The sequence below is a fragment of the Cyphomyrmex costatus genome, unplaced genomic scaffold, assembly GCF_001594065.2.
Source record: "Cyphomyrmex costatus isolate MS0001 unplaced genomic scaffold, Ccosl1.0 scaffold122, whole genome shotgun sequence".
Taxonomy (NCBI): domain Eukaryota; kingdom Metazoa; phylum Arthropoda; class Insecta; order Hymenoptera; family Formicidae; genus Cyphomyrmex; species Cyphomyrmex costatus.
Window position 1 is genome coordinate 43570 of NW_017275196.1, and position 72089 is coordinate 115658.

General features: G+C 34.6%; 3 protein-coding genes and 3 non-coding genes across 11 annotated transcripts in view; 4 read left to right on the forward strand and 2 right to left on the reverse strand.

The window, feature by feature from the left end:
* The first annotated feature begins 2882 nt into the window (after window positions 1–2882).
* TRNAI-AAU (transfer RNA isoleucine (anticodon AAU)) lies at window positions 2883–2956 on the forward strand. Its single transcript has one exon. It is a non-coding gene; the product is annotated as a tRNA-Ile (tRNA).
* A 288-nt stretch (window positions 2957–3244) lies between these two features.
* TRNAI-AAU (transfer RNA isoleucine (anticodon AAU)) lies at window positions 3245–3318 on the forward strand. Its single transcript has one exon. It is a non-coding gene; the product is annotated as a tRNA-Ile (tRNA).
* Window positions 3319–4397: 1079 nt separating this feature from the next.
* On the forward strand, window positions 4398–25038 carry LOC108780197 (uncharacterized). Its single transcript, XM_018547835.1, has 6 exons — window positions 4398–4698; window positions 21816–21885; window positions 22511–23230; window positions 23579–23816; window positions 23903–23993; window positions 24419–25038. The coding sequence occupies exons 2-6, from the start codon at window positions 21834–21836 to the stop codon at window positions 24527–24529; spliced, it is 1212 nt and encodes a 403-aa protein (XP_018403337.1). The 5' UTR covers window positions 4398–4698; window positions 21816–21833; the 3' UTR covers window positions 24530–25038.
* TRNAR-ACG (transfer RNA arginine (anticodon ACG)) lies at window positions 7371–7443 on the forward strand. Its single transcript has one exon. It is a non-coding gene; the product is annotated as a tRNA-Arg (tRNA).
* Window positions 25039–27899: 2861 nt separating the features above from the next.
* On the reverse strand, window positions 27900–43364 carry mlt (tubulin folding cofactor E like protein mlt). Of its 6 annotated transcripts, none has more exons than XR_001940891.1 (8): window positions 32879–32898; window positions 32139–32749; window positions 31596–31998; window positions 29900–30069; window positions 29518–29626; window positions 29174–29278; window positions 28297–28872; window positions 27900–28181 (listed from the first exon to the last, which is right to left on the reverse strand). XR_001940891.1 is itself a non-coding variant. In XM_018547661.1 (8 exons), exons 2-7 carry the CDS (start codon window positions 32735–32737, stop codon window positions 28720–28722), a joined length of 1539 nt encoding a protein of 512 aa, XP_018403163.1. In that variant the 5' UTR covers window positions 32738–32749; window positions 32879–32898; the 3' UTR covers window positions 28584–28597; window positions 28695–28719. The 6 variants fall into 6 exon arrangements, 4 of the variants coding, with proteins under 4 accessions (XP_018403148.1, XP_018403141.1, XP_018403163.1 ...); XR_001940892.1 differs by having other exon boundaries at window positions 27900–27983; window positions 28060–28872; XM_018547661.1 differs by lacking the exon at window positions 27900–28181 and having other exon boundaries at window positions 28584–28597; window positions 28695–28872.
* Window positions 43365–59109: 15745 nt separating this feature from the next.
* Window positions 59110–72089, reverse strand: part of LOC108779937 (protein stoned-B) — a 14146-nt gene continuing 1166 nt past the window's right edge. The window contains exons 2-13 of the mRNA XM_018547508.1: window positions 65517–68265; window positions 64017–65129; window positions 63442–63879; window positions 63203–63371; window positions 62771–62969; window positions 62049–62543; window positions 61554–61788; window positions 61276–61444; window positions 60898–61012; window positions 60293–60611; window positions 59635–59845; window positions 59110–59291 (exon numbers count right to left, since the gene is read on the reverse strand). Coding sequence (XP_018403010.1) covers window positions 59147–59291; window positions 59635–59845; window positions 60293–60611; window positions 60898–61012; window positions 61276–61444; window positions 61554–61788; window positions 62049–62543; window positions 62771–62969; window positions 63203–63371; window positions 63442–63879; window positions 64017–65129; window positions 65517–68232 — 6324 coding nt within the window. The 5' untranslated portion in view covers window positions 68233–68265 and the 3' untranslated portion in view covers window positions 59110–59146. The remainder of the gene's footprint in view (window positions 59292–59634; window positions 59846–60292; window positions 60612–60897; window positions 61013–61275; window positions 61445–61553; window positions 61789–62048; window positions 62544–62770; window positions 62970–63202; window positions 63372–63441; window positions 63880–64016; window positions 65130–65516; window positions 68266–72089) is intronic.

Here is a 72089-nt window from a genome sequence, read left to right on the forward strand (position 1 = left end):
GTAATTTCATCACGCAGTACGATTTTATAATAGAACACAAGAAATTTATCGTCATTAACAGTACACATTCTTGGCTTTTTTAATAAAATATGATTAAAGACATGATTAATATGATCATTGATAAGATGCTATATTTAATATATAATCTCATCGATATGTTTGTAAATTTAAATTAAAAGCGAGCAAAAACGTTATATCATTAGAATGGAAAGGGAGAAAGGAGCTAGATTAGGAAGTTAAAGATCATGAGTTTCTATAAGCACAAATTTTATAAATGTGGTCTTATCTTCAGGTAATTGCATTCTACATGATTAAACTTTTTCCTTTAATGCTTTTTGTAAATATTTACATTGAGAAATATTACGTGTACATATATTTATTATGCAATAATACTGACGTTGTTTATTTTCATGATATTGTATAAAGTATTATAAGGATTTGTAAAAAAATTATAGAAGTAAGAAACAAATAGTCTTAAACTTCAATATTCTTAACTGACTTATGTTTGTGTTATCAGTAACTTTTATAATGACATGCAGAGTCAAGAGTTCTGTTCGGATTAGTTTAAGAGATTAGAATTATATTAAGTTACAGAAAATGTATAAAATAAACAATTTATGTCATCGTAATAAAGCAATGATTATAAACTGCTTTAATCAAAAACTAGTAATGGACTGATCATTGATCGAAAGTTTAAAGTATCCGAAATTGAACTAAAGAAAAGAAAACAGTAACTTTAATATATGTTGATTCGGTTTTAATGGATTTAATACGAAGAACAATTGAAGGTCACAGCGTCTAAAAACATTTCGTGTTGGTTTTATAATTTATTAATCATAAGACGAAATGCTCGAGGAGATTCTTTGATTTCAGCTGATCTGAATATGAATTTGATGAACAGTCTAGAAATGTAGTAACAGGGAAAATATTCGAGTATATTCGCAGAACAAGCTCTCTTCGAATGTGCTGAAGCGTATATCTGTGAAACGATGAATAAAAGTTGAATAATGATTCAATTGTACACGCCACTTCTATTCATCATTTTTTTAAGATAAATTTCATCTCAAGTAAATGAAAATTGTACTTTAAATTACAATGATGATGAATTAAATTTGAGAGACAGGTTGAATTATTATAAATTTGAACTTAAGAAATGCTGTATGACGTACTTTCTGCTATATTGTGGGTTACTAATTTGACAGTGCGGTGCCCTTGCAACGTGTGTTCGTTGACGCGTACGATCAATTTACACTTTATATAAAAGTTGTAAAAGGAGGAAGTCAGTTATAGAACAGTTGTTAACTCACGGTCTATGTAACATATGTATTAATCGAAACGGATGGCAGTCCATTGACCGTTCCTTGTCGTTTCTATGAATAGTGAAATCGATATAGGGTTCACGAACTCTTGCAAACAGCGAAGGCAAGTTCTCGGATGAGGACGGCACGGGATTGATCGTGTTCAGAAGGTGAAGGATCATTGACGCTTACTAGAGGAAAAAAGAACAGGAAGTGGTTTTATCAGATAGTGATTTCTGGAGATCCGTCTCATAAAAACAGTCTTAAAACGTAATATCTTCAAGTTATATGGAAAGATATAAGTTCATGGACATTCAGCAAATCTAAAGTTAGATATAAAGTTATTTAAAAACACAGTTTTTTGCTGGGAAAGAATTTAACTATAATCATGCAAAAACGGTAATGTCGACGTTAATATAATAAAACATGCTTTTATATTTTCTATTAAACGGCACTTTTATTATGACACAGTTAGTTTTACAATATTAGCTTTAGTATATATAATAAAAATTATAGTCATCAGGAAATTTCAGTTTAAAAATTATTACGCTGTATTAATTCAAAATACAAAACTACATAAATATACTACATATAAGAGTCAAAGAATAATAAAATAAAAAATAATATAACATGTCTATTTTAAAAATTAATAATAATACAATTAAATAATAATGAAACCTTATTAATAATATTATAGGCTTATTATTATTACATGTTTCGGCTTCATGTTAAGCCCTTTTTAGATATAAAAATATTATTACGCAAAAAATTATAACTATATATAGTCGATGATTTAAAAATAAACAGATGAATGTTAAAACAGAGCATAGAAATTGCTCGTCATGCGATTGATTCACCGAATGCGAAATGTTCTCAAAGTCCAAAAAAATTGATCATATCAATGATAATAAAAATATTCATTATTTAAATTGTGATTTGCAGTCAAAGAAGGTAAAAGAATATAATATCATAGTAAATGTGCATAACATCCGATGTATAAAATTGAAGTAAATTAACAAATATATAATATTGAAAGATATAAAATTATAAAAATCACCGCTGATGATTAAAAATGTCTAACTGTTACGACGAACAAAACTGTAATAATGATTTTTTTTATATTTACATTATTACAGATTTATTCGTCGTGACAATTAAACATTTTTAATCATTATAGACCTATAATATTGTCAATAAGGTTTTATTATTATTTAATTGTATTATTATTAATTTTTAAAATAAAGACATATTATATTATTTTTTATTTTATAATTCTTTTATTTTATTATTATATACCCTATATTTATATATTTTTGTATTTTGAATATTAAAAGGGTCCTGTACTATCTCATCTATTTTGTATTAATTCAGTTTGAAACAGCAAATAAATAATTTATTGTAGTAAGGAAATCATTATAATATCATATTTAAATAATTAATTTCTAAATTTGTTTTATTTAAAGAATCAATTATTTACAAAACAGTTACATTAAATACTATTATATTACTACATTAAATAGTATATATTATATTAACAGTATAGTTTTATATGTAAATATAATAAAAAACATATTCAGCAAGCGTGGCCCATTAGCTCAGTTGGTTAGAGCGTCGTGCTAATAACGCGAAGGTCGCGGGTTCGATCCCCTCATGGGCCAAATTATCTTTTTTAGTGAAACACAATTTATACAAAAGAAATATTTTCGCGAGTGAGTGACGAAGTTTATACTGAAAATGTTATCATAAAGAAAAATAAGAACGACGGACCATTAGGGCAGACGCGACGCACTACATATAATGGCGAAAGTCAAGGGTTCGATTCCCTCATGAGCTATGCCATAGCTTCTTTTTTAGCAAAATGTTCATGTAGAACAAGTGTTACTATTTTTATAAATGAATTATAAAATAAAATGGAAAATGTTGTCATAAAGAGGTACTACCGAAGAGGCCCATTAGCTCAGTTGGTTAGAGCGTCGTGCTAATAACGCGAAGGTCGCGGGTTCGATCCCCTCATGGGCCAATTTTTTTTTATAATTTATAGATCAATATATTCTTTTTATTATAATAAGTAAAATACAGTATTGTAATTTAAGTATTTTAAATTATACTTTTGCAATCTTAAATGTAACAATGAATTTGGTATAAAGATCGATATTAATATAAAAAATAGGAAAAAAACTGCAATTGTCAATGTTTTTTTAACTAAGATTTTTTTTAATATAATTCTCTATTTAATAAAAATATTTAAATTTCCATATATATTTTCGAATTCTCTTGCGATTTCTAAGTTGAAAAATTCAAACTTTTTTGGCTAAATTGATACAATTTTTCTTTTATCTATTCTTGGTTAGTCAGAAAAAATGAGCAAGTAGATATATTACCGACAATAGGTAATATATTAACTTCAGCTGAAAATAAGAAATCAGCTGATCAATAAAATGAATTTCTCGCGCTTTAAACATTATAAGTTTATACCATCAATCGTTTGGAAATAAAATTTTTTAAATAATATATATAAATAGATTATTTCTTTACTTTGATTTATATATGTATATGCAATATGAACTATATATACTTATATACGTTTTATGTATTTTATATCTATATATAAATATTCTATATGGAATTCTATATCTAATATTCTCAAAGCCTATGTTCTTTGTTGTGGACTTATAGACTGTATTAAAGTTTCTATCTCGCACTTATATATTTTTATTTATTAATATTAAAATAAGATACATTACAATATCATAAAACTGAATTATTTTATCCTGTATTGTGTAGAAAAAGATTCATATAATGATAATTAATTACAATAATTTCAAGTAAATGTAACCTCATAAATTACAACCCTTACTACATATATACGATAAATCCAAAACTCTCTCTTGGCGAGTCTCATATACCTTTAACTTTTAAGTCGATAAAGTAGATTATAAATTTGCATTTTCCGCTCGTCACCTGGAATACAACGGTGGGGGCGGCGGGGTGTGATACCCACGCAGCCACCTGTCGCGCGCATGCGCAGGCTGCGCGTCGCGCAGGACACCTTGCCGCCCGTGACGGAACAACCGTCAGTGTAAATCAAAATGGCGAGTGTGATGATAGTTCGCGGCGGATGGCAGCGCGTTTCGGCCGCTTTCGCGTTTCTCTGAGTGGGTCGCGCGCGACGATGTGATCCACGTGACTCGCGTCAACAATCGCGGCGACTGCGGAAGCGACGATCGGCGAGTTTGGAGGCTCGAGAGATCGTCACGTAATATTTTTCCTCCCTCTCATCTCTCAACACTTAGACGCCGAACGTCCCCATTCAGCGCGACTGGACGTCGAAGCACCCTCTTGCCTCCGGGGTGAATAACGACAGGGTGACAGCGACGCACGAGATCTCCCGCAGCTAATCGTAAGTGGCCAACGATCGTTCGCGTGTCGATACGCGCGTTTTTTTTTTTTGTTCTTTTTTCACCGACGAGGACTCGCCGGGCGTATATCGCGTTACGCTGTCGTGCGCTTGGCGTGCACGAGCCGGAGCCAACCGTGCTGCTCGCTGTCAACGTGACACACCGACGTAAATACTGGAGTCGCCGTGCGCGCACCTATCGACTCGCGTTTACGCACGCGGCGAAAAGCGAGGTTTCCGCGCTACTTCGCCCGTGGATGTACCTTACGTAAAAGCGCGATTGTGTGTCGTAGACTATGAAATTAGTAGTTTCCCCGTGTGCGTAGACTTTTCCTCCCGGAGCGAATTACTTAAGAAAACAGAGGAAAGCAGGCCGACTTTTCTTCCATTATTTCAAAACCTCGCTAATCCAGGTGATTCTTGAAGCAAAGTAAGTTTATGTATTTCACGTCAATTTTTATCATTGTGAGTTGACTTTAATTTCGGTTTAATTTGCTCCGTATCCTTTTCTAAATCGTAAAACTAGAAAAAGATAAAAAGTAAGTTGAACCAACATCAAAGTCAATCTACGTGAGTAGATATACGGGCACTAAAGAGAGAATAGCGTGATCTTTGAGTGTAAGACAAGTCTGAACATGTTTCTTTGATAATGTATGTTATACGTATTGCAGCTCGATACGCGGCTGGAAATGTCGCGGAAAAAAATATGGAAATAATCACAAATGCAATTCAGTTTCTGTCGTAAAGTTTATTAGAATGTCATTATGAGTATATCGGACGTGCCAATTTATTGCCTTGACTTTTTTCGTTCCAATTTGCAGCTTTAACAAGAAACGGAAATAATCGTCGAGACGGTAGAATATCCTATAAATATTGAAATTGCACTTCTCTCTTCTCAGCTCTTCGCTCTCCATTATGCCGGGATTTCACTGGAAATCGCATCGCCGTGTGTATTGATTTGCCGACGTGCACGACGTTCGTTAAAAAATATGACACGCGTCGAACGCAGCTATCGAGAACTTCAGGAAACCTGTATGGAACACGCTCGTGCCTGTCGATATTCGAGAGGATGAATAGGGAAACAATACCGCGTACAACTTCTGCACACTTATCCCGGAAATGCGTGGAGAGGCGCGTTATCTTTTCATATCTTGGATATTGTAGGAGCGAGCCTTCACATCTTGTCGTGTCCTCGTGTGAGACATTCATATAAAGTTGAACAAGAGAATAATGGACGTATCGCTATTACTCGTATATACCTAGGCGACAGTTTGTTAATTGCGTCATCCAGTCGATAATTAAAATCAAGGCTAACGAGACGCTTCACGAATAATTATCCGAAAATCTGATCGCTTTTCGATAGACCTTTAACGACTTTACTTCACAATTGATTGATACAGATTGCTCCAGAATGAATATTATTTTTCAATGATAATTTTGATGCGAATCTGGGAAATCCGTGACTTAAATAAAAATAAATGCAGGTTAACTTTAATCTCGGTTTAATTTACTCCTTTTTTTTTTTTAATTCTTAGAACTAGGAATGATACTTTTTATATTCTTCTAAGAAATGGGTAAGTACACGTTAGACTCGCTTTTGTACGCCAAACTTGCAGTTCCCTCGCGAAGCTTTAAAGATACAGGGCACACAAAATTTTCACGTGAAACTCTTCGTGATTGGTTACACTATTATCGACACTGAACATTTTATCACGCAGCGCATCACGAAAATGAGAAGTTTGTCGAAAGATGCGTGACTGCAATTCAACGTGTCCGTGAAATATTCGCTTGTCGCGAAGAGAAGGACGTGTATGATTTACGGTTGAAACGGGTGTTTGCGTCCGACATATTGCTGCATAACGAATTATCAGCGTACAGCTGTTACAATTGAAAATTTTAACTAGCTTTAATTCTTTTAGATCTTTTTTTAAAATCCAATGGAAGATCGTGCGATATAGACAGTATTGAGTGTTTTGTCATGAAAGAAGATAAAGACAGATAAATACCTTTGTCTTAATGTTTGACGATCGGTGATTTATTCTCATGGCAATGGATACTCGTATAATTATTAGTCTTGGAGTTTGAACGATAGAGAATAATTAAGAATCTTAAAAAAGAAGTCATTTAAAAAAAAAATGAGAATGGATTAGTCTTTATTTTTGTTACTATTTCTTATTTTTTAAGTATGACACATTGAAAATATTGGAAAATTTATTTATAAGGATATACAATTGAGACAAGAGAGAGTGTTTAACGGGAATCGCAAAATGTCAAATGATCGTAATAAGAAAATCTATAAAAATGTGCAAGAAAGTCATATTCTCAGAAATTAAGATATCCGATAACACTTTAATTTTACTGCGTATATATGGATGATTGATATACTTTAGATTGCTCCCAGAATAAATAAAACATTGTTCAATAACAATTTTGATTCGAATTTGGAAATTTATTATAATTTGATAGACAGCATATATTTGTAATAAATAATACATATAAATACTCAAAAAAAAGTGAAGAATATCTTTGTATTTTATCCGAATATAAAATTCTGTTGCTTGTTATACGACATTTTTTCTGTATTATTATCGAATATTGAAAATATCTAACTCTCGTTTACGTTTGACGACTTTATATTCCTAGATATGCCATTTGATACTGTTTCGTAATCAGCTGGTCCTGTGGCGCAACGGATAACGCGTCTGACTACGGATCAGAAGATTCCAGGTTCGAATCCTGGCAGGATCGTGGCGTTTCTTTTTTTTTCTCCGTTTGATCTCATATTTTTGTGACTCATTGCACCTTGACGAGCTGGAGTATATTGTTAACGAGGATTGCGCAACGTAACCGGTTTATATACGCGATGTCCAACCGAGCGTTGCGTCGTGTCGCTATATCACATCGAAAAGACAGAAGGCAGATGCCGTGCGTGTCAATACTGCGTACTCTACGTAATTAAGCTGTTTTTTCTACGGCAATTAGAGACCATATAATCAATCGCACGTTTGCCCGTTGAAATAATTAATATTTATAACCAAAGCGGATTTTATCGCAAATCGCAGTCGGAAATTTTTTACCTTTTAGTCGAAACGAGGTAATAAAAGCGACATATTGCGACGTTTTTCTATTTTATCAATAGATTTATAGAAAGAATACTTTTATAACATAAAATTTATAACTTATTATATAAAAAAAAAATTTTTTAATGTGTGATAGACAGTACAGTTTGTGACTGCAAACTTTGCGAAAATAACGCGCGTAGAATATAGAGATAATTTTATAATTATAAATACTGCGTGGAAAAAACAAATTTTGCTAAAATATTTAAAATTTTAGCTATGTATTATAGATGTAAATCTGAAAAATAATTTTGCTTGGACTATTAAAAATATATGGAACGCTTCAGAAAAAATAATTGTTAAAATGTTAAAACTTTTTACAGTATTATCATCAACGTTTGAACATTCTAATTATCTTGATAATTATTCTGATATTCCATTTCAGTTATTTTCAGATAGTTAATTTTTAAATATTTCTGTAAAATCGTTTTTCCCATGGTATGTGTGTTTTATAAATCTTGATACAATATTTGTGATTGTGGATTGCGGTAAAAGTTTAATGAAACCCAAAGATTGATCTACAAACTTTTACGCGACGCGTTGGTACGTAAAGGAAAGATTACAGTAGAGTGACTATCATTTTCCCAGCATGTTCGATGCATCGGAACGCGTGTCTAAACTATAAAGGGCAACCGGGAACCGAATTTTTGCGACGGATTCTCCGGAGAATGTCCAGAAATAGTCCACATTCCGGGCGCGCTGACCTGACGCGCGTGTCCACTTCTTTTTTTTTTTCACGCTTCAGGGCGCGTCTTGTGTACCGTCTACCGAGTGTATTTCGAGACAAATTCTTTTACTCCGTCTCCGTGACGCCTTGAGATTTCCGGCTTTGATACTGCGGATAAGTGCCAGAGAGAGAGTTCGCTTTGTGGAATTTATGACACTTGGTTACATACATTATTTTCACAGGTAGAAAAGAATCCGGATCGTGTCTCCGAAGAATTTTTTCGACGTTATTGATTACCTATTTAATAAGAATCAGAATTGAAAAATTTTAAATAAACATTTTCTTTTATTGAGGGATTGTTTTTAAATCGGAACCGAAGGTTGTAGAATATTTATTCTGTACATTGCCGAGTATCGCTCGTTCGTAGAATCGCAATGTTGGTACTTCGTAATTATTCCCTCAGCTGTTCCTCTAACGTCATTTGCGGTCTCCCTCGGGCTTCCGCCGAAGGTTGTGAATTTCCGCACAGGAAGCGTCTATTTCCTCTGTTCGTCATCGTGCGAACGACTGGAACGAATCCGAGATTCGTGGTTTACTTCGTTGGTATCCGCTCTTGCTCACGAAGGATGAACTGCATTGTTTGGAACGTACCGTTCACAGGAAATTCCTTGTTACATTCATGTATTGAGGAAATGTAGTTAACAGTGAAAGGGAGTCACTACTTTCCTATTCTTGTCGAATCACTTTGAGCTTACACGGGTGTGAATTGTATGACACAATTTTTCTGTGAGACGCTAAAAAAATTTTGCGAGAATTTTTTCATCAGTTTAGTATGCCATATGATGAGTACCTTACATGGGAAAAATGAGTTTGATAAAATACCGAAAAATTCAGAACCATTAAAATAATAATTATATAAAATGCTCAAGCATGTTAAGCAATGCCGTAAAAAGTTTTGATATTTTAGCAACCAACTTGAACGTCCTATATAATTATTTTAATAATCCAATAAAATTATTTTTAGATCTGTATCTATAGTTAAATTTTTACTTCAGCCAAACCACTTTTCCCGTGTATCATTTTTGTCATCTTTAATTATCAATGAATGAACAACATGGATATAATTTGAATAAATGAAAGAATAAATCGAGAAGTCAACCACCTTATGTTATAATATATAACATATATTGCCACTTATTGTACTTATTTATATATATTGGCAAAATGTAGACATACACAGGCAATGCTAGCAATACATAGTAATACATTAGCAATACTTAGCAATAGGTGGCAACACCAGAGATGGTTGACCTCTCGGAATAAATATACGATATACCTACTATCGATATTATGATTAAAAATGATTAACGATTAGAACTTTGTCAGACTTTCATCAAGCAGACTCGATTTACCGGAATTCCTTCATTGTTTTGTCAACAGTTTTCGCGCAACATCCGGCTAGATGTTAAACGTTTTCTCGAAAGTGATTTCTTTCCCGTATCGTGTTATCGGACACGGTTCGCAAGAAAGGAAACTCCTTTCCTCCTTTTGGCTCCTTTCGTTTATCTCGGTTTTTCTTCGCGCGCCGATGGAGAGTGGCGCGCGTTACCGGCCCGTCGAGGAAACAAGCCAGCCATTCTCTTTCTCATAATAGTACCTTTTGCTTTGCTTCGCCTATCGTTTCGAAATAACAATGCGCGAGCGCGCATGAGAAGACTTTACTTAAGCAGCATAAATTCGCTATGCACGCCATTGTTCATTAGGACACGGGAGATGCATCACTGATTTTCGTCGTTGATGAAAACGGGTGTGCGTATACGTATACACGTGCATTTGCTAGAGTAGGTCGTCCTGCTGATTAAAAGATACCTATCGCGGGCTTCGTGCCGCATGACCTAGAGAGACGCATAATCCTATTAAATGGTAGTTCGTTGAACATTACTACCAAGTTGATGTAAAGTTGATTCATATTACCTGCACGCGCGTTAGCGTGCGAAATTTTGCATAACTCTTGCTGTAGTTTACCTTCCGTGTGATTTTTACAAGAATCTTTATCTATAAATGACGTAAAATGACAAATAATGAACAGTTTCTTGTGTAGGTATGAAAAAATAATTACGAGAATATACATATGAACGATTGTATGCGTAATTATACAATTAGATAATTGATTTATCAAATGCTTTTGTAGAAGTATTGAAGATTAGATTTGAAGTTATTTTCGTTGTATCGTCAAAATAATGATGTACTATGCTCAAACTGGTTATCAGGTAAAAACTTTTGGCAGCATTACACATTATGCTCGAGCATTCTGCATAATTATTTTGATGGTCCGACAGAATCACACTTTAAGATTTCCATTTGTCTAAATTTATAGATACTGCAGTATCTAACTGTTCTTTCCGTATAAAGATAGAATTTTGTAAGTATAAAGTGAGTATAAGACAGCTCGGAGTTTCCGCTACATCAACCTTCATGTTTAGTGAAGTGAATTCATGATGATGACGATACTCTCGGGCGAAAAACCGCAATTTTTCTCTGAAACACAACATGTCTGTTGTAGAGCTGCGCTAATTGCGGCACACAGCGGGACTTCGCAGTGGCGTGCCACTTATTGTTAAACGAAAATCTTCGCACCTGCACGTATGACCGTTTGAGTGATGCTGTGCAAAAACGAACAATTTGCATTCTCTGTTCTTCATGCAGATGTAGATTTAAAAAAAAATTTCCGCTTTTATGACCAAAAATAATTGAATATACGAAAAGCACTGCGTGCACTCGGATTCTCTGAAATGTTTTATTCTGTTTTGTGGATAAATAAATTCGGATACAATACGAAACAAATGGATTATAACCCAAAATGAAATAAAAATATTGATAAATGATTGCAACAATACAATATTGTCTGGTATACATAAATTCTCGAGTTACAACTATTAAAAAGCGTTATTAATTTGGTTATATAATATTTTTTACATTGATATTGTATTATTTATTACTTACTATTTTAAATATAAAATTCTGCGGCTACACTGCGCGCGAGTATATTATACAAATCATTTTGACATTTTTGTTGGAGCAATAAAATATGTTATGTGATGACAAAATCATTATTGTGTGTTGTTGAAAATTACCGTGTAAACTTTTCGTCAATATAGTCCTACTTCGAAAAGCTCTCGTTAAATCGATCACAATACACAACGACTGGATTCAAACAGAATAACTATGAAGCGGTAACTTCAAAGGCGGTGGTGGTTTAAGCGTGTCGCAGGCGTTGCGAATCCGATTGCTACCGCCGTCGATTTTACCGACCATGCGTCCTTTTCTTGCATTATAATTCTATTATTAAATTATATCGCACACGCGAGACAGAAAGACTTATAACAAACGGCTACGAAAGTGAATCTTTACTTTCGCCAGTTTTGCAACAACGCATGCGTGACTGGTGTAACCGTAGACGAGCTTTCGCTCTCGCAAATAGTATATGTGCGTTACAACTTATTATCCCCATGAAGGGGGATAGAAATTCGCAGGTACACGTATTACGTGCCCCATGTTGTTTTTCTTCTTTTCATGATTTCCCTGTGTCTAATGGAACGTTCCTTTGGAATTGTGCGCCTGTCGTGTCGACGAGTTAACAAACCGATGCGTCAGCTAATAATATCACTTAAACGTCGGTTAAGTAATGATAACTGGTAATAGCGATCTTTAATTGTACACACGGATCGTCGTTGCCGATCCGCTCTATATTGGATGTTCCATAAAATGTTCTTACGTGGACTTCGTATACAGAATCAATGTAGCGTCAGTGCTTCGTACATTATCTTTTAATTAATTAGAAATTACATTTTTTTTTTTAATAAAGATGCCATGCGTAGATATGCGCACATAATTATAATAATACTGTAACAGATTTATCGAATATATTCGCAAGAAAAACTTTCACACTTCGTTAGAATTTGAAATTATCTTTTTTAATTTTTAATCTTTTTGATTAATGATCGATGCAACATATCGTACATCGCATCAGGACAGGACTTATTATTTCATACAATGTACGTTGTGTATAGACAATGCTTTTATATTAAAAGCCATACCAGTAAATTGACGATCGCTTTTTATGCTTCCCCAGTGGCAAGAGATAACTGCGTATCGTACCTGTTAAATATCCATCTGTTCATATTATGTGGATAATCCAAGACAAATGCCAATCAAAGCGCGTTGTTTTGAAGAATAGTATTATCCAATATATAGTAATAGGTATATTTAACGATTTGAAATAGAAACTACGGCTCGTACACGATGTTCTTTCGATTGCACTATATTTTTAAACTTTTATCAACTATTATCATTCAAGATTATTCCCGAAATACTGATTTAAATGACAAGAACGTTTACTATAAATACAATTATGTTGATGAAGACTGTTGATGAATACATCAACAAGGAGATTCATGTCGAAGGGAGATAATCAATATGATATCGTGTCAAAGAGAATGATATATTATTATACTTCATCAGCTTATTCCATGCTTAATATCAATTAAGCTCTCTCTTTTTCTTTCCCCTTTCTCCCTTTCTCGCGTCTCTCGTTTTTTAGTGTAATTAAGTATGGATATAATAACCTCCAAAACAGAGCGAGCGTGACTGATGTTTTGAACCAATAGACCGAAGCAATCGATTAGATTAGACAGATATAGCAGTCTGCATGATAAATCAGTTATAATTACAAATCATAATTTACCGAATTACGCTGATATCGTAAATGCAATTCAGTCGTTGTGATTGAATATAAATTAATGTTTGGGTTTACGATAAAGACTTGAATATTGCACACACACACAGCCAATTTCTATATGTTTTCGAATACCACTTTCGCGAGGTCGATACGAATGTAATTGCCATTCGGATGAACTGATCCGAACTTTCGATCGTCGATAGAGATTTCATCTTTACTTTCTTCCTTTCACGAGTTTAATTCGTATAAAAGCATTTGCGTAAGTATCAGTCCAAATGGATGCATTATATTACCTTCTCACAGTTATTTTTTAATTCTTTTATAGATTTTTATTTCTATATAAATTAAATTTACACAATTAATATAATTATTACATATTTTAAAAGTGTAACGAATTAAACCTATACCTGAAATATATGATCGTTTATCTTGAGTTTTCAAAAATATACTAAAAAGATCGAACTTTCAAATTTTTAAAAGCCTTTTCCGACTTTTCACTATGTCTTATGGAACTGGATATTGATGTCAAATTGTCTATTGATGAAATGATAGATAGGTAGGATGTAGTCAATAGTCTAAAATTATTTTTACTTATTTGGTGAGGAGAAATGTATATAAAGAATGACACCGATTGCTCGGGAAACGATGTCGCTTTCCGGGGCATTGCGACGGTGAACGTATGAGAAAACAATGGGCTCCAAGAATACGTTTCGTAGCAGGTGAAACTATTACGAAGAATAGGTCAGATTGTCTGAAAATCTGCCCCGTAGAAATCTCTTGCGTCGAGAAAGATTTCCATCGTAATACCTTGCGATCGTCACGCTGATAATAATTCCTCGGCGGGTAACAAGCAAGTTTCGTGACGTGTAGCGTACATATACATATATGTATAGTGGAATCGAGGGACATTGTTTACGAAATTTTGGCGAACAAGATTGAAATATTAATACAAAAAAAAGAACAATTTTGTTGTTGATTTAAAAATCTTATATAATTATTTGGTGATTCAACAAATCATTTTTAAATCTGTATCTAAAGTTAAATTTTTGAATGCATTAGCAAAACCATTTTTTCTGTGTAGAAGAAAAAAATGGTGCATTATTTAATTACATCACATATTTTTGTAAAATAAAATTATAATACGATATGATTAATTTTTTCGTAAATTATTACTTGCACTGTATATTATTTAATTTTATGAATAAATAAGGTAATTAAATAATATATCGTTCAAATAAAAAAATTTAGGTAAAAATTTATAGTATTTATATATATATCAGGGTTGCCACAAGTCAGGGAAATCAGGAAAAGTCAGGGATTTAGCACACTTGTCAGGAAAATTCGAATATCTGCAGCTGTACATTGACTGGCTTTACGCTTTGCCGTGATCTTTTTTGATAACCTTTTTTTTCTTTTTTCTTCTTTTTTTTGGAAATTGATTCCTGAAAAAAATCTGCATGTATGTACAATTGCTGGAAAAACGAGAAACATTGCAAAGTATGAATAATTCGAGGTCAGGGAAAAATCTCAAAATTTTGTCAGTAAATCAGGGAAATATCAGGAAATTTTACGATTGCAAATTGGTGACAACCCTGTATATTCATAGTATTGCATTTTAATTTTATATAATAATTCTTCGAATAAATTATCACACTCATACACACACACGCGCGCACGCACGCACTTCACGGCTTTACGGTATAATTGATTACGGTTTGATGTTACCTTATATTTGTACTTTACTGTTCACGTGTGAACGTAATTTGTAAAAGTTGTATAGTGAGCAGTGTATTTACATTTAATAGATCTGATTAGCTTTATCATTAAAAATATTAAAATCATTTAAAATCGCGTTCATTAGAGCGATGCTTTGAAAAACACGAATATTGCAGGATTATTCAATTTGGAAAAAGATTATTCGTGCGTCATAATATAATTTGCATATAAAAAAAAACAAATCTGTATTTTTCAGATGATTTTTAGATTGTGAAAAATTCTACGAATAAAATATGGATATGTTTTATTCTGTCTGACATTCAAAATAACATTTATTTTTATTATAATTCCGCTCATGTTAGTTTTTGACAACTTTGATTAATTGTGTCTATCAATTTCTTTTAAAAATGCTATTGTGAAATGTAGTTTGCAAGAAATTTGTACATGGATAAAATGCTTGATATTCTAACTGTGTTCGATTTTTTTCCGTCTCGTTGATTCAGTATTTCTTCGTCGGAAAAATTGAAGACGACGAAACTGTCGTCTCTTATAAAAATGTCAGCTCACCGTGTCATCTTTACTTTTTGCTTTGTAAATTTTATACTTTTTGAATAGACTTTAAATTGTGAATTCGTCTATTTAATGGCCGAGGTTCTCACGTGTGATACACTTTTACGTAAGATTAATTGGGCAGATTTCGTATGTGTATATACGAGTCCTATAATCACGCGATTTTGAAATACGGTGAAACTTCACCGGAGGAAATTAGATTACTATCGGAGTATGTGTCGGTATCGTTCGTGAAAATTCATATTCTGAATATAAAATCGAAGACGATCTGACTGTTCAGCAGCAACAGCTGTTGCTATTGCTGCCTAAATTCGCTTAGAAAGACTGACGTTCCTTTAACATATAATGCTATACTCTTTCTGGTTGGCTGTGCACTGTGTTGGTTATTTTCGGCTTGGCTGAATTTTAATTACAATTTCTTTGACAAAGTCACGTTTACAATGAAATATTATTAATTTAAATTTAACCTTAAAATTATAATTTTTGTGCGCCGGATACATCACCTGTTCTTGATGATTTTAATATTTTTCTGTGTTTATTACATTTTTTCTATGTTTTGCAAATATATACTAGTGACGAACGTTGAATGATATGCTATGTGTTGTATGTAACGTAGTACAAATGTTCTTTATCGCTGCGCCGACAGAAAAAGGTCGCGATAAAACTTGTGCAGCGCAGTTGCAGTAAACGAGGCAAAACAATGTTCGATAAACGTAAAAACCGAAAGATTGTTCGAACATATAGAATAATCCTGGCATTTCCATGGTAAATCTTGAGAACAATATACACAATTCAGTTCACGAAGAAATGACGATTTTATAAAGAATCAGCTAATTGTAGTTGGTAAAAAAATTGAAATGATAACTAATCAGTTTATTACAGAAATTTAGTTAACTGCTGAAATGAATTCTTTTGTGGATTGGACGCGGAGATTGTTCCATCGACAATGGCAGAAGACGAACATCCGACTAATCGGTTCACGGTCATTAGCTTCGCGGACTACGCTAATGCGTTCGATAATGCGCGTCCATTCGGGCACTCGACAGCACGAGATTCAGCGGTAAATCGCGATTTACTTTAGTGTCCTCGTTAGTCCCATTTGTCTCCCCACGAACGTTAATCCCATTGATGATTCAAATGCATCTCTCCGCCTCTTCGATGCATTTTGAGCGGAACGCGATGCTGAATATCTTCCTGGTTCCCGAGCCATTATTGCGAGAAGCAATTATAATATCAATTTAATAGCGCATTATAAGTTCAAAACTATTTTCAATATTTTATTTGTAACAAAGTTTCTTTTTAATAAAAATTTTGATTTTAAGATCGGTTTTTCATGAAGTTTTAAAGAATAATTTTATTTCTAGCTTTTTTTTCCTGAAAAATACGAGCATTGAATGTTACAATTCAAGTATTAAATTCAAACCAGATTAATCTTTGAAAAAAAATAAATAAATCAAGTGCGAAGAAACGAGTTTCCACTCAGCGTTGTCGCATTAGTTTTTATCGCAGTCTTTCCGGAGATCATGCTGCATGATTAAGAAACGAATACGCATTTCTACTTTATGCTCCAGTGAACGTATCTTGTCGCGCATTTCTCCTACTTTTTACCAAATGTTTTGTTGTCCAATCCGCAAATTGGTGGTAACAAACCCGAATGTCAAAACTTTCATACATCAAATCTTGTTACATTTAAGCAATTTGATTAATTATTAATTAAGGATATAATAACGCGTTATATATTTTTCACTTTATGAAAACTGTAAAGACAAAGTTTGTGTAAATTGCGGTAAGAAGGTGCGAAGGTCGCAATTTAGCACGTTGATTGCCATGGCTACGTGACTTGAGTGCTGTTATTCGATGGCATGATATCATTGATAATAAATTGCATTGCAGTGGCGTGTGAAATAAAAGAGATAAAGATCTACGGATAAAAAAATAGAAAACTGTGACGAACTATGATAAAGTACACAGCCTTGGATAAAACGACGTAATAGAAAGATTAGAAATTTCACAAGAATCACGCTTGTTAAGTTACGTATATTAAACCCGTTGTCCCTGCTTCGGAGAACTTCATATGTACGACGCGACGGTCGTTGAACTCCGGTTGCACGTTACTGCACGAATCGGGAAACGGCCAATTTTTTTACGAGCTTTCACGAAGAGTATGTAAAGCAGCACGCGCGATAGAAGCGAATTCATTAAATCAATTATCTCCTTGGTCTGGAAACTAACTGGAACGAAACGTAGAACATACAGGGAAAGAAACGCTTCCTTTATTCGCTGTTCGGTGTGTGCTTTTAGTGTTTTGCATTTTAAAAATTATTTTTCGATGCTGTGAAGTCCCTTCGTTATTAAATTTGTATTTTTAAGCCTTCCTTTCCAATACTGCGGAAACACTAAAATAATGGATTGTAACAAAAATTTGTAGTGCTTTTTTAGTTGCGTTACGTTTTTGCTTTCTTAATTGCCTATCTAGAGTATAAAAGGCTAACTCTACAATGTGCTTTTTGTTTCCTGTTTCTTGCTGTTTGTCTCTTGCCTTTTTGTTCAAGAAGGCAAGAGACAAAAAGTACATTGTAGAATTAGCCTAAGGCTTCCATTAATTTTAAATTTTTGTTTTTTCAATGTTAAAGACGTTTGCACGCAATCGATCAGCGGTAATAATAACAGTTAACAGTAGGATTATTAACGCGTTTATACTTGGGCACGTTGCGCATCCTTCCGATCTGAAAACGAAGTGGGGCGAGATTCAGCATGCGGAAGTGGTATTACATAATGCGCGAAATGTAGTGGGTTTTTTTCTTACGCTTCGGCGCAATTTCATACTTTGCAGCGCAACCGGGATCGTGTTCGCGAAGCGCATTACGTTCTAATTGTTTCGTACGGTACGTATTATCATTGACGCGTTAGCGTCGACCCAGAGGAGAACTTATTTCATATATTTTTTTATCTTAAAACGAAGTGGCACACGATATAACGCGACTGTAATTCTATTAAATCAAATCTGTGGTTAATTCGCGTGATACGAAACGAGCATTTATCGCGGCCAAAGTGGACATATCTTATTTACGAAAACCAGGTTCGTAATAACGTTGTCGCAGCTCCGCGTGTATAGTGGTGCGCGATTACCGCTGTTTCTAGAATAAACCGCAATTTCGCGGAAACGAACGTGAGAAATGTCGTCCGTGTGCTAAAAACAATTCCAATGCGGACATTCAAGTCATGTAGCTTACTGTTAACTTAGTTATTAAATATCGACAAACATAAAAAAAATGACATATGTACAAATTATTTAAATAATTTTAGAATTAAAGGTGCCATTTCACGCTGACGCTTGGCGCTCTCATTTTTAGCGTCAAAATAAATCATGTAATAAAAATTGACGAATATTAAGCGTCAATTTTGATCACGTGATCTATTTTGACGCTAAGAATGAGCGTCGAGCGTCAACATGATAACGCACTTTAAGAGTCTTTGTTAGAAAGCTTCCCCCTAACATGAGACATTGAAAAATATAACAATAGCAAACAAATATATGTATAATAATAATAATATCAACGCTCGAACAATTAAAAAACAAACATTAAATAAACGACCAACAGCGAGCAAATTAAAGCTGGGGGGGGGGAATTAATAAATTAAAAAGATATACAATAATATTAAGTTCTAATTTAATCTATCAACTAAATTTGTATAATACATTAGTAAAAATTTTTTCGCTACAAACGTTTCGGCTTTACAGAGCCTTCTTCAGTGTAACACAAACTAATCGTTAATCGTAATCGAACATTATTACGGAAAAATTTTTTCTATGTAACATTTGATCTTTCCAACCTTCGTCTGGTGTTAATCCTCCTTCCAATTCAGAAACTCAATAGCATCAATCCAGTTCGTCATATTATATGTATCTTTATTATTATATAAAAAAATTATAGTGTAGCAAAATGAAAGAAATCTCGGGTGTGCCACACGAGAAATGATATTGAAAGTTCAAGAATGCCTGTCGCATGGGGAAATATCCGAAAATGTCTAGCTGCGTCCCTGTACGATCTTCCGCATGTGTTTCCTCCCCATATTACGTGCGGGGCCGCGTTTCCGGTCTCTAAATGAAGTCACACCGATGCGGAGTTGTCAACGAGATGAACCTTTTGTCGTTCGGAAAAGAGGAGTGGCTCTTGTCGCGACGTACCCTTTGTTCCAGCATCTTTATTAAGTCCGGATTACCCAGTGGGAAAATCGCGCGCGACATCCTCCGCATGCCTCTTTCTTCCAGACTTTCAATTCACCACCGAGCTGTATCCATGCAAAGATGTGACCGGTTACAACCAGGGGAGCATGACTAACTGTATACGGACGAGTGTCTCACTCTCCGTGCTCCTTGATTCTGTAATTACTTTGTCCGAGGAAACAGGACTGTCCGCTCGCATAGCTTGAAGGACAGGTTAATGTTAGATTCTGCGTACAAGTCTTTATCAACATTCTTATACGCGAAAATCAGTTGCAACTCTATTTATATATATGATTTTTATTTGTTGTTATGTTGCAATGTTTATGAGGAATTAATATTTTACGTTTTGATTTATATTAATTTATTAGTTTACAAAAAGAATAAATAAAACTTTTTAATATCTGTATGTAAATTTGTACTAATAACTGTAATATTTGGAAATTTTAAAATTTGCAATTTTCCTGCATTTTTGAATTACGAATTTGTGCAATATCGAGAATATATTACAAGATTTATATTGGCATATGGATAGATATATTGAAGTAATATCTTCAATTTACTTTAAATGAAGTTTCGATCTATTTTTCGATGAAATTTTCATGTAAAATTATAATTTATATGCAGTTTTATGTGAACACTTTTTTTTATCACTTCAGTGATAAAATTGAAAAATATTGTCGTTCAATCTTTAAGTAAAGTCTCGATATCCTATTCGTGTCACGTCGTAAGTTGCAACTGGTTGCGGTCAACAGAGCATGACCGTCGCACTATATTCTACTGTTTAACGATCGCATCTTTCTACTACATTTTGAGCGCACGAAACTTCGTAAATCGGCGCATAAATGAACGCATTACGGATGTTTTACTGTATTACTTTAATTACTGCAGGTGAATATTTTCTGCACATAAATAAATAAATTAAAAATACACCTAGATATCTTAACATCCGCAAAATATTACTTTTTCATAAATCAAGTTTTCAAATATTATTTATAAACTTTTTTTAATTATAAACTTTTATAATATACTATCTTTTGAAGCTAACAATTAATTTTCATATATAATTAACTATATTAGGTTAAAAATTATATAAATCAGTATATATTCATATAGTATACTCCTATATTTAAGACCGTCTTGCAATCTTAAGATGTTATAAAACAATCACTGAGCTTGGCATCTTAAGATATTATTATTTGCATTTTAAAAATTGAGATAAAAACCGATTATAAGTACCGTCTGTAATATTTTTAGAGATTTCGATTCTAAATATATAAATTTGTATTATATTTTACACACTACATTTACCATGAGTTATCATTTTCCGTGGAATCTCAATTGCGTTCGGATTTATCAAATGGACCAGAAGGCTTTTTTTAACTATATACGAAAGGTAGCTGGGGGTACTTAAGATTGCGTACGAGAATCTGCGTTCAACCGGTCGGCCGGCGGCACTGGCATAGGCCCATAATTTCAATCTTGCATCTCGCGTTATTTGGCATGAAAATTACCGTGCTAGTGCGCACTCGAAAATTCGACAAGTGGTGTTATCACGAAGGAGTCGATTCCAAGCATTTTGAACTGGCTTGAAATTATGGACATTTTTTTCGAAATTTTTATAAACGGAAGACACCTGTCCGCGTTCGGATTACATGAAAATAAAATAAAAATCTCGATTTGTATTTCTAAATTCGAAATGATAATAATGAATTCACGTGTATACGACAAATAGCCGCTTGCTAAAGGTACTTCATAATTCCTTTTACTCATTGTCAGTTATCTCGCCGTATACTTGGAAGCTGTAACCGCCGGTCTTGGTTTTAGAATTCTTCAATGACTCACAGATTTCACGATTAAGCAACACGATTGGTCGACTATTACTCACCGGTTTTTAACATTACCTTCTCTCAGTCAGAAGCGACGAGGTGATCGAGTCGAATATTCGTTTGTTCGGATTTAGAAAATCGTCAAAAGTAGAATGATATATTTGGTATATTGGAATTGCTCGCACGATTTCTCACGTTTGTATGTTTGGTGTACATAGACGTGCTGGTATACATATAGGTGCCTTCGTATTTGCAGATACATCCAGATGACGCGATGACGCTACATTGGTGGATGCATTGGTTCTGGGTTACTGCGCAATTTCTTGGTGAGTCATCACATTAAATTGTTTTTCTTTTTAATAACATTTTCATTCGGTAAAATTTTTTTCCAACTTATCAGTAATTATCTTAACTGTTTTTAACTATCTTCTTCTATTTTATTATTAACTATTTTACCTTTAACTATCTTCCATTAACTCTATTAAGATCAACAAAAAAATTTGCACAACTTTTTAAAGTCTTCTGCTTTAATTGGGTCACTTTTTCCGGATGATATTGTAAAAAGTTACTTTTTTATTAGATTGCTTATTTATCGTTCAAATGATTTAGAGATGTAGTCTCAATTATTAACATTTTTGTTATGATTAGGTATGATACAATTTTTTGATGTATTTTATATTATATGTATTTAAATCACAATTAGTCGTAGTTTAAATAATTTTAATGTAAATTTAATTACTAATAATAAGAAATATTTTATTATAAATGAAAAAAGACGGACTTATATAAATATAAGAAATTAAAAAACAAGGATGCTATTAAATTTTATATAATTAAGGAAGAATTAACTTGCATAAAGCTTTTACACTTAATTTTGGTTACAAGAGGTATTACACGATTTAATGATTGTGTAATTCATTTATGTTATCATACTCCATCTTTCTTTTTCAGTAATTTTTGGGAATCCTTTGCCGTCTACCACGTCGGATCCCGTCAACCAGTCTCAGTCATCTCCAAGGGTGACGCCCTCGACGATCGAGATCGAGGATCGAGAAAATATCTATCGCACGTCGAAGTCAGTCAGACCGACTTTTCGAATCCCTAAGGCTATTGGTCTTTATCCACAGACAAATACAGCCGTGGTGCCTGAGAGGCAGCAATCCGTCACTACTATCGCCTCGTTCCTATTAGAACGTGGAAAAGGTACTGTTTCTGAGACGAGTGTCCACGAGACAGTCGAGCTAAGTTTCCGCGGTAATATCTCCAACGTCGAACCGCTCGACACGACGATACCGCAGCGTGTCGCGGAGAACGTCGATAGAATCAGGAACTCGACGAAAAAGGATAGTAAGATCACGTGGATCCTGACAACTAACAAATCGTCAGGTAGACCGAAGTACGATCAGGAGGAGAGAAATCAATCTAGCGTCGCCAGGAACGTTAGCTTCGAAGAAGTCGAAGATCTCACCGTGCTACCTCTTCAAGAAGAAATGTCGAAGGTTGACCTGACGTTAAACAGAACAAGGTCTTCTTTCGTAACGTCCTTGTCCTCGACCGGGCCTGCTGGTAATGCCGCGATCAGGACGTTTAATCAATCCGAGGACGAGGTCGAGATCGATGAGGAGGTGGCTCAGACGCAACATTTCGCTACAGCGGCGTCTATCCTTGGAGGTAAACTTTAGAGAGAAATGTGGTACAGGCGAATGAAAATGAGATTAATTTTGACCATTAATGGCCACAATGTTATCTCGCGCGAGATAAAAAATTGCATTATATTTTAATTAAATTGTTTTCATAATGCCGACATTGATCTCCTTTTTTATATATACATGCTTACTAATTATGTTTTAGTCTCTGATTATAAATTTAACATTTTAATAATAAATAATAGAAGTAGAATAGATGCAAAAATGTTCAGAGTTAACTTGATTAAGATTTAACGATAAAAAAAAAAGAGAATTGAGTATTTTAAACCTCGCTTTAAATTCTTTATAATGATTGCATGAAACAAATGTGCAGTTGGCGAGTCCACTCGTCTGAGCAGAGCGAGGAATACTTTCATCACGCAGCACTTTCAAAGAGATCAAGTGCAAGGAGACAATCAGCCCTCCGATTATAACGACACAGGTAATAATAGCGAAAGTACTGAGCAAGGTTCGACGACATCCGCTGCTGGTGTAGCTGCTATTACAGGTAGCTGTTTAGCGACTGTGGTCTTGCTCAGCACTGTGGGTAGTCTCGGATTCATTATATACAGGTAATGTATCGTGAAGTCGTAATGTGTATTAATTACATCTGCGCTTGTGTTCACTAATGCATTCGTTCATTAACTCCTTTTTTCAGGCGCAAGTACTTGAACCCTCCACAAACATTGAACAGTGATAAATGCAGCAATCCTGATAGCTCCGGTTACATCGATGATTCCACTATTCGTGTTAGTATTATAATATTTATAAATATTTAATATTTAGTAGGATTTATTAAATTAATTATTCAATCTGTAATTTAAAAATATGAATTAAAATGGGCTAAGGAGTCAGCGCGGAAGACGGTTTTCATTTTTAAATAAATTGAACTAAAATAATAAAAAATATTAATTTTTTTGGAATATTTTTTTGCACATCCTCTTCCGCGTTGACCTCCTTAGTAGCCCGTTTTAATTCATTCTTTTAAATTTTTGTGATTTTGGAGTTCTAATATTATTATTTAAATCTCTAATATATTTAAAGAACACTTATTTTTTTATTTATATTTTTAATGTATTAATATTTTTTTGTTATACATTAGTTAAAAGATAAAAATAGTAATAAAATTTTGATTTGTTAAAAATGTTATAAAAGTACTTGTTTACTCTTGCAGGATAACTCGGAGGAAATGTACAGTTTGGATAACGACTCGTTCCTAAATTCTCTAGAAGCAATGACAATACAAAATTATTGGACTGACAGTGTAAAGCATACGAAGCTATGACAAAAGAAGATAACCCATCCAGGAAAGAGAATCGAGACATTTAGCATTTCCGACGGTGAAGCACATGAGCAAGTTTCTCTGCTTGAGCAATAGTACTTACACGTCCGAGACAACCGTATTCTAATTACCGTGCAGCAAATTTTGTTGCCCGATGTATATCTTGAGGCGGTGAGAATATGCAGCGCTTGAGAGTCATTAATCAGTTTTGATGGGCTGTATCGAATGTTAGTTACCTTGGACGTTATTATTCTGTACGACGTAAAAAATTATAGATCAAAATTGCGAAACGGCACGTATCTGTCATTTCGCGACATGTTGATTTATGTCACTTCCATCGTTCCTATATTTTTCTACGACGCATGCGACCGGTAAAGTCGCGCTTAGATGGGAAGTGGCGGAATTATCCCTAAATATTTCCATTAATAATATAGTGCAATAAAATTGAAAATTGATGTACTTTATTATTAAATTAATATAATAACATTATTCTAGAAAAGTAAGAGTACAAATAAGGCTATATTAGTTCATAGCTAGAGCATTTGCTAAACTAAAAGAAGAATTAATTTAATAAGGATATTGAAGTAATATCCCTAGTATTTATAGTACAATGCTTCCAATAATGTGAATTGGAACTCGTACGTACAATATTGTACTTACTAATGGTTTTTAATGTTGGATTTGAATGCCGGTGTCTTCTACAGTTTCACTTTAAAATTACATTACAATTATGGTGATTAGCTTTGGCCATATTGACAGTCGCTTAACCAGATAGTTTAAATATTTTCGAAGATCAGATTTACGGAAGATCGGACCAAATCGTACGTAGATCTAGCTTTACGCCTTTACGACATATCCAGCAAAAATATTGATTCATGTTTTCCATTACGAGAAATCTAGCTTGTACCTATGTACATACATACCATAACGTTTTATGTATAGATGTGCAAATATTGCAAATCTGCCGTTGCGTCAAGTAAGACGTGATTAATTTTAAGTAGCGTTAGCGTTTACCTAAATATATTTCTATACATTCGAAATGGGGAGGAAAGGAAAAAGACAGAGAATCCATTGTGATAGATCGTAGTTTAATAACTGTAAAATTATCTTTGGCTCGTTTATGGTAACGGTTGTGAATAAACACGTTCATGTATTATACACATTCCCGCCGTCCCTTCCTTTATCCGTGATAATTTATCTTTATTCTTAACGTAATCCGATTGTTTCGATTTGAATTGACAATTGGACAGATGCCCAAATTTTTACGACTTTTAGATTTACAACGGTTATTTTACAATAGAGCGTGTAATATATATATATATATACATACATACATATATATGCATAATATGTTCCAAAAATTTATTTAAATAAAAGCACTAAACCTAATGAATTAAAGATTCTGAATTTATAATTGTCAATGTCTTTGATCCAATCGTCCTTTGTGAAAATATTTTAATAATAGTTATCAGAAGTGTATTTTAAAAAAGTAGAGATAAAAATTGAAGAATAGTTTTATATCATATAAATGATTTATTTCGTTAGTACGTACATTTGCGCCAGCACAAAAAAATCGTATTTTATAAAATGAAAGTAATGCAGAGTTTCTTTTCCGAGACTAGACACATGCGTCGTAAGATCCCATTACTAGTCCGTCCTTGTCCTCCTTTATGATTGATTTTCATTTTCTGTTGTTTACTAAACGACTTTTTATGTCGAAGACAGGACGCGACAGTGGCATTGGGATCCTATAGTCAACATTTTCCTGACTATCGCGGTGCTCCTTCGATCTCCAGGAAACGTCCGACCGAATTTCTTCAGTAGCAATATTATTTCACAGTAACATTCAACTGATCCCAATATATCGCAATCAAAAAAGCGTTTAAGTTTGTATACATCTTTTGTCATCAAATACTTATCAAAACATTTGCTTTTTCTAATAATTAATTAATACAATTAGAATATTATTAAAACGCTGTACAAAAATAATGAAATTTTTTTATGAATCTTGGTCAACTGGAGAGTTTTAGCTGCTCCAAAAATTCGGTCTACGCTTCTTATTATTGTATCGAGAGCTTTGTCGTCCCGAATTATATTTTATCATATTCACAGGGCAGTGTTAGAAATATTTGAATTACGCTAATACGTAAAAGACAGGCACTAAGTGACTCCGCAAGCTTCGTTGCTTGTGAGCAAAGAAATCGAAACTTGATATACACCGCGTTTTCTTTCTCCGACGTTCGGCCGAAAAGTTGTCATCGGTGATACTGGCGGATTCAAAGACAAAGCGATGCAACGCAACATTCTACTTACAATTAGCTTCTTTTCGTGAGCTCGTTCGTGCCTTAAATCGAGGTAAGCTGTAAATGGAACGAGACATGCTTGTAGCATTTAGGAAGGGAAAGAAAAGATATACTTTCGAGATTCTAAACGATTATGAATCTGTAAATTATACGCATGTATCATAAATCGCAATCGATGCTGCCTTTGTCATCACGTTTGAGATTTATATCAGCTTTATCGCTGTCGTCAACGTGATTTTCATTCATCCATTTTGTGATGAAACAATTGCGATAATATACAACTTAGCAAACGAATGTAACTGCTATATAATATAGATGTAAAACATGTATATTTACGTATATATTATATACTAGTTATATTTGTGTTTGCTAGGAATTTATTTACTCCGCCATATACGCCTCAATATTTCAGAATGAAAAGAAGTATACATATATATATATAAATATAAAATACCGCTTGAAGATATGGAACTTGTCGAAGTGAAAATGTTGTACTTGTAGTTTGTTAAGTACATACTGAGAAAATAAATGATAATAACGTAACGTCAATCGCATACTCTTGTACAGTTTCACAAATTTTCTCTCATGTTTCGTTATAATTTACGTTGCAATTTACGAGCTGGTGACACGAGTGTGTTTTAATCTCGCGCAAAGTTTACAGAAGAAAGAGTTTGCTTGTAAGTATACATCATCTTCGGAAAATACAGAGATCATTTGTCGCGATGACAACGTAAGTGGATGACGCTTTCGCGAATCAGCGACATAAATATATCCCATTGCTCTTAAACATTTGGAAATTTCACGCAAGGTCTCTCCTTGCCTTTTACGTGTCGTACGAAAGAGTCACACGCGTGCGCGACGAAAATGTGGCTGCAACTGCGTTAAACATTTTTATCATTGATGCTTAAACGAGGAGCAACAAAACGCGTTGTCTCATGAACGAATAGATTTTACTTTCTTTGAAGATAACTGCCCACGATCTCTACAAAAATATTTCGCTCTCTTCGTCACAACAGCCTCAATGGCGCGTCTTGTTGGCGTCGTCCTAAGTTGAATCGAACGATCTTCTATCATGGTCCTATTTTTTTTTTTTTTTTGCGTCGAGCAAACGGAGTAAATCTTTTCTGCTCATGCCGCAGCTACATCGAATTTGGCTGGAAATTGAAATTCGCTATGTACAATCTTGTTTTCCAGTTACGCTCTTCGTCTCCTAAGACAGACAAGACTTACTATGTTAAAGAAAATGACAGCTAACTACCCATCTAAGCTCGTGTACGCTTGTACACTGGACACAATAATTATTCTCTATGCACCAGGTTCGTTAGTAACGGTTTAAGTTAATACGTCGAAGTCTGGATGAGTTTGCGAAGAAATAATTATCTAATAATCGCATCGGACAATCATGTACTGCGATCAAAAATTGCATTGACAGTTGCAATTCGATTTTCAGAAAATGTCTAGACATACCGTTTAGAAAATACGGGACGTTGTTAGATAATTTCGCTTCTGATAGCAGATAGACTGATAGATTATCAAGTTTTATGCCAATTCATGATTTCTGATCATATAGTGTCTATTATTTCTGAAATATTTGTAGTTTAAGGTAACATCAAACATCCGTGAATCCCTAATTCTATACATCTAGACTTCCACATAGGGAAACATTCGCCCATTCGAATCCATTTATTCTCCTTGGAAAAGTTCTCGGTTTTCAGATCCGCTGTTATTAACATATCTTAAAAACCGTACACGGTGCCTCTCTGTTAATCTGTAAGAAGTATTGTTACGATCGTCAGCAAGAGTATTGCATCGTGAGGCTATAAGTGGAGATCAAAACCCGAAGGGTTATCGGATTTCTTCAATACCGCGCGATTCACTCGTTGTTCTTCTTCAGGAACGAATGGAAGATGTGGCCGAAGACGTTGACGCGAATCGATTCAGTTTACTGTCAATGATAATCTCATCGCCGTTCCTAATGTTGTATCGATAGAGCTGCTTATTTGGATACAGCATTTCCTCCGGTCCATATTGCGCCTTCATTTCCTAAAATTATTAATTCGTTTAAATTTCTTTAACGTTGATACTACAATACGCGGTATCTAATTTTGTTGTAGATAAATTCTTAATAATTTGCATAAAATTTTATATAAGTATTGAAAATTCGCGTTTGTACCTTATATTGTAATATACTTCTTAAACTACATGCAGATCAGGATAAGGATCGTTTGGAAGATAATAGGATTCATATCGTAACTTCGGGTTTTTTAAAGGATCGATCGAGGTGCCAAATATTCTGCAAACAATATTTAAAGTCGTTTAGTTAATACAGAACAAAACAACTCACTTGATCAACGTAGAAAAGCCTCATTCTGTTGGCAGGAATTTTCACCATACTTTCCAACTTAGTTTTTAATTCGAAAACTGTTCTATATACATCAACCGATCGTACCTGAAAGCACGAATTGTTTGTGACCATCATTTTCATTAAATAAAATATATATATAGTTCAGAAAGTTTTTCTGTATATATTATATTACGAATAATTATAAAAGTAAATACTTGTACAGACTTGATTATTTTTCGAGTTGCGTGTTCGGGCAAAATTATGGAACTAGTGAAAGTTCACCGTTACGCGCGATACACCTGTCTAAAGTGATGAAATCTGATATGATATATGAAATTAAATACCTCAACGAGATCTCCGTAAGTGAACGTGACCTTGACCCTTTTCTCCGGTGTCAAATCTACGTTCACCAAGGGGTCCAACTTTCCGTGAATAGCCACGAGCTCGGAATACCTGAAAATCACATAAGAGGGTCAAGTTGGGCTCCTTCGGGCGGGAAGGGGACGAGTGCGGCCATGAAACAAGAATAGTCCAATACTTTTGGCGAAATTGGAATCGCCTGAATAAGGCTTTTTCGAGAGAAAATTGGAATTTATGTTAAAAGTGTATTAAAAGCAATTTATAGCGCCTCTCGAAAAAATATTTGAGATTGGTTTTACGCGAGTCTTAATTATCAAAGAAAAAAAAAAACGATTAAGATCGAACTTGGCGAGCATCGAGACTTACCTTTCGGGCCGATCAGCTTCCGGTTTGTCCATGTAATAACGAATGAAGGCTCTCTCGGCGTCCTCGCGCTCCTGAGACGATATCACGCCGCCACCGTTCAAAGTCTCGACGTTTGGCAGTCGGGCTATTAGTAGCTGCCGCCTCTCGTGTTCTGTATATTCTCGTGGACTCTGGGAAATGTTAAACGAATATAAAGCAGTGGCCGATATTTAGTATAGATGGATAGCCAAGCAAATATGATGAGGATCAAGTTAAATAACATAGTTGAATTAAGTTGTATAAAAGATATATTTAGTATAGAAAAAGTTAAGTTGTATAAAAAAATATATATCAATTTAAATTAATTAAAATAAAAATTGTAGATTTTACATTTTGAAAATAAATTTTGAAAATATTTAATATTTTTAATTATATCCATATTTTTGAACATATTTAATATTTTTATAGGTGCGTTTCAATATCATGATAATATCGATTTTCTTTAATATAATAATATAAATGAATAACGTTGTAAAGATATCAATAAAAATATTTCAATTGAAAAATATAATAACGAGATTGCAATTATAAATCGTCACCAACTTAAAGAATAGGGAATATATTCCGCGGTAAATGGTTTTTCATTGAATCGAAGGCTACCATGTTACGCACTTTTAATTAGCACGATGACGTGTTGATTTATCTAACCATTTCTCAACCATCTCAAAATAAGGCTTCATAATCAGTATACAAATTCTAGTGCTGTTAGTACTGCTATTGCGTTATAACTATTTTCTATAAATTCTTATCTCCTAATTTTTTTTACTTTGTATTTAAAATAGAAACACACACATCACAAAAAAATTTAAGTATCTAATCTAACCATAAACCAGCGGTTTCTTTTTATTTCACGCATCGTCTATTAATATCAAATTCTCTTCACGACCATGTTTAGAAGTGCAATATAGGATGCTTGCAGAGTGTATTGATTCCAAGTTCCAAGAACTTGTTTTTGGAACTCACATTGCATTAATCCATCAGCCTGTTTGACCACGTGCCAAGATTCAATTGCTGCATATGTCCACACAAAACGACCTTTTACTAGAACGCGTTATTTCTCGTGTAACCGTTAACGTCTGTCGTAGTTTTGATGTGAGGAATTAACACGTGTCTCTAATTCGTCTAGTGTGTTCAGATTTCATTCTTTGATGCACTTTGAGAATGAAAATAGCCATTGTTTTCAGAACTACATAGTATCATATTTCGTGTATTTTGATCTTTCATGAGATAAATTTATCTTACGTCGTAGTAACGAATATTATTCCTAACAAGAACTAATATCTACAATTATTTCATAACTGTTTTTGTTGATTTCTATTTTGTCTTCCTAAAATTTCTCTTTTGCTTTGTATTTAAAAAAAGCAATACAAAGGTTTAAGTTATACCTACTCTAATTGTAAGTAATATTTTTATTTAATATTTACGTATATAAATTTGTAATGCAGTAAAGTAATTTTAGTAGTAATTTTAATATATTATACATTTTAAAAATGTAAAAATATTGTTTATGATATATTAAACACGACATTGTTTCACTTATTAGTTTTCTTTAATTGAGTCACATGCAAAAGACTCAAAATACATTTACGAAAATGTTTCTTAACGTAATGCAAAACTTCTTAATTTTTAATCATCGAAGAAGTCGAAGACCACTTACTTCGAAAAGCGGGCAGCCTTGAATCCTGAGCGATTTTAACGCAGGAAACCTGGCCAGCCTTTCGACTTCGTCCCAAGTGGATAGCAGAGTACCGTTTACATTCAGGAACCTCAGCATTCTAAAGGGATCGTGAGACGACTCGATAGTCATTCCATTGGATTCTGACTTCGACTCGGATCTGTCATAGTTCACCTTGCTCTCAAATATTCTATTTCCCTTATCGTCTGTCGACAAAGTGTGTTCATCTGTATCTAAGTGATTCATGTTTTCGCTATCCTGACCAAGGCCTTCTTCCTTTGCTCGACGGCCATCCTCACTCGGCAAATTTTGATTTTCCTCCAAACCGAGTGATCTGATTGGACACTCGGCGAGGACAAGGCTTTTCAGGTTCGGAAATAGGTACCTGGAGAAATATACGACACCAATGTCAAATCTTTCAGAATAATAACTTATACGACTATTACGACTCAGGAATTTTATTTTGTAATTAAAGAATCTAATTCAATTTTTCAATCAGTAGCATTAAAATCACGTGAGACTTACCCTAATTTCGAGATCTCGTTCCAAACTTCCACTGGATTACCGGTAAAGTGTAATTTTTTCAGCGCCGGATTCACGTTTTCCTGCTTTTGATGATCCAAGTCCACCGTTTTATATTCGTTCAAAGACAAATGGAGTTCTTCCAGATTGTGCAGAAGCCGTACCAGTCCCTGCACCGTCGACCAGGACACTCTGGTGCCGTTCAGCACGAGGTTTCTCAGAAGATCATAATTACCATGTTTGATCTCCAGCACCTCTGCGAGGCAGTTGAAGCTCAAGTTTACGAACTTGATTTTGGGCATGTGCTGCAGGATGCCGAATACTTCCGTCCATTGCGACAGCTTATTCTGCGCCAAGTCAAGCTCCTCGACGTTTTTGCATTTGTTGCGTAGTTTCTCGGCGTCATTACCTGCCGATTCAATGTCGCAGTCCTGGAGTACCAGTAACGCCGGCACCGTATGTCGTGGAGATTTCTTAGGGATGAAGATGCTCACCGACAGGGCGGCTTTGGGCGAACCAGACTCCGCCTCATCGTCTGTCAATGAGCAATCTGTCGTTGAACTGCCGTATTTTAGCTCCAGCGCTTCCAACAACGACGGCATTTTTACAGCATTCTAAAACACCATAACAAACTTATTTATCTGCCTGAAAATTTATGTAATATACATAATATTATTGAAATGCCTGCAACTTCAAGATTTGATTTCTCTATCAATATGTGTCTTCACATTTACAGTTCGTACTTCTTTAAAACTTTTGCACTCTTGACGTTCAAGTATTATTTTCATAAATATCAAATAATCTATTATACTGAGTAATTTTATGGAATTGCTATAGCATGTTTTATTAAGTAGAAACGGTACTACTTTTTTCCATTTAGCTTTGATTTTTCTTCAATAAAATAATGGCTGAAATGACAAATACACTTTTATATATTAAATGCAGTAATTACGAGAGAGCAAATATTTGTCGCATCTAATAAATCGCGGATACGTTATTTTCTGATAACTTTTGAGAAGGATCGAAGCGGTCCATTTTAAAGACGAAAGATGAGATTACACAGAGATTTCGATTTTATAAAATAAATCTTGTTTCTTAGGGTGACCATGAAAATACAAATATGTGCAAGCAAATGTGCACGCTGTCGGCCAAATAACACAAAGCATCGCCGCTATAACCGCGAGAATATAAAAGGAAGGAAAAGGGATAAGGAAAAACCTCTGGAGCCGGTCATCCTCGAGACATGTAGAATCTGGTCTCGCCATATCCGCTAAGGTCACGCCATTGTCTTTTTGCGCAGCGGCCAAGAACCAGTACCGGTTCTCTAGCAGTCGACAAAACGATTCTTCGTGGTCGCGTCTCGACACTCGCCCACGCATACTAGTATCTAGAGAGACAGCTTGAGATAATCCTGAACCTGTCCTATCGGCAAATCTATTCTAAGAAAAATCATCCGTGACGAAAAATTAACGATTGTTGTTGCAGCTGCATGAATGTACAAAGAAAAAAAATATATTTCGATACTCTAAAAGTTGAGTTCGACTCGAATAAAAGGATCTCATCAAGTAGATAGTTAAAATCCTCTTCAGGATCCTGAATCTGTCTTGGGACCCTCTTTTAGAAATCGGAACGTAATTAGAAACGAATTAATTTTTTTTTCAAAAAGGTACTCTGGTGTTTAACAATTCTGAAACTAATTCTGTCATCATCATATTAAATAATCTTCTCGTGAATATCGTAAAGCTCTCTTTAGTGTCACTTTGAATGTTGTGATACTATCTTATCTGGAGCGTGTTTAACGAATATCGCGTCATAGAAAAGCTTTTCAATGACTTTCCATACATATCGCGATTTCTCGAGCGCGGCGATGATACGTGTTGCGACAACGACGTAATTTGGACGAGCTTTCCGATCTATTACGGTTATTAATGCGTAGTCGGATTGCCTCGTCTTCACAATCGGTCTTTCTATGCGTGCTATATACGGCGACTCGGTCATTCGATGCGTCCTTACTATGCATGGGCGACCGCCATTCAACCACGTGTCGCAAAACGCCGCGAATACCAGATTTTAATGCGCCCGATCAAAGGTATTCCCGTTATTATCAGGAGATCGAGAAGAGACTTTTGCATTTCTATTCGTGAAAGTATAACAAGCGAGTAGAGTGTCTGACATGATTTAAAGATATCCAAACCCGTGTTGAATTGTCTGCCGACAAAAGCGAGATGTTTTCTATTATACATACATCACGTCGTTCACGTGTGCGGTATCTCTGCCACAAAGTCCTGGAATTGATAAAATATAATCGTGACCGTATAATAGATTAGCGACTCGTGAGAGTTTATAAGATCACGAGCGCGCTCGCAAAATGGAAAACTATTACGTTATAGTTTGGCGAGAGTCATGTAACACGTAAGGCGTCATTTTCGTTTTTTGTTAGACGCATACACGCCAAATTGCGATTGCGTTTACATAAGAAAAACATTACGATACATCACGATATGTTTCGAAACGTTCTACTAATTTACGTTATGTTTTGTATCGGCGAGCTGTTGTGGAAAGCAATTCTCGCATAATTAATTCAAATTCTATACGACCTACATAAATATTCATCGTTGTAAATGGACGGTGTAACATGCACAAGTTTATATTCTTTCGCTTCTATAATATTTTTCCGAAAGATTTTATTTTCAGTTGAATTCGGGCCACTCATAATTGGTCCAAGGAAAAGAAAACGTTTGTATGAAAATAAAATCGTATATATTTAAAAAAAAAAAAAAAAAAGGAGAAGCAATACAAGAAGTTTTCATTGAAATAATATGGAATCTATTATTATTAATGTATAGTTTCAAGGAAGTCTCCACATTATTATATACCAAGGAAGTCATCTATATAATAGATATTACGAACGAAACGTCATCGCGAAAGCTATAGTGTTCGTTCATCATTTCGCCGGAAATTTGGACACGCTTCTTTACGCGCGGCCTAACGATGTGCAAGGAGTGGTACAAAACCGCGGTAGACGTACGTCAGATCGCGAGGAGTTTAATTCGGGATGTGCTAGTTTCGATTCGCGAGCGATTCTCTTGAATGCGCAAACAGAGGCGTTCGTTGATCGACGTCAAGTAGACGGATCGAATAAGACGTGACTGGCCTAGAAGTAGCAAATTGGTCTAACCGTGTCTAACTCGTGGTTACTCTCCGCTTCCCCTAAGCGTATATATCGGTTCAACGGCCATGCGAAATTAACTTTCTCCGCTCTGTGGCTTCGCGCGCATAAGAAAGAAACAAAGAGAGAGAGAGAGAGAGAGAGAGAGAGAGGGTCTCTAGCAAGACCCCGTGCATTGCACCGCGTTACGGGCGCATTGGAGTCGTGACGGAGGCGCGTTGCTCTATCAACGGGATACCGGGAGTCGCGAAAGTCCGCAACGGTCAGTGGACACGTCTCTCTGAGACTCGCCTTGTTCTGTCGTAAGACAAGAGTCCGCCGCGAGAAACGCGGATAACACCCTGACGCGTTATTCTTGCGGATAGTCTTGCGCACGCAATGAAAAGATAAGTATTATATGTACGCAATCGGAATCAATTTGTCCCGTCGAGATTGCGAGTATCGCACTCGAAACACGACTCGCGTGAAAATGTATTTCGATGGAGTGCTTTACGAGCGCTTTAAGTCTAAGGGGTAGAATCCGCGGATGTTTTTTTTTTTTTTTATTTCCACACGTGCGGGATTTTATAATTTATACGTGATAACGATTGCGTATTTCCTCAGCGTGTTGCTTAACGCGGGCGCTTTAGAATCGTCCGTGAAATCACGCTACTTACAAATCGAGCATACGTCTGACCGGCAATAAAATGAAAAAGTAAGAGTGAAACGCCACATGCGTGGATCTAAACACGGGTTTTTTACGATTTACGGAAGTCGTAAGTGGAATACAATTGTACGAGCCAAGATTCACTCTCTACGTTTGTGTAATTTCACGCTGGTTGCAGATGTATTTCGATTCATAAGATAGGGGTGTTTTAATATGACCGCCGAAAGCGAAGTCCGAGAAATCGACAAATCCAGAGCGGAAATTGTCTGGGACGAAGGTTTGCAAACCATGAGAATCTCAAAACGTAGACGTATAATACGTCAAACATTACAAACATAAAACAACCAAATGTTAGCGTATTATCTCTATATAATTCTCGCGAATAAAAACAATATTAAAATTGTAAAATATAAGGATTTAATGTAGGTATATTGTTTACTTTGTGAGTATAATATATACGAATGATACGATTGTTGTCTTTGAAAGTAAGCGATTGAACCACAGAAATGGATTAAAGTTCAAAATGATAAAATGTTATTTAACTCAAGTGAATGAGTTGCTCCTTTAATATCCAACAGCGTGAAATTAAATATAAGGCTCAAATATACGAGTGGACATATAAAAATAGGTATTTTCGTATTTAGGTGCTTTTCTAAGTTAGTTACATTCTAGTGGACAAATTAAATGAGCCAAGCGAAATGAAAATTGTGCCAAGATAATAGTAAATAGAACATTGATTAGGCACGTAGTTACAACGCATATGCAGTTTGCCAGCGGTAGGCTGGCAATCAGCTGAGTCGCAAGGCTTGAACGGTATCAAGCGAACCTACTACAGCTGTCCCGTTTTCCCGCACGATGGCCATGCGTAACGTAACGCTAAATATATACGACTAGTGGTGACGATTACGAAATGTCAGCAAGAATCGTGGGCACAGTGGGTCAGTCGGGTTGCGTTTGCATGGTACGTAAGCGTCGGAAAAGACACAGCTGACCTTCTCAGCGATTCTCTGTAAACCTCGAGACAGATAAACGTTCTCAGACTTTGCACGTCGGAGGTAATTCGAAAGAAAAAAGATTTAGTTGGGTGAAACGAGTTCCGGTAATCATCTGTTTCACAATATCGTGGCGTGAAATTTTCACGAAACAAATGAAAGCGTATAGGACTAAGTTTAAGCTAGATTTATTTTTCGATTTTTTTCGCGCTTCCGTACTCCAGAGATTCAAGGTCGCCGTAAAAGCGCCATAAATTCGAGTGCGCGGGATTGACGATGCGATAAACTTTGAAAATTTAAAAATGGAATCAAGGTTGAATACAAGAGGTTTGATGAACGTAATATATAATATATATTTTTGCATCTGGATTTTTTATCTGATTCGTATATGTTAAACATGTCACGTGTGTAGGAATTTTTCGCTACACAAAAAGAATTATTTTACTGACGATATCTACTAATTTAGTTAGACCTGAAAATAATTTTGTTGGATCATCAAAATAATTACGTAGAATACTCAAGTACATAATGAGTATGTTGCAAAAAATTTTTACATTCTGGCAATCAACTTGAACGATATATCTTCAATTAGTTTTTGATGGTTTAATAAAATTATTTTCAGATCTATACTTAACTAAATTTTTAGATCTTAGCAAAACCGTTCTTTGTGTGTATAAGAATCTGATTGTTCGTACCTAAGCTGCGCTGTATCTAACAGAAAATACAAAATGCAAACGATGCAGTAAAACAACTCAATCAGCCATTTGCAAGACATTCATACATATTCGCAGAGATAAGTTCGTAAAACAAAGGAAAAAGAAATGAGGAAAAGGAGAGAGAGAGAGAGAGAGAGAGGAACGATGATGCTCGCCATCGTTAAACATCGCAGAGACAGTAATAAACATCACCTCCAATTCCCTCCATTCTTTTTACTTTGCCTTCCGAGAGGACGCTACATCACGGAAATGAAACAACGGATTAGGTAAGAGAGGGAGCTTTGCGCGGCGTGTCCTTTCACCGGTCGTCGCCAAATGAGTGCTAAAAGCGCGAAACTTGGTCGAAACGCGTCGAAGCGGAACGCCACTTTTCCGCCTCGTGTTTGAAAACCGGGGAAATACATTGACGAAAGTCCGTCTGCTCCTCTGCTGCGCAAATGCGAGAGCCGCGGAATATTACTCGCTTCCTCAAGGTTGCCGCGCGCTTTGCTCAGAGAACGTATATTGTGAATGCACGTATCGCTATATCTATATATACCTTCTGCCTGTACCCGCCTCTGTCTGCACCTTTGTTGCACAGGCCGTGCGGAACGGACTCTGAAGTCATTGTTGCTCGCCGCATTCGATTACAGGAAGGATGTAGTTTTTATACACATTTATACGGTTAATGTATCTAATTCTAACAATTGCGTCATGTAACTGTCGAAATTATGTTAAACGCACAATTAAAAAAGCGATACGGTAAAGTTTCGACGAACACGAACAAGTTTTACATATCTTTTCAGATAATATGCGTGTCTAAAAGACGTCGTGAAAAGACATGTCTTAAAGCCGTCTAAAAGACTTTTCAGAGTTGTCTGGGTTATTATATTGTTTGTATCTGTCTTTATGTTGCGCAGATGCGAAGATAATAGCATGTCTTTTCTGATTTGAATGAACGATGTTGCCAATTCAAATAAAATTAATAAATTTACTTGTGAACATACAAATTCTCTCAGGTAAAGTATTTTGTCTTGCATAGATTTTACGACACACAATAGACGCCATTGTCAACGATGCCAAGGTAATAATCGATATAAATGGTATCTTCGATCGTGCTTATCTCATCATAGAATCAACTTTGGAGGCATCCTGTGCAACTGAACGATTCGCTCTCTTCCTCTTGGTTCCTTTTTCGATTCCTAAAAACGCTTCGCATCGACGCACCGCAATTAAATCGACGTATGTATGAGAAAGCGGCGTCGACGAGATGTATACAGTGTCAGAGTGAGAAGAGCGCAGAGAGAAAAAGCACTTTTTTTTTTTCAATCAGATCTCTTGACAGACGCAAATTTCACATCTTTGCATGAGAAAGTTGAGTTTTAATTCTTGTTAAAGACTGTTAGTTTTTAAAGCACACACGAGATCAAGGCCTGTTTACGGTCCGACGTTTATAGAACAATCGTGCTCCACTAAAGTGCTGCGCAGTAGTTCTGGAACACCTGGTGTATACCGGATAGACCGTTCACTGGAACGCTATACATTGAGGCGGACTTCTCCCTTTTGAGCTCAATGCTAGAACTGCGCGTTTAACAGCTCACTGTTACATTATAGATTAAATATTAGCCTTTATGCGGACGATATATGTACGCGACAATTGCAAAGACAATCAAACGCATATATGTCAGACACGTTACAATTGCAAATATAATACGTTATAAACGAAATTTTATCAAACGAACCCGCGAAAAAAAAATTTATATATTCTAAATAAAAGTCTTATAAGTTCTTTATAAAGATTCATCAAAATTCATATAAAGAATTTATAAAGTCTTTATATAACCTTATAAATAAATATATATTTTTAATATAGTTTATATTATAAACTTATTTAAGTTTAATAAGTCCTTATTAAATCTTATTAATGTCCAATTTATATATATTTAATTAAATCTTAATAAGTTTTAAATAAGTTGAATTAATATGTTTTAATATGGTCTTAACAAGTTTTAATAAGTTTTAATAAGGTCTTAATAAGTTGAATTAATAACTTAATATGGATCATTATATGGTCCAAATTAAATCTATATAAGGTTTTAATAAAACACTCTGATATCTCTGCATTATCGAGATAACAAAGTAATTTTATAAGCATTTCAGTACAAATAATCACGTTTCATTGGTGCCACTGATTGTGAGATATTTAGCAACAAATAACTGCGATCTCCGTGATTGCGTATTAATTCTCCGATAATTTGACTCCGATGACTCACAATCAACACTCTTATCTCCCTTGTTTTCACTTTACATCTACGTTGTTTGTTAGATTTCAATTTCATTGCACCCGATGTACGCGCGGCATTAGAAACAAATACTTTCTGCAGAATGCTCAAGGCGGAATCCACTTTCTTTACTGCGAGGAGCAACACAGGAAGTTTCGAATATTCATCCGACAGAAAATCTTACGGAGTCACGCTATCGTAAGCGGAAAATCAGTATCAGCGCACAGGATTTCTTCAGCGCGCACTAATGAAAATATATTCTGGTTGTATATGTTGTTCTTAATCCGTGATCTGTTCGAACATTTAGCTCGTTTACTGGTAAAATAAATCTGATTCGAATATTGGATAAGAGCAATACTGCAAAAAATTTTGATCTTTGCAACATTGTTTATCATACTTGAGTTTCCTACATAATTACTTTGACGATTCAATGAAATTATTTTCAAATCTATATTTATACAGCTTAATTTTTAGATACTTCAGGAAAATCGTTCCTTCCATGAACATAATATCAAGTTCGGCCTTCTAAACTTTATAATTTTGATAATAGACTACGATGCGCAGATACACGCACACGCATGCAGCAGTGAAGAAAGTCGTATAAGATACGTTTCTTGTGAAGATTGTAAAGCGCCATGGTTGAAAAAAATTATGGTGTATCTATATGTAATAATCGACGACGCGATGACACGATATAATTACGTTTTTATCATGGCAATCCGATGTGCCGGATGTCTTCGTAAGTTTTATCCTATCGTCCCAAACGTTCTTATTATGCATTCGTGTTAGTATTTCTCTCACGTTTACATAATATCTTACCGACTAAAACTATGTATATGCAAAAAGCTGTTTAATGCACCGCGAAGACAGACAACTTGGTTGCACAAGGGCATTAAATCATCGGGAATGAAAGGACTGCTGTCAATGGAACGTGGAACTGATTAGATCTTAAACACGTTTTAAAGCGTGATTATGCGTTTCGAAACGATGCGCCGTTGTATAAATGTCAGAATAATTTTGCGCACTTCAGCGCGTCCCGTGATATCGTAAAATGCGTTCTCCAAAAATTTGTATAGATTTTACATTCTGTAACTTTCACCTTTTTGATTTTGTAATTTAACTGGAAATAAATATACGTTGCAAGTTGCAAGGCGAATTATTCTCATCTTGAAATAGAAAAAAGAAAATACAAAAATTCTGCTTTTCCTTGCTCTTATCTGTGACTCATCTTGATATTATTGATATCACAGTAAAGTTAGTCAGTGCTAATTTAATTCCTCTCTCGATTAAAATATATAGCGTTCATCAATCTTTAAATTGGAACTGAATTGTGCGAAATCAATAATTATGCGCAAATCCTTTCTCATCTTGACCTTGTAATATCTTTCGATCAAGGTTGTACAGGAACAATATATATATATATATATATATATTCTCTTTTCATAAAAATGCACAGAATTCATTAAATAATTAAACAGCCACAAGAGACACTAGTCTGACACGTTGGAATTCGATTACGCAATTGATCAAGTGTTTAGAAACGTCTTTGTCAGTAAATGGGTTCGCTGACAGTTGCGTAAAGCTGCTAAAATACAATGGCACCGAGACGAAGACCAACAAGCTCCTATCTATTTAAAACATTTCTTAAATTACAAACTACTAATGTAACTATTAAAGTTTGACTTGTATTTAAATTATGTATTTTTCAGCTGCATTCGTAGGCGTTTACTTTCTATTTCGTTTAAATATTATGCAATGTTTTACAGACGTTATGTTCTACGGTGAATGATCCTATTAGTAATTACATCACTTTAGAAATATAATTTTTATCATTTTATAACAAAAATTGAATCGTGTAACACGACATTCACGACAATTAGAGATCTCAATGCGAGCAAGGGAGCTTAGCCTTCTGGACAAAAGAGAAAGAGAGAGAAAAAAGAGAACGAAAGTAACGGAAAGATGGTTTCTCTCTCTCTCTCTCTCTCTCTCTCTCTCTCTCTTTCTCTCTCCGTTGCAATCATGAACGGAAACAGTGCAATCGATTTACAGTCTGCCGATAGCCAAGCCCATTGCAAAACAGGAGGATTGGGATATAAAACGTAGATATAAGAAACAGAAATCGACCATGCACAACGTGCGCTCGCGTGTTACAATGTTCTCTCTTTTCTCTTATTTATGTGTATCCTGTATATATGATATATCACGTTGCTCTTTAATATCTTTAATGCATCGCCGAGAGGATGACTACGAATAAGCGCAATTGTAAAAGTATTAAATAAAAAGCCAACATTCATTTTTCATAGTCAGGAAAAGGTCCCACGCTGTCTCATGCTTTATATTGCATAACAAATTTAAAGTTTCATCGTTAGATATATATATATATATATAAGAAAGACACGTCTATTTTTTTATAAAAATGATTTGGCTATCCTAAAAAAAGAAACGATTACAAAAATTTTGCGCGATTCCAAATTCGTGGAGGAATGATCACGTTGCTTTCTAAATTGCATTTTCACAAATCTATATATTTGCACATTTTACGATTAAAAAAACCGGATGACTCGCTTCTACGGGTATATATACATACAATAATTGTATAATAGGTTTCATAAAATTGTCATTGTTCTATTGTTAGCGTTCTGTTGTCATTGTTCCACTGTGTCAGCCGTCGTAAAAGAAGGCACGAGAAACGTTGATATTAACTGAATCATCCTGTAGAACAACGCGAGTTGTACGTCTCTCGCTTCTCGAGACGGTATCTTGCAATTAGATCTAATTGTTGATACCGCTCGACGGATGTGCAATCAGCAGGAGCCGATGGCTCTTTCTATATAAGAACCGCGGCTGCTGATCTACGTCGCCACTGTTCGGATGATGCGCGAGTGCAAGGAACGACTTTCATCGGGAGCATCTCCGCGCACGCAAAAAGAGTCTTTTCTTAGAAAGATCTTACGGATCTTATCCATGACACATGCGTCGAACGGTATATCGGCGATCGAATCCATACCGTTCTGTCTTTGGTGGGGCTTGTAGAAAAAAAAAAAAAGAAAAACACGTTTAAGCGCGCATCGTGCTGCGTTAATCGTTTGGCGACGTAGCGTCTAAATACGACGTGACGTATATGATGCAACGATATCGGTCGTGTTGCGTGCCAAGCACGAGCGTTACGCGGCGCGGTCGAGCGCACCGCACTTCCGTATGGCGTAGGGCGCGAGCGCGGAAACTCCCGTATATAGACGGAGATACGTAATCCCCGAAGGGCTGTCGCGAATCCTGCGCGTGTCGGAAATCATGTCAAGGACCAGGGCCGCGAGCGAGCGAACGGGCGGACGGACGGACGGAAGGGGCACGAGAGTGGGCTTCCGCTCTGGCCCTGGACGACGACGTCAACGTCGCTTATTTATTTTTACTCACTGTTTGCGCGCCGCCCTTCGGACCACTCGGGCCGCCGCTCCGCGTTCGCCGTGGTCGGTGCACCGCGATGCACCGCGTCGGAGTATACAAGTTGCTCCGGGTTATCTGCTTCGCATGCGGCCCTATACGGAGTCAGGCAAGCTGCGAGATAGCTCTTTCTGCAGGTCGCGTCACGTAACACCGTCGCGACTTTACAGCGTCACGCGGACTCGGACGAGTTAAACGTACGTCGTCGTTCTCTCGAACGGGGAACGAGTGGGTCGCGCGCGAACGCGCCGTTCGCTATCCAGCGTTGAACTGACTCCTTTGTTTAGTAAACAGAAACAGCTGAGCGACCGACAGTGGAGGTGGTGGCGGCAGCGATAGTGGCGGTGGCAGCGGCAGCGACGGCGGCGGCGGCAAAGGAGGTGGCGGAGGCGGCGGTGCATTCGTACTCGTTTGTACTGTACATTATCGACCGCATTGCGCGTGCGCGATGCCCGCGATCGTGATCACGTGGCCTCGCGCGGCTGGAGAACGGTCGCGGAGCACTTCCGCCGACGATGCGCGCCCGCGAACCGTCGTCTTCAGATTGGCATGGATTTTTTTTCTCTCTCCGAGAACCGAATTTTCAAAATTTTACAAACTTTCACATGCGTGTATACTTTTCTTTTATGCAAGATGCATTTTTGTCAAGAAACTACTACCGGGTGTAGCCAGCTTTTCAGCCACAAAACACAAATGTGAAAAAATTAATAAAACTGAGAACTTTAAATCTTAATAATTGACAAGAAATCTCGAATTAATGTTCTCGAAAATATTCGTCAATTTTCTTCTGCTAGTATTATAAAAAATACATATTTATGTGTTCTAGACACAAATGGAGTAATTTGCAAGCATTTGTTAATGTGCGTGACAATAGAAACGCACGGCCATTCGAAATTCAAATTTTAATGGACGAGTGTCAGAAAAAGATCTTTTTTATAGCTGAACTGTTATACATTTATTGCACTTAAAATGAAATATATAGGTTTGTTTGATATTTGGCTAGAACGAATAAAATTCTAGTTCTGTTGAGTGTAGCAATAAAACAAATCTTTTGAATATACGTGCATATATATATGCACACGTATGTATAATAATTTATATGTTTAAAAAATGGCAAGAAAAAATATTGTCGTGAAACGTGCAAATTTCGAATCTCGTGTGCATAAACGGAGCAAAAAGGAAAAAGTACTAAATTGGAAGAAAATATTCATACAAGAATCAAGTTACGTAACAAATTACATCGTAATGTTCTGTGCGAGCACGCTTTTATCTTGTACTTACGGAAGTGAGAAGATTAAAAGAATGTTCCTTGCGATTGCATCGTCGAACACGGACAGCTATGTTTATTCACTGTGCAATTGAAATGTGGAAGAGGCCAAGAGTAAAAAAAGGTTATACTTTGTACAAAAAATTTAGACGTTGTGTTCCCGAAGCAATATTCATATAACACATGTGATTGTCGTTGAAGGGAAAGTGGACAATTAGCGTTGGCATGGAGATTTTCTATTAAATATTTCTTCTGTTTTATCCTTAATCGCTAGATTATCGATGATGACAGAGAATATTGTCATCAGAATTCTTTTATTACATTTTTTAATCTTAATTTGTAACAATCACATTTTTTTCGTAGTGTCTATTAATCATTTTATTAAAAATTATAAACCACCAGTTAGGATTTGAGTAACTTGAAAATTCTGCATTATCATGCAAAGTGAAATTAAATAAACGTATAGTTAATGTAATTGTAATGAAAGACTGCATCGCATTTGTAAGAATGAGAAAATATAACTTCAGACACGGCTTAGTTTTCAACCTTTAAACAATGCTATATTATTTATCGATACATAGAATTTATCGCTGGTACCATTTGCTAACAGTGCTACATTTATTTCGCCTTTGCTTTCAAAAATGGTCTGTGCGCGTATTCTCTCTCTTTCTCTCTCTCTTTCTCTCTCTCTCTCTCTCTTTCTCTCTCTCTCTTTCTCTCCCATTTCCTCTCTCACACCTGTAAGTTATTATACAAGAATTACATGAATTTCTTTTGCTGTTTGTTTGGATCTCTTTGTATACGCATATTATTTTGTTATAATATCGATTAAATTACAATTAAAGTGATAGATATACTCATAAAATAATTATGTAGACACCTTATTATTATTGCACATCCATATACAATATGTGTATATATATATTTTTTTTTTATATGTAGAGATTAGAGGACTCTTCTCTATTTGTTCGTTATAGGGAATTATTGTTACACATATTATACACATTATTCCGGGTGCCATTTTTTCCTCTTTTTTTTTAAAGGTCTCGAACGATGAGAGAAACAGATCAAGAAACCGGAACGCGAAATCTTCCGGTCCGCACTCTCTACGTTATACAATCCACATATATGTCATTAATCTGCGTTAATTTACCGTCTTATTTAACGCTGCATGTGTGTACACGTACAATAATTACATATACTATACCGGCACTACTATAAATATCATATACAGCCGCCTTACGAAACTAATTAGCTTCTTTTCTTGAGCGTCAAAATTATATTTGCGGCAACGCACGAACGTCACTCAACTACAAGATTTATATAATATCATAATATGACGCATATCTTTTCATTTGATACCAAGGTATTTCAAAGGTTTAGTCAAAGTTTTCTTTCGACGCGTATTTTCTTGCATTCTTCTAAACATTTTTATGCTCAAATCTAATGTTAATCGATAATTACATAGTCAACTCGAGTCCAGATTCTCCAGAGGGAAAGTGTGGCCGTTTCATTTATTTTTATTTTTCCGCAGATCTTTCTTAATAGAAAGTCACATCTGTTTAATTGTCTCCTCTCTCCTCGCTCCAGCAATTTAAAGATTTCTATTCTAGTTTATAATCGTCTAAGTTACAATTTTATTTAAGGTATTCCTATTGTTATCTTATTAGGATATTGCATCTTTTTTTATTAAATCAAAAATGCACGTATGAAAAAACTATATTTTTGTGATGATATTTTTCTCTCATTGCGTTGTGGCTCTAGAAAGACTTCCGAGTTATAGGCTGCAGGTGCAGTCTGCAAACAATGGGTCAATTCTAACAAGTAGAATTATAAGGTTCGTAACTTGTTCTCGTAAAACTTCTAAACGTAGAACATATATGACTGGTATTGTAATTCTATATGCGCATGTATTGTACGATTCATAAACATTTACTTGTATTATAAATCATACGGCTAGCAAAAAAATATTGCATAAAGTTATAAGCATTTGTAAATTCTTAGAGTTGCTTACGGGAACATATTACGCGCTTTATGATTTTGTTTAGAATTAACACGTTACATTTTCAACAATATATATATACGCGAATTGTATTATTGTATCATGTGAATATTACTTTTAAAAAATACCCTAAGAATTAGACAATCGTTTGCAAAACAAATATTATACATTATTATACGAAGATTTTTACATTTGTAGTAATTAACAGTAGTATTTGTAAGAAATTACAGTATTTTGAATATTTTTTAGATTGTAACTTCCAATCGCATTGCTTTATAATTTTGCGTGATATATATACAGAGTGTCCCATTTTAAATGATGACCTCAAATTCAACGCAAAAGAGATGTAAATCCGATCAGACAACCTCCGCATGATACATTTTGGATAATGCTAATGTTGGCGGTACTGTACCTTCGAAGCCTTGTAATTCGAAAAGTACTTAATGAAAAATAATTTCATTATATAGTGTTTTGGAAAGTCAAGCTATAAGAATATGCAATGAAATATAAGGAATTTTATTTAAGAAATTGAAGATGACCTTGAAACAACTTTCCAAGGTCAAACCAATAGCACCATCTTATGTCCCCCTCTAAATCATATAACTTTTGTCTGAAACATTTTTCTCTAAAATGTACTGTTCAAGGAATATTTTAATGCGTCAATTAAAATGATACATCCTGTATACATTTTTCCGTTCTATATAAAAGCAGAAAAGTTGAAAACTTTTAACACAAGCTCCGGAAAGCTCTATATTCTTAAATTAAATCGGAGAAATATTGATTTATACTTTCATGTTGTAAGTATACAACCTGTATACAATTTATATACAGGATGAGGCATTTAAAACAAGTCATCTGAATAATTCGCGCGTTTTTAACAATAGAAGGAAAAGTGTCAAACAAAAGTTGCTTGGTTTCGAGAAGCACATAATGTGATGTTAATAATTGTTTTATAGATGGAGGCGTCAAGGATAGGCAAAGGTCAAATTTGTTTTTTAAATAGAATGATAAGTTTTTTTTATTTACATTCTGAAAAGCATTTTAAAACAAATACAGTGACCTATAATTAAAGGTCATTCAAGGTTACGCAAATACAATAATGGAAAATAATTAAATAGAAAATAAATTGTTTCAAGGCATTCTTCGAATAATTTCGTATCTTCTCTGCTTGTAGGTATACCGCTAATCGTTCAAGCGTATCACGGTATGTAAATAAACATTGAAGTGTGTCTTGCGAAATATATAGATCACCATACATGAAAAACGTATCGACTTTTTTCGCTTCCGTATAACGCATTTCGCAAAACACGCACTTTGATCAATAGATAAATTCAAACTGATCAATAAATATGGATAATGCTATGTGCGAATCAACGTTTATTTACATACCGTGATACCTACAAGCAGAACATACGAAATTATCCGAAGAGTGCCTTGAAACAATTTATTTCCTATTCAATTATTTTCCATTATTGAATTTGCGTAACCTTGAATGACCTTCAATTATAAATCACTGTATTCGTTTTAAAATGCTCTATCAGAATGTAAATTAAAAAACGTATCATACTATTTAAAAAAACAGATTTGACCTTTGCCTATCCTTTACGCCTCCATCTACAAAACAATTACTGACATTGCATTATATGCCCCTCGAAACTAACCAACTTTTGTTTGATACTTTTCCTTCTATTGTTAAAAACAAGCGAGTCATTTAGGTGATCTTTTTTAAATGCCTTACCCTGTATTTTGTATTTTTTTTATCTTAACCCACATTTCCCCTAATTATCTACAAGTTTTCACGAAAAAAGGAGGACTTTCTCGATAGCCACCATTTATATACAAATCTAAAAGGAAAGTTTCGTATATTATATTAAATTGGTCAAAATGCACAACTGATGAGTGCGATTATACATACATATTATATATATATATATATGTATATATATATATATATACTAACCGCTTATCTATATTTGCGTGACTTCGAAGGAACACGCGTCCTAATACTCTATAAAAAGCTCTAGATTACGATATGTAACATAAGTTATTTATTCGATCATAATTGTTACACATTACTATCTGCCACGATGAAATAAAGCAGTACATTCGTTTCAGTGCTCTGCTTTTGCGTTGATTATATGTCGATCAACCCTTAAATGATATCATATGCCAATATTAACATTCATAAGCAACATGATGATAATTACATCATTAATATTGAATGAATAACGCGTAAAAATATACATATATATATATATATATATATACATATACATATACATTTATTTTAATATTTCTGTCCTACCTTTATATACCTCCTATTTTAGCCTACCAAAGGCTGTATTATGAGATACAGCTAATGATGGGCTAAAGAATCTATCAGTTTACAGTGCATTTAAATTTCATAGTTCTTGGTAGAATTCTTGTAACATAATGCGTCAAAAAAGATAATTATTTAAAAATAATTTGAGTTAGACATATTTGACCATGTTTTACACATAAACGAAACTGATAATCTACAAACTTTAAGACTGCGAAATATTGTGGGATTAACTAGTTTATTGTTACAAGTTATCGATTCTAAAAAGTAACGTTACTTAAAAAGTATTTTTCTATTAATTTTTTATAATTCTTTGCATTACTATTTTAGTAACGATATCAAGGATAAAGATATACTTCAATCACAAGAAATAATCTCTGATGAACATCTCTATTCATGGTTGCATTTGGTTTGAGCACTCACAAATTGTAAGTTTTATTCTATATTTATTACTCATTACATGCAAAAGGAAAACAAAATGAAACGTAGCCTTATATTGACAAATAAATTTGATATAAAGTAACTATAAAAGTAACCATTAAATTATAGTTACTAATTACCAAAAGAATGTAAATTAAAATACAGCTATGTAAATAGAAAAAGTAACAAAGTTAAGTTATAGTTATTAAAAAAAGTATGTAACTTTGTTACAAGTAACGAGTTACTTCCCAATCTTGACAAAATTGCTTAGCATTTTAAATGTATAAAGTCCACAAAATAAAGTAATCTTTTTGCGATAATAATATGAAGAACTCTATACTATATTGTAGCTGAAAATGTAAGTCGGTCAAATTCAGTTTCGAAAAAATTTAAATCGAGAAGATTGAGACAATTTGCATTTTATAATCTAAATAAACAGTGTGCATTGGAAGAATCTTCTACGACCATTATTACTTCACATTAACTGTACTTTGTTTCTTCATTACGGTCACTTTAAATTTACTTTACGTGGAATTAGTCAGTTATAAATATAGTATGACTCGTATTTTCAAAGGTTTCATTCATTCTTGGTTTGTTGTAGCAAAATACAGTTACACAGTAAAAAGCGCAATCAAGTTTGCAATTAAACTTTCCTTGACGATTTCATGTAAGGGTGACCACGTGCATATTGAAAAGAAGCAATTCTCAAAGAAAAAAAACACGTTATTTATTCTCTCATCTACGTCACACACTTTCCGTCATGATATACTTCCGCTTCTATTTTTTCTAAATATTACATGTAGATCTCACAAAAAGCGCGAATAAACTTTATCTTTACAGACTTTTTTCACCTGTACAGAACATTTCTCGATGCGATAAAGACAATTATTATATTATTCTACGATTTATTTTTTCCTTTACAATTTATTCCTTATACGCCAAGTCGGACCAACAGGGTTTAAAACTATATGTATATAATATATTGGTTAATTGTGTAGGCAATTATTCACTGCATACATGCTAACATCAAAGCTATACTTTTTACAGAAATATGTAATATACCATCAGCATCACATTTCACGAATTACGTAAGTTATATATTATATTATGATGAGCTTTCAAGCTTATAACTCATAATCATGCGTGATTGTATTAAAATATTGTATTAATGAAATTAACAAATTATGTTATGATATAATGAGTCGTTTATAAAGTGTAATACTTTTAGAGACGATTTTCTTAACATTCTTATATTATAATTCAGCGGTCTAATTTGGATCACGGGTGCTTCTATTGTGTGCGAATTTATATACTACGAATGTAATTCTTCGATTGCATGCCGAAATTTCTTCGAACTTTAAAACGCAACATTAATAAACTACCGCAGTAATATCACGAGTTAAATTGACTAACAATTTAACAATTATTAATGCTGTTTATATCGATCTTACTAATGTTGAATAACCTATTAAAAACTGTAAATAATTAATTTTTCACTGTAAAAAATATTACCTCGAACCCGGATCTCTGGCATTCCGTGCAAGCGTCCTAAGCCTTTAGACTACTTCACACGGAATGCCAGAGATCCGAGTTCGAGGTAATATTTTTCACAGTGAAAAATTAATTATTTACAGTTTTTAATAGGTTATTCAACATTAGTAAGATTGATATAAGATGCGTAAACAGTATCGATAATTGTTAAATTGTTAGTCAATTTAACTCATGATATTACTGCGGTAGTTTATTAGTATTGCGTTTCAAGTCTGCAAAAATTCGACGTGCAATCGAAGAATTACATTCGTAGTATATAAATTCACGCACAATTATTTAGGAGCAACCATAATCTTAGATCGCTGTAGCATTGTCTCATTTGGTTTAAAATTTAGCGATCCGATAAGAATTTATATTCTTATAATTGCACTTTTGCCTTTCTCATAACTTTCCTTCTTTTTGAAGCAGAAAAGTTACCAGAAAAGCAAACACGGGCGAAATCGCACTAAACATATGATGTAAGTATTAACTCTTTTTCATTAAATTTTCAATATCCAAATCACATCGCATATATAATTTCTATCTGCATTCTCTCTCTCTCTCTCTCTCTCTCTCTCTCTCTCTAAATCATTGTGAACATACCAAAACCATTGCACACATTTACTCTCCTAACTTTTACTTATTCCCTTCTAAAATCTATACATACAATGTTTAATGTATATATGTTTACGCTTATTGTTTCAACTTTTTTTCTCTTTTGCTTATAGATCTTAGATACACAAACGCCGTTCTGGATCATACGACGATTGAATTACGCATATTTTGAGATCACGAGCTGCAAACGTTACGTCTTGGCGCAAGCTTCTGTGAAGAATAACTTGCCCAAAATCCGTTTTAGAGATACCAAACTCATATAAATCTCCACAATGCAACTCGAAAAGCTTTGCGCAGTCTTAAAGTGCGAAAATTCGATTTGTATTTGTAAATATTTTGCGCGTATTTTGAAACTTTCGGCACCATGACGAATCATTACACGGTATTTACAGATATTTGCAAGTATATGTGAAGAAAAGTGTCTATTATATAAAAGAAATAATTTTAAGATAATATAATTTACTATAAAGTTACGTAATTTAGTAAGTTACAAACGTAATCAATAAAATTTATAAGAATTGTAATACAAAATAATATAAAACTGTTTGGTAATATTTGTTGCTGTTATTGGTTTGTACATTCATATCTTCACACATTATAGAGAATTTTTTCTATTTTTTTAAACTAGACATAAAAAAACAGACTTCTTTTTACTTTGGATTAAAAAACCGAGTAAAAATCCGGTTTTTATGATAAAGAACTATTTTTCATCAAAATTTTGTAGAAAAGATATAGAATTCATTTCTTTAAATATTCATCGATAGTAAATTTAATATCTACATTATTTCGATATTATTTAATATCTTTTATCTTAGAATTTTATATATTGAGGCAAGAGAGAGAGAGAGAGAGAGAGAGAGAGAGAAAGAGAGAGAAAAAGAGAAAACGTCTTCATTATAAGCATTGTTGCAGTACTCGTAATGATAATACTTTTTCGAAATTGGATCTAACAATAAATAATATTTTTATTATAATTACCGCCATTTAATAATTTTGTTAATCATTGTACTTTGTTTTTAATGTTTACAGGTATCATTACGCAGACATTTTTTGGATGAATAGCAAAAGACAAGTTTTAAAGAATAATATGGCGTGAAATATAAATATTTTGATAAAAAAAGAACTTTCAGGTTCGAAAAAACTGATTTTTACTAAGTTTTTTTATTCGAAGTTGTTGGTTTTTTCGATAATTTTTATCTCTAGTTAAGAATGCGACCTTATCACAATCAAATCAGATTCCATTAAACAGAAGTAAGATTCTATGAGACATTTGTATAGGACTAATTTACGTCTTCGAAAATCAGAGTAGCAATTAACAATTAACAGGCGTATACTTGTTAATGTTAGTTGCATTTGCAAATCTCACTTAACTCCGATATCTCTCCTTAATCTAAATCTTATCAAATAACATATGATCGACGGCGAATTCTTCCGTGTCATACAATCGTCTTAATAGCTATAGGGACTAGAATGAACTCTCTTGTGACCTTTTTCACAGATTGAGAATGCGTTAAAAGAAATTCAAAACACAACTGAAACTTATGTGTCTAATTGTTTAAATACTTTAGTCTAATCACGGAATGGAAGTAACTCATTACTTACATTATCCAAGTTACAGTTACAAGTTACTTTTTTTGTAATCGTAACGTAGTTACATTCTTTTGGTAACGCGGTAACAAATTTTACAGTTATTTTTATCGTTACTTGACACATGATTGGACACGGTTCGATTGAACACAAGCCACTTATAGCGTTTGAGACTAGAAAACCCTAAACACCCGTCCACTGTGATTAATGGTCATCAATTAAAAAAAAGTAACAAAGTTACTTTTTCAATTAATAGTAACGAGTTATTTTTAAAAATTAGTAACAAGTAACGGTAACACTTGTTACTTTTTTTACTCAGTAATTAGTAACTGTAATTTGTTATTTTTAAAAAGTAACTTTCCATTCCCTCCCCCTGCTTATCTTAGATATACATTATAAATATACATTATATGAGCTAAATTATCCTCGAATTTAGTTTTATTTTACAATTACATACGGTAAAATTACGGTAAAATGGTAATTTATTGGTAATTTTGGCAAAACTAATTGTTTTTATAGTTTTATTTACAAATAGACTATATTTCCGTACTTATGTATAAAATAAAACAAATATTTTTTTAATATTTTTAATAGTAATCGCTGATAGAATAACAGGGCTATTTATTAAATCTAAACGTATAACTTAATTGGGACACAAGCTCACTAACCGTTGTCGGATGTCCAAAGTGAACATTTTTTACATGTATGTGCATATATGTATATTATACTTACACACATACATAAGAATTTTCACTTTTCACGAGTTGATTTCAGAAATTGGGGGGGGGGGGGGCAGACTGAAACACGAAAGGGTAACGAAGTTTTTCACGATATTTCTTGTGAATAATGAAATCAATTCCTTATAATGGTCATAATTCTCATAGGTAAACACTCTGTCTCTTATGACGAGAATGCTATCAACACTGTTATATATATAATAACAGTTTTGCTTCCGATGATGAGTCATATAGTGAGCAAGAAATAAAGAGCGATGCGGATTGAAAATTTTAAAATTTTTTACATAATTCTTTGGATCAACATTTTTAAATCTAGCTTTTTATTGTACGTTTTACTTAAAATTATTCTATATTTTTACTTAATGTTTCGATAGTAGTGCAGTACATGTTTATTTTATTTTTAATATATAATTATGTTTTTGTTTTTACTCTAGTAAAGACTCTGTCGCTAGTAAAAACAGTCACTGAATAAAATATGAAGCAAATAAAAATGTTTTTATGTTATAAATTTATGAGGTACGAAAAATATAGGTTAAGACTACTGTACCTATCATAACCGTTCTGTTTTTAAAATTTTAATTAAAAAATTTATTTTAAGTTTCTATAGTTACTATCTACATAGTATCCTAATTATTATATCATTATATATGTAGTATCAAAATGAAAATTTAAATTAAATAAAGCGTTATTAACTTAATGACTAAATACCCTTATATCAAATTATTTTATTATTCTAATTTTTTAAAATTACCATTTTACCAGGCCCCAAAAATTACTGACTAATTTACCAATATTTATCGGATAAATTTACTGTCAGATTGGGTAATTTTCATTTCTAATTGTGAGCTATTTGACTAGTTAATGGATATCGTTTTATGTCCTATATACGGTACAGAAATCCCGTATAATTATATCACTAGTATAGTCTTAATTCTAATATTTGGTGATGCTGCTGCACTGGACACAAGTCGGTAACGTCATATGTATCGACTGAGAAGGATGAAAATAAAACAATAAAAACATAAACTTATGACTAGTCTAGAATTTACACAACGCGTTACAACTACAAGCACTTGCAAATTATTCATGATTACTATTACTGCTAACTCTTAACGAGTATTGTTAAAAACAACTTCTGCACAAGTTTTTATAGCATTTAAAGCATTCATATTAAATTAATATTGTACACAATGGATACCATTGTTCTAGAATTATCTCAATATCTCATTATTATTCACATACTATCTTACAGATTCTAACCGCAGGTTTCTCTACTAAAAAAAAATCATATTACAAAGTTACATAACAAAATTACGTAATTAAAATATATAAATCACGTAACGGATTGTTTTAAATCAGTACGTGACTTTTTAAAATCACGTAAGTTGAAATATATAATTTTACCGTGTTATATATTGAATCATACGATTACGTGAAGAAGCTGAAGACCAAGACTGCTAAGAATAAGTTTTATTATCTTTCCACAATGAATCTTTGATGAGTGAAGAATGGGGTGGAATCGTAATAACCAGCAAAGAAAAAAGGGAAACTTATCCAAAATTACCTATATATATACATTTCTCAGAAGACCGATTCAAACAGATGTTATCTATAATATTACCATTTTCAAACACAAGAGAAATAGACCTTATATTTTTTTCTTATATTTCTATCATTTAATAATTTAGAATTTAACGCAGATAAAATTATATTATAGAGATGGAATTATTTCTAATATCATATAATTTTTCAAACAAAGAAGAAAAGGAAATTTATCCAATATTACCTGTAAGGGTGTTTTTAACATTAGTGCAACCGATGCTATGCACCGACGGGTCTAGCGATCGCGGACCCCCGCAAGAGAGCCTTGGGATCCTCGATCTCTCGCAGAACCTCGCAAGCTCCGATGCGTAATAAAACATAAACATTTATAAACCTTTTGCTGCAATATTGCAGAGATTTGTGCTGTGTAAGAATTGCTTTCAATTAATACCGGTCTTCCTCCCTAACTTTGTCCTTGCTTCAAAAATTTAACAGCCTAAAAACCTATGCATTTTTCAGGGAGTCAATTCAAACAGATCTAATACCATTTTCAAACTACGTGATTATAAAAAGTCACAAACTGATTTGGAACAATCCGTTATATGACTTACTTGTTTCAATTACGTGATTTCGTTATGTAACTTAGTGACGTGATTTTTTTCAGTAGAATCTAACCATGATAGTAAATTTATAACTTAATTAGTATTTACTAGCGGTTAGATAACGGTATGATTAGGTCATGTATAAGCTCAAACAATAGGATATATAATCCTAATGGGGTATACTAGAAAATACTACGAGAATAGGACTAGAATAGGAATAATATGGGATATTCTAGAGAATACTACGAGAATAGGACTAGAATAGGAATAATATGGGATATTCTAGGGAATACTACGAGAATAGGAATAGATGGGTACTATATATCTACACTACTTGTAAATAGCCCTCCCTTGTTATTACCCTCTGATTGCGACGAAGACGTAATTTAGCGATATGTCCTTTCTCTTTGAATGATTTTTCGTTTTAATAAAAATAAATGCTAAATTTATAAACATTCTTTAAAATATATAAAAATTTTTAAGTATTTAAATAAGATATTTCAGTTCTATATAATATTCAGTTCTGTATAGTAATATGCAAATAAAACATTGCCATTTCTGTAATATAAATCAGAAGAATTTAAACGTAGGTAATCCAAATAATTTTGACGTAAATTTCCGGATAGACAATTGTGCCATCTGTTTAAAAAGCACGCAAATGTATTATTTAACAATTTCAATGCATTACGATTTTACCTATAGAAATGTTTTTAAATCTTTAAAACGTCATGAACTCACTTTACGAACACAAAGCTTTCCGTTGCGAGTGCTCTACGACTTAATAAGCTAAATAAAACAGAAAAGCGGTATTGTCTTTCCATATTTCAAATTATTTTCCCTTTAATTATTTACTTGTCATTAGTCGCTATGTTGTACGAGAATTTGAACGAGATGTTTCGTAAATTGCTCGTCGTCAATCATTATTTTGTGAACATTTATAGCAATTGTTTCAAGAATTGGAAAAAGAGTAGTAATACTTAATCCTAAATAGATACCAAACTCCTAATAAAAAGTCGAGAATAATTTATACATTCGCCATTTTTATTCAGGTAAATTATCTCTTCAGTTTATATGGTTCTAAATATCGTAGCGATTAGGCTGAAGATGAAAGAAAAGTGGTGACATTCAATGATTTAATCCCAAGTCTTAAATAGATACGAAAATTCCGGTCGAGAATAATTTACAGTATTCTCATGCTAGAAGTGTCAGGCAAATTATCTCTTCAGTCTGCATGACTCTGATTAGCTTGATCGTTCATTAATCGATGCGTTTACGGATCTTGTAAATCGACAAATTTTAATTTTTACTGATCTGATTCCGTTTCCTTCGATCGTAATTATCGATTCAGCTATTTTTGAACTGATAAACGATCGCGCGAAGCGTATACTTTCTAAAAGGTAGAATGCCATCCATCATTTATAACTATTAGCGAACTTATGAAACATCTCGTGGCTAATTCGTGCGAATTTTCTCTCTGTATACAGACTAGTAACATGTACATGATATAGTATCTATCACCAGTATTCATAATCGGTTCCATATTTAAGACTGTCTGAAATAATTTTGAAATGTCATAAACCAATCAGAAACTGATATACATAATCTTTATATTTAAAATCGTCTTAAGTTTTTAAATGTTATTAATTAATCAGAAAATCGCATTAGCATTTCAAGACATTACTTAAGGCAATCTTGTGATAAAAACGGATTATGAATACCGACCACAGACTTGTATTAACATTTTAAGATATTACTTAAAACGGTCTTAAAATAAGAACGGATTATAAATAGCCTTATGTTAACCGCTTAAACGACTAGTGTATCAGCCATATATAACTTTTTATCAATCCACTTACGTAACTCGCTTCCTTTTTGTAGCTCTTTCCTTTTCCATTAATAATGTACAGTATGTGCAAAAAATGCGACTCTTTTTTTAATCACTATTACGTTAGCTGAATATGACACAATATAACGTCATCTTTACATAATACATAGAGGTATTACTTTTGATACATAATAAAGTTGTAGCAATAATTTTATATTTTTGTTAATCGCATTTAAAAATGTTTAATAAAGAAAAAATATACGATTTGCTCCACGTTCAAGCATCAATTCAAAAAATTTGTCAATTTGTGGGTTGCCACATAAAAGTTTCCTGTGTTTCAACAAGTGCAAGCACATATCGCCAAGAAAACGCAAGAATGGCTACAAGAGAATATGCCTAGATTTTAATCGAAATATTTGTAGCCCCCTAATTCACCAAACTTAAACTCTCTAGGTTATAGTATTTGAACGTTTGTCAAGGCGTAAGCTTATGCTCGTCTCCATGCCAACATCAACTCATTAAGACTGAAATTAAGAAGACGTCGTGAGATATGTCTGATAACTATATACTATATATTCGTAAAATCTATTTCAGATTCCGATCCTGGCTTGAAGCAGTGATCGCAGCTAAAAGAAACTATATCAAATAAATATTTGATAATATATAGAAGGACTAAATATTTATAATTAGATTTCGCTTGTTGTTTGCAATGCAAAGTATAAAGAAAAAACGGTCCAAATCGAGCGGTAATAAGATTTTTTTCTAGAATAAATTTCTAGTTTACAATGTCAATACAACATAAGAATAAAAAATAAAAAATATATAAAAAATATAAAATAATATAAAAATAATATCGAACGTTTCTCGGAACTTCTCTCTCTCTCTCTCTCTTCTTACAAGTCCTCCTTCAGCAATTCTTGTACCACACCATGTCGCTTAGACCGTAAGATTATGCTTTCATCTCTATGACATTGTAACATCGATAAGAATCGCTGAAGAAGGACCTGTGTGAGTTCCGAAACGTTCGATAGTATTTTTATATTATTTTATATTTTTTATATATTTTATATATATTTTATTTTTACGTTGTATTAACATTGTAAACTAGAAATTTATTTTATAAAAAAATCTTATTACCGCTCGATTTAGACCATTGTTTCTTGATATTAAATATTTGTTTCAATCTAATTTGCCCTCGCTTACTCAGTTTATTTAATCAATCCAATAATTAAAATATTAATTGTAAGAGTTGCATTTTTTTGACGCTTACTGTACTAATTATTACAATACGGAGACGATTGATTGCGAACATTGACTTATTCACCGATTATCCATGTTACTCTGAAGAATCGGAATCAGAATCGGCCGGTGCATCGGGTGTTTCTTGGACTTCTGGCGTGGTCTCAGGGATTTTCTTATTTGCGATCGTCGCCGAGACATACGCACCCGGCCCTTCGCCCTGTGTATGCTCAATCCCTACCCTAAACAACGTTTAATAATGGCAGCAATACTTAATTAAAATAAGTCTAATAAGTAAAGAGAAAACAATAAAAAGAAGACTAAACAACTAGGAGCATGTCCCAATTTCCACTTGGGTGTCATGTCATCTTTGTTTAACATTCGGTGAACAACAATAGGATGGAGTGACACTAGGTAAGAATCTGAACCCAACATAAATGTACTGCCTTTATATAGAAATGAGCGGTGCTTATTATTTTAATAATCGAATAATTTGATAGATATGTTGGAAAAGTTTTGAATTCTTGCTATGCAATTTATAATATTATATAATTTATAATATTAAAATAATCTTTTAGAACTTACCTGTATTCGTGACGCGACAAATTTCGAACATACTTTTCTGGGGGTGCATCACTGTCACTGTTTTGAAGACTAACGCTCCTCGCAGTCGTGTGAGATACCTGCGTCGCTGGCATCGTAAACTCTACGTAACAATATTCCGAGAGATTTTCCGGGATCTGGTCGTAGGAGGTAAGAGCCATACGGCAAACCAACTGATGCGTCGTATACGCACCTAAAAATAACCGCAAATAACCGAAATTGGACAACAGCCAGCAGGAATCATTTGGACGATGATTTGAATATGTGTCAATATATTTAAACTATTACACGTAATGCTTCTACCACTATGCAGAACCTAAATTGCAAACCTAAATATTCTTACGTATAGTAAATGTATTGTTCAAACTTTCACAGAATTCAGTTTTTTAGTTCAATATACGTGTATATGAATAGAAAAATTTTTAACAATGAAACAAATATAAGAGTAATTTATTCATTTCAATTGATGCTAGTGACACCTAGAAAAGTATAAGCATTATAAGCAAATCAACTTTTTTATTCGCTACTATTTACATTGATGTTTTTACGTTTTCTGTGATTGGCCGATCGTTTATGTCTTACTATTTATATTTTTTATGTACTATACTAGTTTAAGTAAAAAGAAAATATAGGCAAGTACCTTGACCCTCTTTTGGTAGCCTGGGCATCCTCCATACGATGGCTCGATGTTGATGCTCATATTTCGCCTGGCCGGAAGTTACCTCCATCAGCTGTGGTTCTAACGTATCGACAGCACCCAAGAATCTCTCGATACCTTTAATCTTCCCTGTTCTTCTATGTGCTGATTTCACCGAGCCATATCTGAAGTGCTTCTCCACCCTGAAGAGATAGATCCAACACTCAGGGATAGGAAAGCGAACCATCACGTCTTCGCATGGTATTTGGCCCAATTTTCTAGATGCAAAACCAGGCACGAGAATGTCTGCTCTCAACTCCACCTGATAACGATAAAAAAAAAAAGATCAAATAAAGCAGCCCCAATAATGAGTCACTATGAAAATTTGTTGCACGTCGCAAGAATAAGAAGAATGAAGAGAAATTTCAACAAAAAATTTTACATAAACTCCAATATAACATTTTTATAATAAAACGGAAAATGACAATACTACCTAATATAACAGATAGAAGAAAGATACGATGTGGCTAAAATCAACAAGAAGTCTTCGCTTTTATTTAAATACTGTACGGAAAGTTTATTGAAGATATAGAAGAAGAGAAAATTACCTTGTTCCCGGTAACACACATAACAGCTTTTAGCTGAAGCGGTAGTTCTCTATTTTTAGGCGGTCTTACGCGAAACCGCATCAGTTCAATGTAACATGCATCAGGCGGCTTGAACCTTAGAAGATATATGTTAGTAAGGTATTAGTTGTAAAATTTATTTACAGTTTTACGTTGATTAGTTAAAGGTTAGCAAAATTGTGTTAGCTTTTCAAAATAAATGTAGATTTTATACATTATAAAGAATTTTAAGTCTATCGTTACTAACATGCTTATTTATAATTGCAATGAAGAGATTGTTAGAGTTATTAATATTTATTATAAAAATTATCTGAAGAGAAAGTGTTACGCTTATCAATTTTACTATTGCAAAATACCTACTTTATTATCCTTGATTTTTCGTATTCGTCTTGTTGAACGCATGAATGGAACTCAACGTTCTCCAGACGAATCCATTCTTCCGTTACGACGGGGATGATATCGTGCCTACCAACGACCTCTTTACCTTGTCGCCACATATCATTTATACCTAATTCTATGTCGGGCATACCTAAATAATAAATTGAGTTTCTTAAAAAAAATCTAAATTACAAGAACATAATTTTTCTATTTATTTTTGAAATGTAGCACAATATATTTGTAATCGCTAGGATATCTACCAGAAAGGAAACCCAGGAAGAAAAGACGAACGCGTGCGATTTGCTTGTCTACATGACCTTCCGCGTTCTGCTCGACGTATAGCTCATCTACGACTGTTACTTGAACTTCCTCCATTTTATAAGTTAGAGCCCGATCACGATGCGCCGGTAGCCTGAAGAGAGCTTCCTCGATAGCACAAGAAAATAGTTTCATGTCCTCGTAACATTGAGAACCAAGTTTGAATAACTGAGAGATCTGCACACAATCCACATGAAACATTTAATGGAAATTAATATAGACCGTTGCAATTATATTTGGATAGTATATATTAAAGTTTACTTTTATTAATAATCTAATATTTGATTGAAATTATATTTCATCAAAACTTTATTTTTATCTATCATCTAGGTTTGACACGTTATTACCAATTTTTTTTTTCGGTATATTGGTGTATATGCAGTGTGTATGTATGTGTGTGTATATCGAAAACTGTGTGTAACAAGAAAAAAATTTACCTGAGGTGCATGTTCAACAGGAAGACCCAATTTCTTCAAATCACTTCCAAATTCTTTGACGCCTTGATAATCCCCTTGAATAGCGTATGCTGCAAACTGGCTAAGTTTATTTGTAAGTCGTTCCGCTTTCGTAACCTGGCCAGGTCGCACGCCAGGTCTTTCCTTATAAAAGATATATTGTAGCTTCACTGTAAAGATCTTCCCGTATTGATCAAATTGTTGAGCGCCAATGTCTGACACCGAATAACAAGCAAGCAGAGGTAATTCTTGAAACGGATCTTTATCGTCTTTATTATTAAACAACTGAAGACTCGGATTGTCACCCTGATAAACCAGCTTGACGAAGATCTTTTTCCAAAAACGTTGTCCTGTGATTTTCTTTTTGTTCGGCTGTCGTAACTGCATCTCCCAACCGTCGCCGGTGTAAGTTATTCGCGGGAAATCCTCAAGCGGTTGACTAACGTCCTCATCAAACAAAGGAGTAGGCGGTGTTTCCTAAAAAAAAAAGAAAAAAAACATTTTGTTTCATTTATAGGCATATAGAAATTAATCAATATGTTTTAAACATCGCGCAATTCTTTTATATTTTTACTACGCTTTTAATCTAATTAAAGAATGAAAGAAAAGGACTCTTTGCGCGTAAAAATATTTGATTGATATTTGATTGATGCAGAAACAATTTAAAATAATGTGACGTATAATGGCTTGTTTAGTGCGAATACCTGAGAATCCGTTCTAGCCATTTCGGCTGTCTGTGCAGTTTCAGATACCACAGCATCTTGCGCGATTCCAGATTTATCGAACGGATTGAAACGCGGCGAAGAATCCGTGTATGCAGCGATCTGCGGACTTTTTGGCGGCGGTGCTAACGTAGGTACAGGACCGCCTTCTATTGCTGTTGTCTGATCTCCTTCTTTTGGTCTAAAAGATAAATAGAAGACTGATATTATGTATGCATTAACGTTAGAAATAATATTATTATATTCTTGAATCGAAATGTGTACAACAATTTAGACAATAATATAAAAATTAATAACTTTTTGATGTTACTATTAAAATAAATATTTCACGATTAGCATCAGAACTAAATTAATCTGAAATTTCTTAATTTCTTTCTTTTTAGCAAAAGTCAGTAACTTTTTTCCTTAACTTACTTGATAAATACACTGAAATCGGGTCCCTCGTCCGATTCCGCAGACTCAGATCTTTTCACTTTCGTATCTGGTGGAGGAGCCGTCATACTCAAGAAGGAATCAAAACCATCAGATTCTCCAAAACCAGTGATCGCCGCTTCCGAGCCAGCTACTGATGAGTCTCCCCAAACTGAAGAGAAAATGGTTATAAACAGTTGAGTTAAAATATAAAATTGCAAGTTGTCTTTGTATATACATACCATCACTGGAAGTGTCCATAGCGATCGGTCCGCCACCGAAAGCATCCAGAAAAGGATCTCCACCATTGGTTTCCGGTTCAGCAGCCCTATCAAATTTGGATGCGAAAGCATCGAATGAGTCGCCAGTATCCTCGATCGCTTTCGTCGTAGCGGCAAAGTTATCCAACTGTTCTTCGAGTCTGTAAGCCTCGTTCCCAGGAAATTCCGTTCCAGGGGTCGGACTGGAGATCAGGCCACTGCTGACCTCCTTGATCGATTCTCCGAAATCACCGAGTAGATCCGAAGCAAAAGCAGACTGCGTAACTTCCGACGGAGCAAACAAAGGCTGAGCTGCAGCTACGAAGGGTGCAGGAGTGGTTTCAACTATGCCGAAGGGCGTTGTCGTGGTTGTATTGGTCATGGAGAAAAAGTTTGCATCGGTACCGCTAGAAACCTGTTCTACTTCTATAAAAAAGAATATATATATAGAGTTATGTAAAATACAATGAAATTAAAGCAATTTAATATTATGCTAGATAAATTGATTTTTTTACTTGTATATTGTATTTCTATTAAAAAAGAAGAGATTTTCTAACCTTGGAAGAGTTCGGTGGTCGTTGTTAACGCAGGTTGAATCGCAGGGACAGGTTCTGCGAGGTCCAAGACAGTATCGGATTGTCCAACGTCTGTTTCTATGACCGCGAAAGGAGTCGCAGAGGTCACTGAAGGCCGTTTCTCATTACTAATAATATCTTCCGGATATTCCATTCCAAAGGTAGGCTGCGCTTGCGGTATCACTGTCTCTTCACTCATACTCGCGAAGGGATTGTCTTTGGTAGTAGTGGTCATCGAAACTCCGGTGATGAGACTAGTGGTATCCGTAGTAGTCATGGAAGTAGAGAAGATACCAGTCGAGGTGACTTCAGAAGGCGCATCAAAGAGATCCATGATGTCTTGATTTTTTGGCGGCTCAATAATTTTATCATCTGGGATCAGATCCGGCACATTGCTGTCGACATCCAGAAGATCGGCAAAGCTATGCTCCGGAGTAGGTGACGGGGAGTGCATCAGCGTGGGGCTGGGCGTTCTAGTTGCTTGCAAACGATCCAGAAGATGGTTTGAGGTAGCGTCCATTGCTCCCGTAACCGACAATATCAGATCCTTCGTGTTCTTGGCAGGTGGTTGTACCGGTGGTTGCGGTATCGGTGGTGGTTGTGGTCTCGGCGGAGGTGGTCTCGATGGTGGCGGCTTTCCATTCCTCGACGGAGGTGTTGCCACCGGAGGTGGTTGAGGCGGACTAGAGATCGTCGTCGGTTGTTTCTCGGCTGCCGTCGTCGTCGTCATCGTACCAAATAGATCTACATTTGTATTATCAGACGTGACGAAAATATTTGATGGTTGGCTAGTGAATACGTTGGTTGCTGGCGTATTAGTGTCAGTGATCGCTTCGAATCCTGTATTCGGAGCAGTACTTTCAATGCCAAAGGTGGCAAACGGATTTGTAGAATCGACGGATATTGGCGGTTCGTATGCTGTTTGGTCGCTGCCGAAATTTAAAAAAGGATTTTCTCCCGCGCCGGAAGTTGCCGCATCGGTGAAATCTTGGAGGAAAGGATTGGAAGCCTGTGGGGGCAAACCGCCCCCCGGTTCCGTCGCATAATCATCCATTAAGAATGGATTACCACCCTTGGGATCCATGATTAAATTGACTTAAAAATCCCGATTAAGATTTAACTGTAACAATTGTTGAAACTTGAGCGAAGTCTTTTGAACTGCACTTTCATAAAAATAGAATTGATTGATTTTAGTTTATTTTGTTTCTATTCTGCGTGTTAGGCAGATTCTTGATACAAATTTAATTCGTCCATTAACACAAGCATTTTTGAAAATGTTCCGTTAGATTATACTATATATAGAATTATTGATGATATAAATAATAAATAGAGCATAAAGATTTCTTTTCGAGATTCTTCACACAGCTTTAAAAGAAATAATCAACTTGCGTACTCTTAGTTTGAATAGCTTAACAACGAGATATTCAAAAGATTGCTTTAAAGATTCTGAAAAAATAGAGCTGTATAACAATTGATAATATTATTTCATTAATTCGGATTCGAGCAGTTTCAGTTCGGTCCGTCCAGGCTCGATAGTAGCAAAGCTAGTATCGAAGGGATCCACGTCGTCGTCTAAAGTAAAATCTTTATTCTGAAGCGGCGTCAATACTTTGTCGCCGGGATCCTGTCCGTCCAAAGACAAAAAGTCTTTGGACTCCTTTACTTCGTCCGCTCTAGGATCGAAGTCGTCAATTTCCGGAACAGTCGATGCTATAATAGGTACCACGGTAGGTAGAACAATGGAACGCGGTGGTGGTTGTTGAGGAATTTGCTGCAATTCACTCTCCAATATCTTTAACTCCGCTTTACCGGGCAGAATATTCGTTGCGATAGAAGTGTCGAAAGGATCCGTATAGGAGATCTCTTCTTCCACGATAGGTTTACTCTCGATTTTAGGTGTCAGAGGTTTTGCATCGACTTCGATTTCTGCATCCAATAAGCTCTCCTGCCTCTGAGGTTCTTGTCTTGCTATCACTTCCTCTTCAACCTTTTGTATCAGCGAGGATTGCAGCTGCGCAAGTTTTAGATTGCTCGGTGCGAACGAGGTAGCTGTGAAATCGCTCTGTCTTCTGATTGGTTCTACGGTAGACCTCGGATCAAAGTCGTGATCACTCAAACTGTGAGGCAACTTGGGTTCCTGCCTCAACAATTCCGACTCGATAAGCTTGAGCTCGGTCTTGCCTGGCGCGACGTTATTGACGAAACTCGTGTCGAATGGATCGACGTCTATTTCATCGTCCTCTACTGGCAACGACTCTTCTATAGACTTCTGGGAGTAGTACGGTGTCAGTGGTTTAGAAGGTAGTGTCTTCTCCTCTTCGGTAGTCGCGAGAAGGTCGGGTCTCTTTGACGGCGTCGGCAATTCAAACGCAACAGCTTTGGTTGGAGCTATTTCGAGAACTTCCGGCCGGGAAGCCTTTCTCTCGAGATTCGTTGGAGTCGCTTCAACCTTTTCTTCTTCCTCAAAGTTAACAGTAAACACAGGCTTAACTGGCGCAAATTGAACAGGTACGGATGGTCTAGGTGGTGACGGTTTTGTAGGAAGCTGTTTTACTGATACTTCATCTTTCCTTGGATCAAAATCGTTATCGTCTTCGACGCAACTGTTTGATTGCTCACCGAGTAATTCTTTTTCTAAAACCTTGAGTTCTGTTTTGCCGGGTGGAAGCTCTTTCACCGCAGACGTATCAAAAGGATCGACGTAAGTGATATCTTCGATGGGCGCGATTGGTTCATCTGCCAATTGACTAAGATCAGTAGTCGAACCGCCTAATAAATCTTTCTTTGATGATAGCAAACTGTCATGATCATCTTTCTGTTCAGTATCTAACTTCAACAGACCAGTTTCGTAATCTCTGTTAAAGCCAGCGGGATCTGTTAGTGATATAGATACTTCCGAGACAGGCAGTTCTTCAAGTTCCTTCTCAATAAATTTTAGCTCTGTTTTACCTGGTAATATATTATCCGCGAAGGTAGTATCAAACGGATCGGCTTCGTCGACAAAGGTAGCCGCTTCGAAGCTGGCCTCAATTATCTCTGTTTGAAAATCAGTTGTTTCAGGCTCTTTTGTGGCAAATGGATCGTCAACTTCCTCGAGACGAGTTGACTCATTTGGCGAGGCGTTTATGTCAAATTCAGCATCATCCAAATCAGGAATTTCTTCTAAAATCGTTTTCTCCTTCAAAACTTCGAATTCAGAAATATCTAGTGGACCATTCGATGTTTTTTCTGTCGAGGCTGCATTCTCTTGAATAACTGTAGGAATAACAGGGCTGACTGGTCTTGGTAGCACAGGCGGTAATTTCGTCAAATCAACGGGAATATCAGGAAGATCGCTGTCGTCATCTAGCAAAGTCTTTTCTACTTCTGTTGGTTCCGCTAAAACAGTTTCCGCCGACGGTTGTTCCGCCTCGTCAAAGTCGTCTAACAATAGATCTTGTTGAATTCGAGGTCTTCTTCCCTTGGTGATCTTGCAAGTGCTTACATAATCAATTCTTCCCGATAATACCTCAACAGCATTGCCTAAACTGACTAACTTATTACCCTTTTTATCAACTGTACGGAGAACCTTGTCGGCGTTGGTGGTGTCGAAGGGATCGTCCCCAGTCTCTTCCTCGGTCGGACTGTCTGGTATGTAAGCTAATTGAACATCGATGTTTTGAAGAACGTCGATGTAAGTGGTGTCAAAAATATCCTCCTCGGCGGAGTCCTCTGGCTCATCTTCGTCCTCTGGTACGTCTACAAAACCGTCCTCGTTAACTAGTGGTTTCTCTTCCTTTGTTTCTTGGCCGTCGATCTCCGGCGGTGCAGCTTCGATTGGATTACCCTCCTTGTCGAAGCCTATCCACCTCTTCGAAGATGACTTGTTGGAATCCTCTTGTTTTGCTGTTTCCTCTGGCTTCTTTTCTTCCAACGGTGCCTTTCGCTGGAAGAATGAAGTAGACTTTATCCGAGAGAGGTCATCTTGAGTCTTCTTCAAAACCGAATCGACGCCAGCAGTCAAAGCCTGGAACTTTTTCCACTCGTCAGATCCGGTACCTTTGGCTGATTCACCGGCTTCCTCGGCTTTCTGTTGGGCCTCTGCCCGCTCGCGCCGATAACGCTCGAGTTCCTCCGGATCAAACTCCTCCTCTTCCGCGCCCTTCTTGCCCTTCTTCGGCTTTTTCTTCTTCTTCAGCCCCTTGGCTAACTTGTGCATCCTCTAAGACCTACTGTGGTGCGTGAGAGGCTCCTGAAAATAGAAATCCAGATTATTGCATAAAAATACGAAATCTACTGCAATCTATAAAAAAAAAATATTTCTTCGATGATTACGAAACATAAGTAAAACATTTTTGGAAAAAAATCACTTTTGTTATATTTTTACAATTATACTGTACAATTTCATGAATAGGCGGTATAAAATACTTTATATTTTTTAGGATTAAATAATTAAAATTTCTTAATTACGCTATGTTCCTACATAATTAAAACACGAAACGTCTTAAAATTCATGGAGTCATTAATTATAATAATTTATATATTTCAAAATAGAGAATGACAATACGGGATCATTGTCAAAAGAGGCCAATCGATCGTAGTGCAGCAAACCGAATGTTTTGCTCCCTGGTCTTCAATTCAATTCCATTTGACAAGCAAAAATAGTGACCGGTCGAAATAAAGGCGAAATATTTCTTGGAGAGGTGCTCTTCGAATGACATTTTACTTCCTCACAAATGACTTGCCAAACCTGTCAAAGTTATCGAAGACAGTTAAAACTTTATATAGAAAGCCGATAAATTAGATTCTCACTCGGAAACGTTGTTCGTTACATTTTTGTTGGAATTTCAAAATAATTCCGTTATATTTCAGCGACATTAACTTGCAACTGAATTCGGTAACAATACGATACATATTCCACGAGAATGTCTAGAATTGTACATTATTATTCACAACGCACTATGCGAGTGTGAAAGTAATAATTTACAAATATTTTTGATCACTTTGCGTCTTATTATCTTATGTTAAGCTAGACAAAAATGCATCATCGTGATAGATTACAAATTATGTACATACACTAACGCTCTGATAAGCTTATAATCGCATAACACACGTGCATATTTGCATTTTAATCGAACGTGCATCAAACTTGCAAGTATCGATAGAATTTAATTAATATACCGGCGTGTGATACAATAGCGGATCATCAATAAGACGATAAACGTATAGTACTTTCTATTTTCAATATTCTCGCATGGCAAGCTTCGAGAAAAAATCGTGAACTAAAATGCGTCAGTTGATGGAAGAGGTACGCATACTAAAGGGGATAGAGAGGATAAAATGAAAACTCTCTGATCATAAACTCTTAAATGTGACATTTTTGTCTTTCGTACGTGACCTACGTGCTATGCACTACTCTTTGACGACGGTAAGAGCATCCTTTTATACGCACAAATCCCTCGGTGTAGTTAGGTTTTCATCACGGATCGCTGAACAACTCCGGCTATGAATTAGCCCTAGCTGGTCTACACTGTAGTGATGCACATATGTATGTGTCACGAAATTATAATCGATACGCGAAAAAGATAGCGAACTGATTCCGGCAACAGATAAAAATTTCTGATTCTGCACCGGTAAATACTTTTATAAAATATTGTTATACCGCAATTAACGCGCTTTCTCTCTATTAATATTAATTATTAGAGTTGCAGTCTAAATTTTAAAATAAAAGCAGTTAAGATATAAAAATGAAATTGTAAATCAATTTGGCGTTTGTTCTTGTATAAGTAACTTAAAGAAAATGTTTATCAGAAAATATTAAATTATCACTTTTGCACATAATATATATATTTATATCTATTCCTATATAAAGTGCGAATATAACAAAAAAATACTACATTAAATAATCTAAGAAAAAAAGGAAATATCCAGTGATATTATGATCCATATCCAATGATGAAAGGCCATCATGAAGAATTTCTTGAATTTTATCGTTTAAATCGAACCGATTCCTATAAGACGTTCTAGATTAAAGCAATCGAATGTGACATATGTCAGCGCTTCTTTTTATGCTTCTTCTACATACCCAAATGGAAATAAATTATGCATATCATGAATATTTAATACACTCTGACGCATTTTTTCGTTAATTAAAATCCGAGTGTTCTATCTGCTCTTATTTCGTTTGTCAAATAACATTTCTCTAATACCGTTCAATAATCATGTATAACACAAGACATACAAGAAATAGGGACAGCTTAGTACATGACATCTTTGATAATAGAGATGTTATTTAGATTTAGTATAATTGAGATACAATTAATGTTGTTAATAAACAAAAACTGAATTAATTTCAACTGATGTTTTTAATTATAATATACTTATACAATAATATTATCGTTACTATATGAATTTATATTAGTTATTATTTATTTACTAAATATATTGAAATGAATATATTTACTTAAAACTTTCCTATATATCATTAAAAATATAGAATATGTCTCATATCTATCTTTAATGACTAATATAATGTGGAATTTTAAAAATTACGTAACAATATATAAATTATAAGTATATAGATTATTCTTTAAAATTACATCAGATTGTCCAAATAATAATTTGTAAACTTTAATTGGACATCTAATTGATAAGAAAACAAATAATAGATAACACGTCTGCAATTTTATATGTAGTCTTTCAATTACGCGTATAATAAAGTTGACAAATAAACTTTTTTAAATTTAAAATAAATAACATATTTATCGCATTAAACGTTAATATTATTGTATTTGAGTTAATTATAGTATGCGATTTTATCAGATTTAAAACAAATAATTGAAACAATAATTAAAGGGCTAATAAGAATGCAGCACAGATTACGATATGTAAAAATCTTATTAGATTTTTAATCAGTATCATACGGAATAGTTAGTGACTTTATATTATGTCATGCATTTTTCAAATTATGCGGAAAATAAAATATAGAAAAAATGTATGAAATTATTTATATGTTTAGGAAAAAATTTAAAAAGTACTACAAGGAAAAAGCAATCTCTCGTGCGTCATCGGACAATATCCGTTAAAGTTCGTCTTACTCATTATTTAATTAGGTCATGCCGTCAACGAAAAGATTCAAATTCAATAACCAATTGCATCTGTCATAAAGCTATTGTAAGTAAAGGTAGGGTAGTGTATTAACTGTAACGATATCCCTCGGGGGCTCTACCAGCAGTTGTATGCACCTGTCACTAACACATTCTACCAGAAGTCTGTCACGAGATTTCTGAATAAGGGAAACTTGAGAGTATATTAATTTCGATTGTATCTCGTTTCTCGATTGTACATTTTGGCAGTTATACAATATAATAGTAAACAAAAAACAGCTAGCGATATGAACATGTCTATTTTACATGCCTACAAAAAAATTTATCTTAAAAGCTTAATAATATAATATATAACACTTTTATAAAATGTGGTTTAAATCAAAAATAAAATTGTCAAATCAAAAAGCATAAAAACCAATTTTATGCTTTTATGTTTTTATGCTTTTTGATTTGACAATCTTAATAATATATTATATATTATTTACAAATTATAAGATAAATGTATACAGATATTCGATCCTTTTATCTGTGAGTTTTCTCGAACAATCTGAAGAAATTTTTTTTGTTATATTAAATATGGGAGTACTTACAACTTGCGATGCAACAAAACTCTGAGAAATGATTTCATCAAAGGGAAGTAACGAATTTTCAAAAATACGAGATAATACGCAACACGCGGCGATAAAAATCAATACTCTATAAACGCAGTATTTAAAGAGAAGCTGCTAAACGCTTTCCTGCGGTGCACGGGTGCAGTCGATCACCGAGACACAAGATGGGGAAACGCAAACTGCCGAAGACCACTTTTCCCGCACCGTGATCGATCAGGTCTTCTAAGTCTCATTGCAGTCCACCGTGTATTAAGTCTTGCCACAGTAGTCGCTGCTGTGTCAGCCACATTCATCGAGACACGAGGGACTACGAGCGCCTCAGGAAACACGCGAGTGCTTCGCCGCATCTAATTTTATCT

What these genes read in the sequence shown, in the direction of transcription:
- LOC108780197 (XM_018547835.1), top strand. Translation starts at nt 21,834, where the DNA reads ATGACGCTACATTGGTGGATGCATTGGTTCTGGGTTACTGCGCAATTT. An exon ending in GGTTACTGCGCAATTTCTTG is followed by an intron (nt 21,886 to 22,510) that starts GTGAGTCATCAC and finishes TTTCTTTTTCAG; the next exon opens with TAATTTTTGGGAATCCTTTG. An exon ending in CTCGGATTCATTATATACAG is followed by an intron (nt 23,817 to 23,902) that starts GTAATGTATCGT and finishes TCCTTTTTTCAG; the next exon opens with GCGCAAGTACTTGAACCCTC.
- mlt (XM_018547646.1), bottom strand. Translation starts at nt 32,737, where the DNA reads ATGCCGTCGTTGTTGGAAGCGCTGGAGCTAAAATACGGCAGTTCAACG. An exon ending in GAAGCTGATCGGCCCGAAAG is followed by an intron (nt 29,627 to 29,899) that starts GTAAGTCTCGAT and finishes TGTGATTTTCAG; the next exon opens with GTATTCCGAGCTCGTGGCTA. An exon ending in GGCTTTTCTACGTTGATCAA is followed by an intron (nt 28,873 to 29,173) that starts GTGAGTTGTTTT and finishes TAATAATTTTAG; the next exon opens with GAAATGAAGGCGCAATATGG.